Source organism: Akebia trifoliata, chromosome 14 (genome assembly GCF_017979445.1).
Source record: "Akebia trifoliata isolate Shusen 1 chromosome 14, ASM1797944v1, whole genome shotgun sequence".
Lineage (NCBI taxonomy): Eukaryota > Viridiplantae > Streptophyta > Magnoliopsida > Ranunculales > Lardizabalaceae > Akebia > Akebia trifoliata.
Window position 1 is genome coordinate 2080897 of NC_141388.1, and position 71568 is coordinate 2152464.

Here is a 71568-nt window from a genome sequence, read left to right on the forward strand (position 1 = left end):
TTCAAAAATAAGGTCGTCCGCCCAGAAAAGTCCCAAATGCGTAACTGTCCAATGGCAACAGAAGTGAGAAAAACCATTCAATCTCCAAAAGGACTCTAAGTCATTGTTCAAATAAACAAATATCTTTAAAAAAAAATGATATTTAGGAAGCTTACCAGCTCATACTCAACATTGAAAATCTTGCAGGCTCTTTTGTAAAGCTCAACTGCATTGTCCTAAAAAAAATCGCTTATTGTAAGATACAGGAAGTAAATAAATCTACCAACAAGTAAGATGGTTTGTGGAAAGTGAGCAGGACAGACCATCAAGACAGAAGAAACTATCAGCGACGTTTAAAATGCCAGTAACACGCAAAACATCAGTTTCCTAACTTGTCCATTTAAAATTTCATAGAAAGGTTACATGAAACGCTAAAATAATAACATACATTGCATATAAATGAATATAACCATACACATTCCACGCCTACAATACTGAGATCCTCAAAGTAACATGTATAAAACTGAAGAAGAACATATAAATAAAAATTGACCTTTTTGCTTATCTTAATTGTCAGTGAGTTTGTTTCCCGCGTGACAGAGAGCCTGAGTTGTAAAGGATAAACATCTGACATATCATCCTCTGCAATTGAAAAGCTCCCAGAATCCTTCGCTGCTGCATTAGAATCACTATGCCTATAGGGAAAAGAGACACAAGATCAATACACAAGACCACACAACAAAATTTCATTGAGTGTGCAAGATCAGCATCCAACTAATAAAGCACCATGACTTGTACTACTCGTCAACGTACAATAAATCAATCAAGATGTAAATGCTCCATCGTACAAATATTACCGAGAATGTTGACTAGAAAAAAGACTTGAACCAATTCATCCATTACTACTTTGAAACTCTGATGTATAACACAACGTTTGACTAATTTAATGGAAGTGGAATTTCAATTTAAAATCCAAGATGGATGTAAAAGAACTGGATGCATCATATTTTGAGATGAGATACATTGTTATTGACGAAAACTATAATAATAATAAAGTAAAAAAAAAATTAAAAATAGAAAGAATTTAGGCACACCAGGGTCGATGTGCTTAGTGGAGCTTAAGCTCTAATACAATAAAGAAATCTGATTTTATTGATAATTCTTGGATGAATATTATGTGAACCTTGATAGGATATTTATAAGGATTACATCAACCAAGATAAGGAAACTAGCCTAACATAAATATTCTAATTTATTAGAATTTCCTAATTTAGAATATCCTAATCGATATTGCTACATATGATATTCTCCAACACTACCTTCCTTTTGAGATGAGATACATTAATATGATACAATGTATCTCATGTATCATAATATGATGCATCCAGTTCTCTAACAATGGATGGTAAGAACTGGGTGATGAAAACGCAAAAGTAGCAAAGGAAATAGGAACACATGTATCAAAATTCCATACTCTTAAAAGAACCATATTATTAATTAGTAATGCAAATGAAGCATTAATAATACTTCATTTTGGTCAGCTTATAGTAGGTGTACTAAGTCGTGCTACCGTGGAATCTCAAATATGTAGAATCTCAGTTGCCAACAGCACACTAAGGCGGGGAGAATTGCATAAAATATAAAAACAAGCTATTTCAGTCTGAAGTACAAATGGCGCCCTTAGCAGAAGTTAATACAAAGTACGTGCCATGCAATCTAGTTGAAAAAACTCATTCATTCATCAAGCGTATGAGAGCCATAAATTCACATTTTTCCCAACTTTCCAAGCTAGAAAACAAGCACATAATTTACATTTCCAAGATAGAAAACAAGCACATACTCTGTACAAAATATAAAACAACCTATTTCAGTCCAAAGAACAAATGGAGCCCTTAGTACAAGTTAATACAAAGTATTTGCTATGCAATCTAGTTGAAAAAACTCAATCATTCATCAAGAGGAAGAGAGTCATTAATTTACATTTCTTTTCCAAATTTCCAGACTAGAAAACACATACAAATAACAGATAATTAAATCAAATTAATGAAATGGTGCATTGTTTGGTTTTCACAATCAGATCCAGATTGCCAAAGAAAAATCTCACCATTTGAGCGCCTGCAACCACATTTCTCCTGGAACTAATGCAAAGTCCCGATCCAAGACCTCCTCATCAGCATGGCCATTCTGCCCAGGTTCATCTTCTCTCTTAAGGTTAAATACGATATCCGAGTTAAAAATATTGTTGATGATCTTCATTGCTCCCCCATAAGAAGAAGTAGATGAAGCTGTATATAAAATCCCTTTGTTCTCATCCGCATCACCAGATGAAGAGTTCTGAGCTTCTTTCCACCACCTGTAATCCAATCCATCCATCAAACCAAAAATATTCTCCAATCTCGACTTCAAACAATCTCTATTTCCCGAATCGATCAACGAAGACTGATAAACCTAGTTTTTTCAACACTACTTATAGAAAAGAATAAAAAAACCTTGCCCTAATTTCACTATTCAAGTTCGATCGACTCCTATTTCGAGATTCAGAAACCAAACACTATAAAGATCTATCTATGCAATCAATCAAGAAAGCAATCAATCAAACTTGAAGTAGTTACGAAACTAATAAGAACTACATGTAAAGATTACCGATAGGTCACGAAGTAGACTCTCTCGTCTTCTGTGGCGGGACGTTGAGCGCCATCAACAACGTCTTCAATAGCGTCCATTACGGAGGAATTTGAGGTCTGATAGATTAAAAATGGCGGAAAGATTTGCTGAAAATGTAGATGATTTGAAGCTCAGATAGCGAGAGAGACAGAAAAAGACAGGGTGCGAAAATGGCGGGTTTGCTGAGGAAGATGCGGACCTTTTTTCTGTGAAGAGGATTCAAGGAGAGAAAAATGTAGGAAAATGATATTACGCGGAGAAAAGGGTGGAAGGTGACAAAATTATTCATAATTTATAGAATTAGAATTGAAAATAATTAAAAGTGAAATTACTTAATGCACCCTAGAGAGGGACTTCTTTCTAAATCCCCAACTTTTCAGCCAATTTTTTTTTTTTTCTTCTTAATTTCCATGACCATGACAAAAGTATTAAAAAAGAGAGAGAGAGAGAGAGAGAGAGAGAGGGAGAGAATGATAATGGAAAATACTATCATAATTTTGAATACTTAGATGTAATATTCTGATAATAATAAATAATTGATGATAAATGATATTGTTATGATTTATATCAATAATTAATTGACAAGGTCATCCATTTTGAATGAAAAAATAATGATCTCGATGAGACGATTATATCAAAATAGGTCGAAATCAATCATAATTTTTAAAAATCGAAATCAATGATATAATTAATGTAGATGCCAAAAACTTGTAGTACCTCTAGATTCATAATAATTGCAAGTGATCTCGTCCTTCTGTACTTATGGGTTTACTTGTAATAACACCTCTTCGATGCCCAAATCAAAATCTTAGTACAAAAATAATATAAAATTTAGAGAAGAAGAAATTGCATGTCTCTTAGTTCTCATTATCCCTGTATTTTATAGGGGTTAAACCCCAAGATCTTTCATAATCTTCTTTCTAAATTCATCCTTAGTTGTTTTAATAGTTTCTTTTTGTTAGAAATATATTTACCTCTCATTTCGTATTCATTATTTTATTATATTTAAGAATTTTTTCCTTCTTTTCGCAATTTCCTACTCTCATTATATTCAAACCCTCTGATTTTTCGAGGATTCGTTTAACCAAATATTCCTCAATTTATCAACATTTGTCTTTCAAACCTTCTAATCTCATCCTTTCACTAATTCGTGTTTCACAATCATCCGACCATCCATATTCGACTGAAACTCAGAAGGCGGACCTCGACGTACTCTTTTTATTCATAATCCCAATATATCACGCGTCATCTCTTGATGTTTTATGAAAGAAACTCCTTGACAATTAATACATAAACAATATCAACGAGTTTCGATGATTCAAGATTGACCGATGTTTTATTCATTGTGAAAGAAATATTTGATTTTTGAGGATTTCAAATATAAAGGTATTTTGGATTTTTAAACAAAATTATAAGAGAAGGATGGAGGGGCATGATAGAAAAAAGAAGTTCACTAAGTGGGCTATCAAGTTCTCACCCAAAAATTAAGAGATATTTAGAAAGAAGTCCGTCCTTGAGATGAATAAGTATTATTTATTTATTTATTATTTTTTTTTAAGAATAAGATGTTATTAAAATAAAATTGATACTTAATCTCTATAGCTGGTTGACCGTTGACCATTTCTTATTTTCTGATCAGGTGTGACAATTTGATCAACTGAGTCCAATAATGTTTGACCATCAAGTTTAGTTATCTTAGTTGTTAAAGGAATCGATACAAAACGATTGGAAGAATCGTACGGTCCAAAGTATCTTGATCAGTTTCACGCTTGTACTACTGATGGAACTTTTAGGACTAGAGAATCGAACTTCACATGCACCCATGTGGACGTTTTTTTTCCTGTTAAATAGTGTAATTTAGACACAACCTTTGAGGTTTTAGTGAATATTTGAGACACCCCTGTGATTTTAAACTCATAATATGTCCCTTGATCTTGGTCTTCTCTGACAAATTATTAAAAGATGACCTAAATGCCCCCATCCTCAAACCCTAGCCAAAAAGTTATATTTTCCCCCAAAAACCTTGGGTCAAGACATTTTACCCTCATCCTCCGTCTGAGGTTTTATCTGTAGTCGCAGATTCTCTTAACCTTTTTTCCTAAAAGCCCCTTTACAAGGGATTGTTTGATTAAATCGACGAAATGACAATTTTTCATTTACTTGTTGAATTTGATGATATTTTCACTTTCAAATCAGAAAAACATGACACTAAGGCATTTTGAAGATGATGGATTTTGAGAAACAATCCAAAAATAATATTTGTAAAAGGAATCGACTAGTTGCACACCAGTAGTGACTGATCACACACCAATCTTAAAAAAATTGTCTCGTTTTTATTTTAATTTTTATAATATAATATCTAACCTTCAAGTTGCACTTCATTAGAATAATTTGCTTGTTCATCTTCCTTATTCTACATGTGTTCTCTTTTTTAGATATTTAATATTTTTTATTTGGTTGAGCTAAAATAATTTTTGAAATTTGTCTTGGTCTATTGAGGAGGCTAGAGGCTAACAAAAAAGCCACCAAGTCTCTTTTGCACAAATTTATGAACAAGCAATAATTGTTGTATGCTTGGTTGAAGAAGAAGAAAGGGAAAGAAAAAAAAAAGTGTTATTTATGAGTGCAATAATACAAATGGTGTGCAAGAGGGGTGTTTTAAGTGATGGAGTGCAATTGGTAACGGATTGTGTGGAATTGATCAGTCCCTTTGTAAAATCCTAAAAAAAAAAAAGTTTAGGAAACCAATCCAACCGAATAATTGCTAAGTCCAAACTTGGTTATTATGGTTCATCTCTTTCAACCCTCAAATCTCAATAACAAAATAAGAATTTTGAAAACGTATAAGAGGATAAAATTTCAAGGAAAAAAAAAGCAATATCCAGAATTTGCTACAAGGTCAAAGATGATAGATTGAAAACGGGGTTTAATAGGATAAAAATAATTTATTCTAAAAACTAAAGAGCTTGAAGATATTGATTTTTTTTTTCAAAGAAAAAATTAGGGGTTTTGACTAGAGATTGAAGATGAGGGTATTTAGGTCATTTTATTGATTTCTCAAAAATGACTTATGTCAAGGGGCATGCCATCAGTTTACAAAATGGGGGGATCTCATTTGGGGGGGGGGGGGGGGAGTATCTCTAAATCACCTTTAAATAAAGAGAAACAATTTCCTTACTACCTTAGTTAAGATTTTAAGCCTCATTTTGCTCAAATGGATTATCACGTTAACAATCCAACACCACAACCCTTAGATTTCATTGAAAAACTCATATTAAAAAAAAAAAAAAATTATAAAAAATTTATTTTGGACTCAATCCAAGGTTTTGAAAATGGATGACTACCAAACTTTCACCAAACTCAAAAGTAAAATTAAAATTCAACTGTGAAAACTTAATCATTTTTTATCTTCTTTTTAAAATTCATAGAATTTTGTCGTCTACAACCATAAAGCATCGGATCTTGTTTTTAGATTTCACAAGGTGGGTGCAAGGACCCTTAGTAAGGGTGAAATCCTTACTAACTTAGTAAGGTTAGTGAGACTCTTAAATAGATTGGTCATTGGAAGTAACCCCAGACCAGGGATCTGGACAGGGATATTCTCATTTTTTAAAGAGCTTTAAGAAATATTTTTCTACCAAGAATTTATTTTAAAACTCTCTCTCTCTCTTAAACTCGAGTTCGACTTGTAACTCGGTTAAGCATTTAACACTTAACTCGTTTGAGCCAGGATGATTTTGTCAAGCACGTTTGTTATATTGGTAGGATCACTGCCCCTCTGGAGTTAAGTCAGGTTGTCGGCTTCCCCACAAGTTGTTCTGATCCCAAGGGACCTACTGACGTTGGACGTACAGTTGGTGATTGGTCTAACGTACACATTTCAGCAAATTAAAATTTGTTAGGAGTGTAAATTTTATTAGGGAAAATTATTAAAAGAAGGTAAAATATTTTAATATTAAAAAAAAAATCATTTTTTTTTTAAATTATCAAAATTGAGTTAAGTTGCTGGACTATCTGACCTTTTAAATGGAGACTAAATTAGTGAGGTGCAAAAACGTTGGACAATCCAATGTTCTAACCATTAAAAGGGTATTTTTGATAAAATAATGTATTTTAACATATTAAAATGCTGGTCAATTTAGTGAGTTACTAAAACACTGGACTGTCTAGTAACTTAATTCAATTTTGATCATTTTTTGAAAATATATATTTTTTTTTATAAATATTAAAATATTTTATCCTCTTTTAATAATTTACCTAATGAGAATCTCATCTGGTTATACCATTTTCATTAATGCTAATAAAAACCGCATTAATGAATTTTACTTTCAAGGAACAAGTTCTAGAATCATAAATAAATAGGTCCATATCATTCTGATTTTATTCAATTTCTGAATCTGATTATAGCAAAATCATTTTTATAATCTGAAACATAACATCAGATTCTAGAATTGGATTATTGGTGAGTAGAATAACCTCATTAGTTTGATTAGCAATATAAAGCATGTTGTACCTAACCCCAAGAGGTTGGCCTAGTGACAAGCCAAGTTTTGATAAGCTCTTCAAGAAGAGTTGGTCGAGTGTTTGAAAACCCACGAAGCAATGAATTCCTTGGGGCCATCCTCTAGGGTCCGATTGACCCTCGACTCAATCAATTGCACGTAAGACTTTTCGAGAGGGTCGTGTTTGTGATTCTGAGCGAAGGAACTCATCTTTATGATTGACATATTGGGATTGAAGGGTTGTTAGGTTCTCCTGATACTTCTCATTGATCTCACTCATTTTCTGAAACAATAAACACTGTAAAACCACCATTCAAGGTTTAGTTTTTGGAAAGTGGAGTCACTCACATAGCATCTAAAGTTTACAAGTTCTTCCACCATAATTTGGAAAAGTGTTATGAAGATGCAAGAAAGAACCAAAAAGGATAAAAAAATTTGAGATTAGCGAATACCAACAATGGTAAGTCTTAATTTAGAACCTTCAACTTACACATTAGCAAACCATCTCGATTGAATTTCCCTTACATTATCACCCATTGGGATTACTAGTAAATTTATATGAACACTTTCATTTCTAATTTTACCTCGTAAGTTTTTTTCACACACCAATCTTTGCATCAGCAGTTTTTGTTACATTCAATCTATGAACACGTTGTTTTTTGGTTGCCCAACCATTCACCTTCATAATGCATAGCTGGACTTATTCTCATCTAATAAAATTTTTCCTTATTTTAGTTTCATTGAGACGCACATTTTGGTGCCCCACCAATAAATAAGTGGATGATGGATGGTAAGTTGCACAAGTGCACCAATTGCAAATAGAGTCGTGATCCAGAACAGTGTCCCATTCCTATAACAATGTTAGGTGTCTACATGGCACTTTTTTTAATTCGAGTTCAAGCACATTGGGGAGCATGCACGACTGGGTTAAGAGCCCTAGCCTAGGTGTTTTAAACTCTAAGAAAAATGTTCCATGTAGACACCTTACTTTTATTATAGGAACGAGATACCATTCTAGATCCTCACTCCAGCAACTAAAGATTGGGAGGGCTAGCATTGATAACATATTGTCATTTACATTTGAGCGAAAAATTAATAGGAAAATACTGAAATTGACTTCCTTCGATACTGTGTTGATGTGGCAATGTGAAGAGAATTGTAGATTTCTTGTCTAGTACTCGATGAAAAAAATATATGGTACTCTACACACTACCACGTTAAGTGTAGTATCGAAGGAAGTCGGTTTAGAACGACTCAAAAGAATATTGCCCTCATTCTCTAACTAAAAACTTCACACCGTGTGAGTCTCTAGAAATGACTATTATTTCATATTTAGCAAAGAAAAAATTATCGGCAATTGCTTGTTTTTAAGCCCCAAAATGAATGTTTTAAATTTTACTTGAAACAAAATATAATCTTCCTGTAAGAGATGCATCATGTTATGATGCATATGATACGTGTATCTCATAATAAAAGGAAGGTTGAGATGGTGATTGAGAATAAATTTTTTAGTAACATCTATTAAGATATTCTAAATTAGAAATTATCAGATAATTAATATATCTATATTAGGTTAGTTTCTAATATCTTGGTTGATATAATCTCTATAAATACCCTAATAGGTTCTATGTAATATTCATCCAAGAATTATCCTCAATAATTTCATATTTCCACATGGTATCAGAACTCAAGTTCCACTGAGCACATCAATCTTGGTGCATCATTCTTCGATGATAGCGCTACCGCCATCATCGAACCTAAATTATTTTGTTCCCTTTATTAGTATTTTTTTTTCAATAAAAATATTGTATTTCTCTATGTTTTTACATCCCTAGTTCACAAGTTAATCCTTCACGATCTTGATTTCCATTTGATCTATAATCTCTTCAACGAGAGTTCTTGTATTTAAATTGCACGATCCTTATTTGTATGCTTATGGAAGAGGTCATGACAGACCTGATCTAATGGACCACCAGCTCTGACAAACTAAAAATGAGCAGGATGCGACAGTGATGGACTTCACAGACAGGCGATGACCATCATTAAACTTGATTGGACGTTTGTGGATATCCATCATCAAGTATTTCATGAAATCAATATGAGTTATTCAATTAAACCAATTGCATACTCTTTCTTCAAAAGACCATGCAATCCCGAGAGGATGTAAGAGATGCATCATATTATGATGCGTGAGATACATTGTATCATTGGCAATGTATCTCATAATAAAAGGAAGGTTGAGGTGGTGATTGAGAATGAAATATTTAGTAATATCTATTAAGATATTCCAAATTAGGAATTGTAGATAATTAATATATGTATATTAGGTTAGTTTCTAATATCTTGGTTGATGTAATTTCTATAAATACCTTAATAGGATTCATGTAATCTTCATCCAAGAATTCTCAATAAAATTCTAGATTCTACACGCTTTTCATAGTTCTTTCTTCCAAAAATAAAAAATTTAACTCCTAAAACCTATAGGTGAGTTGATTGTGATGGTTTGATCGTGTATGATATAACTAAATCCTTGCAAGGTTATGTGCAACTCCAGTAGTTTAAAATCCAAAATTAACAAAAGTTAGAAACAAACAAACCAGCAGGGAAATATTGAGGGTGTACTGTTACGTCCCATGAATAGATACACTCTCTGCACAATGAGCACCCCCTAAATACTTTTGGTCTATCAGTTGGGTTCGTATACTTCAAATATGGGAAGTATATGCTTAGGAAAATATTTACCTTAGATTAGAAGATATTTAGTCATAAAATAATATTTTATTTAGATAATATGTATTTGAATTTAATTGTTTTTAAATCATTTTAATTAAAAATATACAAAATCCCATTTGACTTGATCTAGTTTTACTAACTTGGATGAGGTTTTCAAATATCGCTCAAGTCACCTCGCTTGCCTCACGAGAGTTTGCACACGTGAGACACCTTGTCTATCCATCTCATACATGGATGAGTAATCTCGGTCTCAAGCGAGATTTAAAACCATGCCATATAGTGGGGATATCTATCATTAGTGAAAGGAACAACTTAGAGAAATGATTACATGAGGTCTTGAAAAGGAATGGTTTTATCGTGACAATTGTTGCAAGTGTATCATTAATGACGTCGACTACAGAGTATGATGGTATATTACAACCCTAAGAGATATGGGATGTTAACCTTTTCCGCATCACAAACACGTGGATTCTTTTCTTATTTCAATATGTAATCAAGACGTCTAGTTTGGACATCTTTATTTCAACCCTAAAGAGGTATTGGTGAATACCATAAAGCTTCTTGACAAAAACTAGGTAGTTTTTTATCGTAATATTTTTTTTGTTAGTTTGGACTAATTTTGATATGGATCAATTGAGTTTCAAGTCTCATCAATAAATTATTTCCTTTTCTATCGTAAGATCGTAGGTGTTGCTTGGTTGGATCCATGTAAGTGCATTTTGGACAATTTAACCATAAACAAAGTCATTCTCAACATGCTAATCATAGTCACAAAATAATCAATGCTAATATTGTTAACCATTTAAAATAGTAGGGTTAACCCATCGACAGTTAGCTGAGATGGTAAAGAAGGATTGGGTGTGCTCCTCAAGTCCTGACTTCGGGTCTTTATATGCTCTTCCACTGCAATGTGACTATTTAAATGATGTTACATGACAATGTGTTGGATGGGGTGTGACACTCAAGGATTAATTTTGATGGATAAGGTTTTCCTATGGGTTGGTGAAGTCCAATAGACTATCGTTAGCCCGCTAGATTCAGAGATACCCTATTAAAAAAAAAATTAAAAAATTATAGAATTAAATAAATTAACTACGGGTCTTATTAGGGCACACGTTGAAGTGCAATAAATACACGTTGAAACTTGGAATTTTAGTGTATTTTTGTAAAAAAAAAATAACTAAGGGCATTTTCAATACAAAATCCAGTGTCCAAAGTGTATTTATTGCACTTTAATGCATGTTAACAAAATCCATTAACTATTTAATTGAGCAATAGAAATTTTGAATTCAAGCCAACTTTTAATGGATTGAAATCATGTAGGATGGTATCTAAGATTGTGGACAAATCACTGTAAAATTGGATAATTCACAATGTTATTTGTGTAGGACTCGCACACGATAATACAAATAGGGATAATATAGATTGACCGATGAACATGAACTCTTAAGTGTCTATTTGATTGCCAGGGGAACATGATTTTAAAAATATGAATGTATCGGTCGATATGTATTGGTATCGGTTAAGATTGATACGAAATATTGAATCAGAAACATTGAATATTTCAAGAATGTATCGATTTTTTTCATTAACCAAAACAATCAATTGATACTGCATTTTAAACCTAGGATGGAAAAATGTGTTTTGCAAGCGTATGATTAGGTATTTAAATAATAAAAAATATATTATTGTATAAAAAAAATCCCTCAGAATGGGAAAATTTTTTTCCACTCTCCTTAAGCAAATGATATTCACATCGTCATTTCTTAATGTTCGCTCTCAATTACCCCAAACTAATGACTAATTATTTGTTCTCATGGTGTCAAAACTCGTCCATGACCGAGATGCATCGCCCGAATCATCTCGGTATCGCCTAGCAACAAGACGGATGTACAAGTTAATGTATCTCTTAAAACCATGTTTATTCTTGACATTTTCATAATTCATTTTATCAACATAATAATATTCTTATGATTATTTTCTAGAGAATTTCTTCTAATTCAAAACACTTTCCCATTTTACCAACATAATAATATTCTTATGATTATTTTCTAGAGAATTCATTCTAACTGAAAACACTTACCCATTTTATCAACATAATAATATTCTTATGAAAATTTTCTAGAGAATCCATTCTCATAGAAAATATTTTCTTTACAAATCATAGAGACCCTAATTTCAGTTCCAATCGCGGGAATCGGGAAGTTCCCACTCGAGCAACACCATACACATACACTCCCACAACGAAACACAACACAGTGAAAAAGGAGGAAGGGAGTGATGTGGAAGAAGGTTTTTACACAAAGCGGAGGAGCACTACATCCATGGCGCATGTTAGCAAAGCAGCATTCTACAAGCGTATCTTCCGCAGTCGACTCTATCTTACTCCGTTCGCTCAAAGAACACTACCTCGAAGTCTCTAAAATGACTCCACCACCAGTAAGAGAACACGCACACACACATAAAAATCCCTACTTTTTCCACTAAATTTATCTAGGGTTTTAGTGTCTCCGCTAAATTTATCTGCGTTTTATGCTTCACAGAAAGTAAGCCCTCCATCTTCATTCTCAATCGTAAAAGGTGCGCTCGATTCCAGTGGTCCTGTTCTTCGAAAAACTTATGGTGATGAAGAGATCAGTATCTCTGTAATGCGATTGGCGAACATTATTCCTGGTGGTGGAGAAGACGAAGATGACGATGGTGTTAATCAGTTATTTCTTCATGTGGATGTCTTGAGGCCTTGTCGCGACGATTCTCTGCATTTTCTTTGTGGACTTTATCCGGACGCGTTGGGGATTCACTCTGTTTCTATGAGGCCAAAGATCGAATCTTCTCAATTTCTCGCTGTTCCGAAGAAATACAGTGGCCCTGCTTTCCAGTACGTTTTCTACTTATTCTTTCATGTGTTTGTATGTTAATGGTTACTTTCTAACTGATAAAAGGTCTGAGAGAAGTTTTAATCGAAAAAAAAAGAGCTCAAATTTATGAGCTTTGTGTGGAATCCATGAAAATGGGGGGTTTTAACTAAGTTGCGTTGTGGATAGTTGACGAAAATAATCCTAATTGCGACATCTTAAACCAAAAAGTGAAAATTTTAAAAGGTCATTAGATGTTGTTAGTGAGCATTGTCGCTAAGGATTTCAATTGGGGCAATGTTTTGAGTCCTAATGAGTTATTGTTTAGTTAATCCACAAATGGTAAATTATTCTGTTTAACTGTAATCTCTATGTTCTCTATAGTTGTTGTCACCTCTGAAAGAGTACACTTCTTGCACAATACGAGAGAACTTGAATTGGACTGATAAAACAGACTTTAGGGCTTAGGGCACTGTTTTCATCTATGAAATAACTTGAAGTGCAACTATACATGAACTGGTGCCTACTCATCTAAGTAAAGACATGGAAAATGATTAAAATATTTTATTCATGGATTATGCCCAATGTGGATTTTTTTGGTTCCATTTCGATTGAATGGTCATGAATGGCCATAGATCCAGTGTGTGTGGGTGATTTGGTAACCAAAATATGGAAGTATGATTACTTAATTGTTTCCAATGTGTCTTGTTGTCTCTCTACTTTCATATCATTTTGAATAAGAGAAGGATGGATTCCTTAACATCGGTCGCAGCTCCATTGGTTGTCTCTCTACTTTCATGTTTTTCTTTTTCAAATCTATATGACCCAAAAAACGTGAAATGATAAAACATAAATATAACATCTATCACCCATGAAATGCTCACCTACTCACCTACACGGAGTAAATAAATCCTCTTGCCAACATGAATATAAATAGCATCCCTCATGCCAACACAAGTATAAGTAACATCCCTTGCGCCAACACGGGTATAAATAACATCCCTCGCACCAACACGAGTATAAATAACTCATGGTCACTCACATACCACACACATTACATTGGAAACTCTATTCCATTTCAATCTCTATTGTGCATCCTCGATGCTCACCTACTCAAAAACCAAATCTAATGATTTCTACAAGCCATTTCAATGAGAATTTTGAAGTTTTGATGGCCAAAAATCATTTTTCAAAAATGTTATTTTTTCTTCGGTTAGCCAAGGAACAAGATTCCGATTTTACACATTTTCTGAAAAAGAAACCGAAAGGAGCTTTGGTTAGCCGATGATTCCTTCGGTTAGTCGAACGTGCAAAAAACTATTTTCCAAAACTCGATTTTCAGTTCAAAAGTTTCCAAATCTTCCACAAATTCATTCTAAGAAATTTCTAAAACATTTTAAACATAAAAATCCATCCAAAATCCTACACATACAAGCATGATTTGCAAAATAATCATATTTGAACATTTCTAAAACATTTTCTCAAAATAGATAACCATATGTAGAAATCGAAGTTTCCTACCTCTTTAGATTTAATTCTTAGCTTTGAAATCGATGTCCTGAATATTTATTCAACTAGTCCAGCTTTTTATTCATTTTCTAACGAGATCAAAACCTAGATTAAAAGTCGAGAGACAAAAATTCTTTAGATTCAACTTCTCTATAGTTTTTTTTTATAAGTAAAAGCGTATTCATAAAACTTCTCTTCTCTTCTCTTCTCTATAGTTTTAACACAAAATGAATATGAACTAGTTCTTTATAAATATATATATTCTTCTAAACTATCTTTTTGGGTCAACTAACTTAAATAATCAAATCAAGCTCACACAAAACTATGTTTCTCGACAATTGTAAACCTACTAACATTACATGTTTGACTCATAAATTATCCCATCACAACTTTGATTAATAATCAAAAATTTTCATAAAATTTATTCTTCTGGATACGAAATAAAATTTCCAGGGTATTACATGTTTAATCCACTCTTATTTACTCTTCATAGTTCATATTTTTGTCAAGTTTTTTTTTTTTTTTGGGGGGGGGCGTGATTCTAATACTTTAAAGACTCAACCATGTCTTCCCATATTTGTTGGAGCTTTAATATATATCCCTCTGTATCTAGATTGGGTTCTTTATTAGCATCTTCCTATATTCTGCTAATGGAGTTGTTGTTTTAGGCAATGTATCAGCCCGATTTCCAATATTAATTTGATCCTCAAACACAAGACTGTGTCAGGCACGTCTCGTTAACCATTTTAGGATTCCTGGATCTTTTTTATTATTTTGTATCTTGAGGTAGGACTTGTATGTTTATCTCCCACAATTGTCATGGGATTAAAATTACTAGTCATACTATGAAATTGTGGGAGAGAGAGTATGGAGAAAATGTTAAGGAATTCAAGGGAGTTCTTTGAGGATTTCTTAGGCAGATGGCATTACGTTTGCAATATTTCTTGTGAGTAGTCCCCATGTAGCGGCTTATTGCCTAATCATCTCAACCGACCTTTCCTTTCTCTAATAAATCTTATTTATATAGAAAAGAGAAAACACTTAGATAAAAACTACCATATGAGAGAACCAATTTGTTTTCATGCTAAGGATTGGGGAGGTCAACTGTCAAAACTATACTCTTAGACAATTAGTGCTGGAGTTTTAAGAAAAAGAAGAAGTCTATATATGTTTTATTTACTTAAAAAAAAAACATTCGATATGTATCCTTGAAAATTTAATTTTGGCTGGTTTTAAGAAAAAGGGATTCTCAGATGATCAACTGTCAAAACTATACTCTTAGATGATCAATGGTGGAAGTCTATATATGTTTTATTTACTTGGAAAAAATATATGATATGTATCCTTGGACGAGGAATTTTCAATTACAATGCGTTTGTGCTGAGGATTGTCCTTAAGCCCTTTTTACTAATTATGAATCAATTAACTGCTCATATTCATGAAGAGTTCCTTTTGGCGTAAATTCAAAACTATAATTTTATTTTTTAATATTACGTGGGTGAAGGTGGGATTTTGATCCCAATTCTTTGATCTTACTACTCACAAAATATGTCAGTTCATGGAGGGATACGTTAGAAACCTAGGTGTTAAGATAAGTAGGACCAAAACTGAATATATTTAGTGCAACTTCAGTGAGGAGACACTCCTGTGGATGAAACGTTATTTAAGATTGACAGGCAAGAATTTCTTCAAAGAGGAAACTTCCGTTATTTGAGTCAATTTATCCATAGAGACGAAGAAGTTGGTCAAAATGAGACCCATATAATAGTCCTGAATAGATAAAGTAGAGGGCACATATGGAGCTGATGGAATTTTTTAATAAAAGAATAATATGACCAACAATGCTTTATTGAGCTAGTTGTTGGGTGGATGGTCAAGAAACATGTTCACATAGTGTGGCAGAGATGAGGATGTTGAGATGAATGAGTGGTAAGACTAGAAAAGACAAAATCTGAAATGAGTATATTTGAGAGAATTAAGGAATAACCCAATAGGAGATAAAATACAAGAAAGTAAGATAATGCCAGGAATGATGTCGATGGAGGTAGTAAGGAAAGATGTGAAGACACTTACCTTAACTGAAGATATGGTTCAAGATAGAGTTGAGAGGCAAAATATGATGCTAACCACAATATTTGGGGTAAGGCATAGATGATGATGATTTCTTAAGGTGTCTTATGTTAAATTTACTTGTATGGTTGTTCCATTTTACCAGCTTTGTGGATCATTGCTGGGTTTATACATTTGCAAATGGTGTGCCCACAAGTCTGTTACATCATGTCTTTTGTTTTATTTGTTATGGCAGTTTCGTAGAGACATTTGCATTTCTCACTCAGGTTATTTTTGTGATAACTTGCTGGCAGAGATCTCGACGAGAGAATGAGGGATGCATTTCATGGATATATAGAGGAACGTGGTGTGAATGAGAGTCTCTTTCCATTTCTCCAAGCATGGCTTTATGTGAAGGATCATCGGAATCTTATGCGCTGGTTCAAAACAGCAGGCACTTTAATTAACGAACACAAGTCAACTTGAGCTCAAAATGTTTTGTTGGTTATAGTTCTAAATACACAGATGATTGATTACCCTCTCTTAAGTAAGTGCTGTATTTAAAGAAATGCACTTTTCAATTTTTGTAGCAGGTGAGTAGATACCTGTAATTTGCAGTAGATTGTACAATTTACGAGGTTATTTGGGGTTTCATACAAATTTTTTTTCCTTCGTATGGTATGAACTTCCATTTTCACATTTTTATTTATTATTTATTTTGATAGTATATTCCATACAATTTGAGTTGCCAGCTTGGCAAGTCCCATGTGGTATTACCACAGACCTGGATTCAATACCCACCTTCATCGGCTTTCATAGTGTAAAAATATTCCTATTCACATGTACTTCTCTTTATGAGGATTGCAAGAGAACAGAGTTCCGTCATTTTGCAATGGAAGAATGTGAATCTCACTTGTCTTTGCATGAGACGGGTAGTGCCTTTCAGATGAGTGATTGGTGGACGATTCTATATAGTTCGACATTACTTTATGCTAAAACTTATTTGGACATGTAAGTTGACTTGGTGGTTTAGGAACAACTTTTTCTTATAAATTGGTGGGTTTTTCTCATGAATGTTATGTTTTTTGGCATATAATATTTTTCACATTCTGTTTATGGTCTCTTTCCAATATGTTGGGTTTTGATTTTCTATAATGGGTTTAGACTAGTTAGTTCTTCTTCTTCCACCACCTAAGTTACATGCTATAGATAGAATCATGCTGGGGTGACACAAAAGGAGACACAAGGGTGACAAAAACATTACCGTAGATGCTTTTCCGTGAAATTCAAGTAAAAAGCATCTACGGTTATGTGCGCGCCGCCCCATAAATTTTGCCACCTTTGTGTCTCTGTTTGTGTCATTCCAGCATTTTCCTAGTGGATATTCTGAACTTTGGAGTGTCTCATGAAGTATTCTTCAAAGAGTTTGGTCCGTTACATTACATCCACCGATTTTACTTCCTTGGGAATCTGATGCAATGCAACACAAGGGCGTAAGGATATCATAGTGTTGCAGTGATGTTGTGAACAACAGTGTGGACAGTGCATACATGTGGTGTGATCATTGATGCCAATAGTGCTGTGAGAAGAGATGGATCAGATTTCACCCCTATATCATTCTACTGCTACAGTTCAGGATGTTACATTTAAGTTCTCTTGTATTAAATGTGTTACGCTTTACCTAGAAATTCTCGTTTAATATACTTCCATGCAATTAAAAAAAAAAAAAGTATTAATGATCAATGATTTAGTACTTCGATGGGGTGCTCAACTCTGGATCAAGAAATTTGAGTTTTTTTTTTTTTTTTTTCAGGTTGATTTTAGAACCTTAAAAATAAGATGGTATTGATTGATGAACCCTTAGTAATTGGAACCTTATATTACAATTGTTGCTCCCGCTCTGAAATCTCAATCTGAGTGCTGAGAATTCTCAAAACCTTGCACCCAAAATGTTTGACCTCATGCCGTATACTTGGTTGTTCATTCATTAGTTTCTTGTTAGATGACAAAAATGCAGTATTGCTCTTATTTATTGAGAGACTATACATGTGATAATACTGGAGTAACATTGAATTTGACATCGTTTGGGATAACAGGTGTGCACAGAACCATAGGTGCTTCTCCCTCATATCTCGATGACAAACATTTATGCTTCTATAGACACATCCAGATCAGCAATGTCTGAAATGAAAATTCTTCATTAGTTAAACTTGAAACTTTCTAGGTGTGTCTTGCTGCCAAAAAAATCACGTTAAATGTTTGTTGCTAATGAGAAATATTATCGATCAACACAACACACACACACACACACACACACAATGCTCGCTCGCTCTGGTCTAGAGGCCCGAAAGCCTTCCAATGCACACGATGGTCAAAAGAATTCCATTGGCCGATTCATCATGCACTAAGCTTGCTTCTATTGGACAGAAGAATGCGAAGTGGCGGACCAACAAAATCATAAAGTGCACGTGTGTTGGTTACGAACCTTGAGCTCGTGTGACACATGTCGCACTACAAGTAGGTGTCATGGCATACACCATGCTTTGGATTCTTATGATTCATCAAGTAAGAAAAAATCAAAAGTAAAATATGTGGCCAACATAGCCTTCCACTCTTCATGATGGCTCATATATGAGGGGTCAAAACCAAGCACATCATTTCCTCCACCATCAAAAGGTTTGGCTTTTGCGTAGCAAGAAGTCTTTTGCTTCATAGTTTGGGAATGACATGGGGGCCAGTTCAGAAAACAATAAAAAATGCGTGACAAGTGTGTATATCGTCCAAATATACATCTTTTGCTTATTTGTTGGTTGGATTTTGTTACCAATAGCCATGTTATTGTGTTTAAAATATGAATTTTAAGATTTAAAATGGTCATCTTTATTTATTTAATTTTTTTTAAATATGACCTATCTGATTTGTCAATAAGTAATTTTACTTCAATAGTTATAAATAAAAATCATTTTTTAATGCATGATTGACCTTGGTCTTTCTTATAGACTAATGAAAATGACCTAAGAGCCCTTATCTTCAACATGTAACCAATAAACCTTGCTTTTTCTTCCCAAAAGCAATCCTCAAATATTCACCAAAACGTGGAGCGGTACGTCTAAATCACCAAACTTAAATGATCTAATTAGAATTATACTTGAGCTTCAATAATATTGCTTCTGTAGGGCATGTTTGCTTACAATGGCAACACTACATGGGCTTGCAATTATTTTGTTCTCTCCCCTATTGAATGTGAACACAAAGCTGGAAAGATGTTGGTCCTTTTCACAACATTTTTCCAAATTTGTTATTACTATAATTAATAAGGGTAGTTTTGTAACTTTATTTGGATGTGGCATTTTTCTTATATTAGAATTCCACTAAACTGTCAATTTGGGATAAGAAGACCCGAAATCCGATCCGATAACTTTGGATCTGGATTAGGATTTGGGTTGCAATATGAACTGATTCGATAGCCTAACCTATCCCATATTGCATCAAATTTGGTACCTTTAAAAAGTTCACCAAGACTTTTAGAATAATATCAATTAGTAAATATTTTATTTAAATATGATAGTTTTTTTGCCCTTTCTAGGAAAGCAAGATTATTCTTCTTCAATCATGTTCGCGTAAATTAGTGTAGAAATACTTGGTTGTATGACAAACATTTACAATTTAAATGAACGGAGAAGATGAAGTCACGAGAAGGTGAAATAACAACTAATCTTAACGTTATCGATATTGAAGTGCAATTAATAGAGTAGACTAAAATAGAGGTTATTAAAACAAGATTATTTTTCAAGATAGATGTCCAACCAACAACTCGTGATGTGCAACTAGTTGGTCCCCATGGAAAATCCAATAGAGGGTTGACATTGTGGAAAATCCAATAAAGAGTAGAGGTGTTGTATGAACAAAACCCCTATTTTCTTATATTAAAATAGAAAAATACGAGTTATCAACATGAGGAGTTTGTAAAATTTGGTGTGGCAATAGTAACTCTCTTTTTCAACACGCATGGGTTTAATGTGTGAACATGGTTTGAATTGTTTGAAATCTCGGTGACTGTGTAAGGCCAGATAAAAAACACTCGAAGTATGCATGTCAATATGGGTCAGGCTCAGGTTCGGCTTTTTATGAATTTTTAATTGATCCGACCCGGTCATCCTATATAAATCCATGTCTGTGGGGCCTCATTTAACATTCCTGCATGTGAGTCAGTCTTGACTTAAAGACTATGGGCCCAGTCAAAAATACTGTTTGACTCTGACTTGGCTTATATATCTTAAAAGTTAAATCTGATGTATTGACTTGGATCCGGATCATCTTGATTTCAATGTCAGAAACCCGAATCCGAGACTTGAAACCGTGGGTGATTTGTCACCATCAGAAAGATACCAACTCACTATGAAGTACTCTTGCATTAAAAATTTTGAGACATTCAATTGTTACACCAACTTTTACTAACAACACACAAATCCTGACTCAGCCACACTTATTTACTCTTCCTCCATCTAGATATTGTGTTTGATTGAATGTAAGAAAAGGATATTTATTTTCCCTTTAGAGAATAGCTTATGAGTTTCATATCCTCGAACGATGTTTAATCTCTTGAGAGGGGGCAGAGATAGGATTTCTTTATTCGTCACTAATATTTATCACAGTAACTCATTAATCCATAAATTTTGAAAATTCTTGTGAGGGCAAGTGCCCCCACGGTAAATTTGTTCATCCTCTCGATGATAGTTTATGAAGCTCTTATCAACTATAACCTTTATAGGGTTATAGTCCAAATGTCCAAATATTTCAAAATACAACTATAATTTTGATGCTTATAATAGAATCTAATAATAAAAGAGTCGTGATGAATGCACATGGTCTTGATAAGTGGCAAGGGCATAGAATCATAGATCGTTTTCATCGGAATACACAGGAAAAAGATGTGCGATTCTATGCCCTTGCTACATCAGCCGCATACCCAACTGCGTACCAAACTTTAAAAAAAAAAAATTCAAAAGATAATAATATATGTAGCCTTCGAAATTTTCATTTTTACATACTAAAGATGCATCACATATCCCTAGGAAAATTCCACCAAAAAAACAAGAAATTCCAATCACTAAAATACGAAATCCAACCGTGCCCTAGTGTAAATAAAACATATATGCTAAAGATGCATCACATATCCCTAGGAAAATTCCAACAGTTAGACATTTTATAAAAACAATTTTGGGTCACACATATCAAATACGTGGCTAAAATATAGGCTAAGCGTTGGTCCACCCATTCTACAGCGAAATAAAACAATTTTTTTTTTTTTTTTAATTTTCCATTTTTCTTGGGCCTCTCCGTCGCTCGTGGTCTTTTTAGGATTTGATTTTGTTTGTTAGCAGTTGTGTTCTCTGAAAAATGGCAAGTTTCTGATTTGGGCTTTTGTCTTGGGCTCCTCGTACGCTAGTGTAAGACGAATAATAAAAAATATTTTAACCAAATCAAGGCTTCCACGTTTCAAGTTTCATGATTTGAGATCATGATGAGGGCACCCCCCTCTTTTTGTTCATTGGCTGCCTCTTGTCTTTGTACCTTCCCAGGGTTATGGTTTCTCCAAATTTCTTCTTGTGTTGCTTTCAATCATTTTTTATTCTTTTTATAAAAGATTTTTCTTACTTTTACTTTATTTTATTTTATTTTATAGAATATTATTTGGAGTTATTTTCAAGAATTTCTCTATCTTCAAGTGTAAAAATTAATCCTTCTTGTTGTAAATCTTTTCTATATGATATAAAAGAATAATTTCAAATCAATACAGATGGCTCGCCAAGACCTCGCTCATCTAGGGGAAGACTATTAGAGATGAGTATTCGGGTGTTGTTACCTCTTCAATTATTTTCCTTGAGTTTGGGAGGGTAAGGGACCCATTTATATCCTAAAAAAATATTGATAAATGCATGTGCACAAGACCACATATCCTTTTCCTTGTGTATCACGAAGAAAAAGATATGTGGGTCTGTGCACAAACCTAGTCAACCACATTAGTTTTAACCGTAGTGACTCAATGTACAAACATACTTATATGCATGTATGGACAAATGACACTTCAATATTATAAAGTTCATGATTTAGATTTTTGAAAGAAAATAAAAAATAAAAAATCATTTTTAATCTGATTCAAGGTTTTGAAAATGAACAACCACTACTCTCTCAAATTTAAAATGTATTGGTCAACAATTAAATAAATATCTTTTTTTTTTTTTTTCATTTTTGTTAAAGTTCTTGGGATTTTTTCAAGGATGTGTGATCGATATAGAAAGATAGTCCTTTGGTCCATGTACATTGTATATTGAAAGTTCGAATTTTCAAAGTTTGTGGTATAAAAAAAGTAAAGATGGAGAAATTTTTTGATTTTAATCCACTAGTTCATTGATGGTGATGCAGCTCAGGCTTACTACAATTTCATAATCTAAAATAAAAAGTATGCATTAAATGACACGTGGCGCAACGGTGTACTTTAGGAGGCGCACTCCTGACTCCCACCACTAACATGTAGACTTTTAAGTTATTGGCTTCTAAAATTTTTAATGATCAAGTGGTGCTTGTTTTTGTGAACACCTTAGTGGGTGGAAACATAATTTGCTCCTCCACTCGAAGAGCAAAGTTGGATACAAAATCCCCTCAAAATGCAATGAAGCACACTTTTTTTTTTGGTCCACTTTGGTCAAACTGCTTATTATAGTTAGTTAACAAAATAGTTAGATTGCTCAAGAGCATGATTTTAAAACTCGTTTTGATGTCTCATCTTTTTCGTAAACGAAATCGAGTCATCTCTGATGAGTTTTTTGATACATTTGAGATGTTTTGTTTAACAATAAGAAAAATGAACATGAATTTTAAATCTCGTTTCATAGATTGACTTGTTCGTCCGTCTCATTACAGGGCGATACCGAGACGATTTGGACGATACGTCTCGGTCTCGTACTAGTTTTGAAACCATTCTCAAGAGTCCCTAATTCCTAACCTATAATGGAAGAAAAGAAAAAGAAAAAATTAAATCCAATGGATATAAATTATTAATCAGGTTGGATTTAGGCATGTAAATCATGGGTTAGTGGGGATAGAGAGCCATGTGGCATTTTGGTGGGGCTGATATATCAAGCTTTGCTCTTCCAATGACGTAGAAAACTTTTATCTTTTGTCCCATAATGTAAATAGTAGTTTATGATGATAAAAAGCACTTGATGGATGTAAGACCCAACATCTTCATTTGACCTTAGGAATCTTATCCTTAATGGCCCACAATACTTTGACTTTGGGAGTTTTTAGAAGCAAAGTTAATTTCTAATATAAGATCACCAATCTTAAACAGGGTTTTTTAAGTATAGATCAATGGGCAGCTATTATGGCCCATTTAAGAGTGGGTCCACCAATTGAATCATTTTGATTGATGAGTTGGTGGGCGGTAGTCCAAGAGAAACCAACTCATTAATCATTATCATTTGATCAAGATTCCATATTGATAAGATTTGGAAATGATAAAATTTGAAAGTTTTGTTTAAGGGCTATCTTGATTTGATTAGAGGCATTCTCTTATCTTCTTAATAAAACAAAATCGATGTCAAAAGTAGGATTGTCAATCGATTAGATTTTTTATCTAATGAAAGTCAATCCAAAATCAATTTTAGATCAAGTTTTCTTGATTTAGTCTAAAATAAAATATACCAAAGAAAAATATTAAAGTGACTGTGCAAGACACTGCGTTAGACACTAAACTGACGTGGAGGTGTGCACAGAATCATATATGCTTTCCTTGAGATACAAGTGAAAAGTATTTACGGTTATATGGACACCTCCACGTCAACTCAATGTCTTACCCAGTCACTCTGGGACATCTCAATATTGAAATGCTAGTGGTTGAAACCCAAATTTAGAGGTAGAAGCAAAGGATAATTCTAAGATCTGATTTGATCAGATTGTACAATCGTATCGGAGGACATGAATATTAGTCAAAGACTAATTTTTTTGAGGTAAAATACTAGTGAACAAGATGGAAAGCCAAAGTCGAAAATAAATAATGATTCTGATTCTTGACCAGAGAAAATAATACAACCATATCTAACAACATGAAAATAAGTCAAGGACTAATTTTATGGTAGTAAAGATATCATTTACACAAAAAAATCAAATTATTTCTAAGGAGGACTATGAATTAAAGTCATATATAGAAGTTTTGGAAATAATTACTTTTTATTATTATTATTAAGTTTGATCTCCATGTCGAGAATACATTCACCAAAAGTCAGCTATATTGACTTATCTCTTTGTGTACATCATGAATGCGTTCCATTATAGTTTGTTGAAGGTTAGTGTGTTATAATGTACAATGTGCGTGCATCACAAACATATGTAATAAGAAGGAATAAAATAGACTTTGTTTCAAACACATTTCAATCATTTGTGTAAATAAGGTGCATTTGGTTTCCCACTTGGAAGTTGGATGTCAATCCCCTCTAAAAATAAATAAATAGAGATTGTGTTAAGTTGCTAAAGTTCATGATTGTTGATACCATGGACTCGATTCAAAAACCGTACATATGGAATTTACACGGTCAAGTTGAGAAATGAATGGACATTTTTTTTATTAAAAAAAAAAAAGAAGTATTTCATGAATTGAAATTGTGTTTATGGAGACAATCTTTTTTTTTAAACATCGATAGGGTTAAGACAAACCTAGACCAGCTACAATCTCAGGATAGGAACACCTCTGATTTCTTTTTCTTTTTTTTTATAAGTCTTATCACACTTTTTCCAACTCTTTTTTATTGTCGATACTTCAACCATCCAACACTACTCAGTTAAAATAAAGCCTACTCTTGATGATCATGATGAGATTATCATAGATTCCTAATAACATAGTTTATGTCGTGAGATAGGTTTGTTGGCCCATGATATAAGGCTTGTGAAACTATACTCTTATCAAGACTCAAATGTCACTTGTTCACACTTGCTTTCAATTAACATATTGGCTAATCACGATTCACAAGACATCATGAACATATTGATTATGACTTATATGAAATTATTTGTTTAAATAACATAATTAATGGAGCAACGCTTTGTATATACTTTTAATAGATGATGTTTGGTACGATGATGCCGATGTGCACTATCAAATAATATTATTTTGATATTCCTAATAATAATAATAATATTATTATTTATATTGAGGTAACTAGGTTTGCTTTCAAGCAAATATAAGCAAAACCCTTTTTTCTGAATTTTTTTTTATTTAATGTTTCTTAAACTTTTTCCTCTTAAAAGTATTGAAAAATTATCCATATTTGCCCTTTTTTTTGTTGTTGTTTGTCTTTCTAAATTTCAAAGTACACAATTACAAAAATACATAAAAATATATTTATTTAATCAAGAAAAAGTCAATATAGGCTTCAAGCTTTAAACGGAGAATTCCACGAAACTTTTGGCTCGTTACCCACCCAACTGGCTTTTGGTGTTTTTATAATTTCCAATCATATTTTACCGATAAAGCCTGCTTTGAATGGACCCAATCTAATTTATAACTTATATATATATATATATATATATATATATATATATATATATATATATATATATATATATATATATATATATTTTTTAAATAATAATTTATGTTAATAAACAAGACCGGCGTTTTCCTTTGAACGCGACGGAAAGAAATCTAAAGCTTTGAAAACGACTTGTATTAAAAAATCGTTTTCTTCTATGCCTGTAGTTTGGAAGCGTTTGTTTAGATTTATTTGATTGTTGTCTATAAAATCAGATTCTAGGATTCATAACTATGGTTTAGATTATGTGGATCCAAAACATCTGTAATGGGCCTCGAGATTCGTAACATATCTTCTTGATATTGTCTTTATCTAACTTATCCAAAAGTCACGGGTGTACTTGAAAACGATTTCTAAATCAAACTTTTTTTTAGAGAGTTGCTACTGCCACACCAGTTGTTACTAACACCACACCAACCATGTGCAATTCTTTACCGTTTACATAAGAATTGATGTGGCATTAGTAAAAATTAGTGTGGCAATAGGAACACTTTTGTGTGTGTGTGTGTGTGTGTGTGTGTGTGTTGGTTTTTTCCCCTTGCGATAGGTATGATTACCTCTCTCATTGATTTTACATTGCACTAGTGGTAGGTCTAACCATAATTTTTAATCTCATTCGAGAATGAGATTAAGATGACTTGCACGGGCCGTCTTGATGTTGTTCAAGGACAAATGATATATTCAAAGTGAATTATCTCACAAAGTCTTGTTTGACTATTGAGATGCCTTGGGTGATGGTCTGAAATTCTCGATCAAGTTAGTAAAACACGATCGGGTTAATCAAGTTTTTTTTTATTAAAATAATCTCTATTTTTCTTGTTTTTTTTTTTCTTTCAAAAGTGAATTTTCACACAAGAAATGTTGTTTCACTCCACCCCTAGCAAAATGATTTTTCCACATCATAATGTTTCTCTTACCACTATCCCACTATAAGTGCAATCAAATATGGTAAAATCTTAAGGATTTATTTATTATGGGTATCCCCACCCTTCGGGGAGGCTAATCCCACGATCACACCCTTAAAAAATCTTACGTGCAATAAGTTCAGTCAATGGTCAATTGACCTTGGAGGGGCGGCCTTGAGGAATTCATAGCTTTGTGGGATTTCGAACACTTGACCTACCTTCTTGAAAAGCTTTTAAAGGCTCGGCTTGCCACTAGGCCAACCACCTCCATTGGGTCTCTCTCAAGGAATTCATACTCCAAAACATTGCCAAGTATGATGGCACAAAAATTTGCATGGGACAAAACTTTACACTACCAAAGAATTTTTTATTGCGTACCAAACAGGTTCTTAGATAATTACATGCACTAATATTTACATATAGAGAGTTGCTATTGCCACACCAACTTTGTGCAATTCTTCCGTGATTTATACTTTCATATAGGAATTGGCATGGCATTAGTAAAAGTTGGTGTGGTAATAATAGCTCTTTAAATATAAATGTGACAGCAAAAGTGAAAGATTATCAGCTAGGAATGTGATGTTCCTTCTCAAATTTCTTTCTACAGCTAGGCTAAGGTCGACTTGAAACAAAAAAAGAAAAAGGAACATGGGTTGGTAACAAATTATTTAAATAATGTGGACCAACTTGAAAATTACCTCCACTTCTCAATGTTTGATGTCTTATTCAACAGGAATCCCACATTCCCACGTACCAGAACCATCATAAATGCTTCCCACGCAAGGATTTATGGTACGGAATCCACTGGATCACTGTTGGATCATGGACAGAACCCACTGGATCACTGTTGGATCATGAACTTCGAGCTATTTTGGATGGATAGTATGACGTGGAATTAGTGCGGATTCTATATAGTTGACTTGATGATTTACCAAGTTGACTAGTCAAGTTGATTTCATCAAAACTTGATCTGGGTTTGAAGTTGGTTTAACAAATCTTAAAACTATTCCAAATCAATTATAATGATTTAACGTAGTGTCATAATTTTTATTTTTGTTTTATTTTATTTTTTATATTAAGAGTGTCCGAACTTACATCCGACTAGAAGGATTGAATGAGCCAGGCCAGAGCCAAGGGTGCAACACCCACACATCTCAAGGAGTACTCTCGTGGGTGGTCTCTTAGAAATATTACTCATATTGGATATCGAACACACAATTTTTGAATTCTCGTTTATTGTAATTTCAACTTACAATCTTACAATCACATTAAATAATTTTAAAATTATAAAAATATTATTTTTATTATGTAATTTAAAAATAAAAATTTTAAATTACAAATAAACCCTTAGATACTTTTACTGTTATAGCGACCTTATTTGTAGGATCCAAGGTCATTGGATGCTTGGGTGTCCAACGACCATGATATAGTGGCAAGTTGTTAGAGAAATTAAAAACTATAAAGAAATCAGTTTCTAGAAAGAAAGGAAAAAAAAGACAAGGTGTAAGGGAAACCGGCTGGCCAGGTTTCAGATTATTCAGATACACCTGTCACAACTCATAAGTTCATGAATGGTAACCTTTCCAATATGTAAAGAAGCTAAATTCTCCCTCTTTTAAATTTTATTAAAACCCGAAAAAGGAAAATCTTAACACGTGAACGTCTCCATCGTTCTTCCAAGTCCCAGACTCAAATGAAAAAAAAAGGAAAGTTCAACATACTAGACCATAACTACCATCTATAACAACTGATTAGGCTAGAGAGTTTGGATTGGACTGGGTCATACCATAATCTATCCACTATTTGTTGGTCCTAATCTTCGTTTTTGCCAGATTTCATTAAATTTGTGATGGAAATTTCGGATCTCAAGATTTATATCCAAATCCAATTTGATAATAATCCATCGTAAACCTAAGAGAAATATTTTATAAATTTTCATATATATCTAATTGAGACGTGATTGTTTCAAAATAGATTTAATAAAGAGTCATACTGGAGTGACCTCTAGATTGTATCTCATATCGCACATCCTAAGGTAGGAAATGTGTAAGAACCGTACTTCAATGAAAAGCATTTATGATTCCTGCACATTTTCACGTCAAGGACATGTGACACGAGGTACAATCTTGAGGTCACTTCATCATTATTCTTTGATAAATTATCAAATTAGATCATATCTTTAATCTTCGATCCATGAAGTCAAACAAAAAATGTTTGATACACCCATCTGGATTTTGATGAATATTTGAGATTCTATTCCATTTACATACGATGACATAATTTGAGATTGATCGTTACCAATATATAAACATAAAATTACCAAAACAGACACTCATCTTCAACCTCTTGTCAAGAAATTAAATATATATATTATTCTCTTAAAAAAAATTATTTATATGAAAATCTTGGATTTCTTTTAATAAAGTCAAGTGTACAAATTTATACAATTTTTTCTCATTAATTCAGAAGATAAAACAATATAGAAAATTAAAAGTAATTGCAAAAAACCCATATGTAAAAAAAGTATGTTAGTCTCTAAAAGAAGACGCTGGTCAAGGGAGTATATAATCATTTTGAAAAACCACTCGTGATAGAGATTAGAAGGTGTAAAATCTAAATCGCACTTTTACTTGTAACAGCGACTAGGACGGAAAGTCAACCACTTGGTTAAACTCCGTTACTTTGATGTGGTTAAATTTAACTAAGCTTTAACCTCGGGTAAAGGAATTTTTGGATGTATTGAAAGAGACACTCACGCTGTTCTTATAACTCTTAAATAGAGACGTTACGTTATGAGCCGTTTTCCTTTTAATAGTTTTATTTAATTATTTATATATAATTATGTTTGCAAGTTTTTTATTTTTATTTTATGGGTATATAAATACGCGCATATTCGCTGGGTCTTCCTCTCCGAGTTTCAGATTTGATCGCAGATAAAATTCAATAAATTTTATTATATTTCGCTGAATCTTCAAAGATTAGATTTCTTTTCGGGAGGTTTTTGGGGATTCAAATCCACCTTTTATCCGAGAATTTTCGGGAGAGGTTTCAATCCTCTTAAATCTTGTTTTTGTTGAGGAATCATGTAGATCTCAAGAGACGTTTGAGCCCTTTAATCAGAGACATTTGGATTTCGGAGAGATTTTTTTAGCTTCGAGAAGGTTTTGTGGAGAACATCGAGTCTGGTGTTTGAATCTGTGGAAAAATGGTGGTGAAGATGATGAGATGGCGGCCATGGCCGCCTGTTTTGTTGAAGAAATTCGAGGTGAAGCTGGTTCTGCGTAGGCTTGAAGGGTTTCATTTTGTTTCGACAGAGGTCTCGCGATTAATGGTGGAGATCAGGTGGAAAGGCACGAAGAACGCTTTGAGCTCTTTAAGGCGGACAGTGAAGAGGAACTTTACGAAGGAGGAGGAAGTACGGAGCGATGGTGTTGTAGAATGGAACGAAGAGTTTCAGAGTCTTTGTAATCTTTCGGCTTACAAGGAGAACGTGTTTCTTCCTTGGGAAATCGCATTTACAGTCTTGAATGTGAGTCTGATTCGTTTTTTTTTTTCTTCTTCTTTTGAGTCTCAATCAAATTGTTTGATCTCTCACCGATTTTTAGGGTTTGTGATGGAAGTTGGGAGGAACGAATCTTTCTATTTTTTGACTGGGTAGAAAACTAGAAATGGGGCCTTTTTAAAAATAAATAAAAACAAATAAAATTGTGTGGGTTTCTGAGAGATATATTCTTAGGTTTTTTTTTAAGAGTTTCCTATCGGCCTTTTGATCTTTTATAAAAATTGATTTTTTTCCTCTGCAAATTTATCTCTTAAATGAAATGGAATTTTCTACAGGGTAAGATTTTTCTATATTTCAGTTATTTTTAGGATATTTTGAGAGAAAAATTTCGTGTCATGTGTTCTTTTTTTGTGTTGAAGTTCATCAATATTAGTCTCATACAAATGGAGAGGGGGATCTTGTTTTCTATTTATAGATTTTATATTGAAATTTCAGTGTGATTTGGGGATATTTATGTGTATTTCCTAGGTTCAGAGTTATCCTAGTGGTTGTTATTAAGGTTTATTCGATTGGTTATATATTAGAGGTATTTTTGGACATCTATGGTTAATATTTATTCTGATTTGTTGAAATTGGCTTTATAAAGAATTTTTTTGTTATTTTCTCATGCTGGAACTTGGGTATTTTACTCATCTTATTCTGGAATCATAGACACTTGCTGGTAAAATTAGGTTGAAATTTATGGTGAAATTTTTTTTTGAGATCTTCCTTAGATTTTTTTTAGGGGTTGTGTCTAGACGGTGAATGCAAATATGAACTTACTCTCAAATAGCAAAAGACTTTGCTTTGAATAGAGTTGGAATGGAAGAACATAATTTGTTTAGCTGAACCCAAATCTTTGCGATAAGGCTTTTTAGTTGTTGTTGTAGTTGGATTGTTGCGGCATATCTCCTTGAAGACTGAAAATTTTAGCTTCTTAGACTAATTGAGACTGGTTTATTCAATAAGACTTTAAATCTTATATAAGATTTGTTGTTATTGAGAATATTAGATATCACTTCCATATGGTAACTTTTTTATTACATTAGCTTGGTTTTTAGCCTTTTGAGGATATTTTTCCTTTGAAAGCATGGCTAAATATTATTTGGCATAGTGTAAGTAGTGTTATTGTAAGCGATAAAAAAAGTATTGTTATTGTAATCATATATGAGTTATCTATTTTTTAAGGAAAAGCTATTGTGGTTGTTAACATTCTAGAAATTTCACTTACTTATCAAAAAAAAAAATTCACTTGGTTTTTTTTTCTTTTTTTTTGTTGTTTTATTTCTTGCCATTTACCAAATTTAGTCTATTTTGCTTCATATTGATTAAACTTCCAAGTGGTTTGTTTTGTTGTCCGAAACTGAATGAGCACACCAAATCCGTAGTTTTTTTTTGTTGAGATTATGAAGCCTTAACTCGCAATATTTTCTGGAATTTTCCTTTATTGACCCATGCTAGAGATTAAGTTATCGTGATTCAGTTTTGTGCTCTTCGGGTTTTGTAATTTTTTGTTAAACTTTGAAAAATGAACCATCTTTATTGATTTTCAGCGACTTAGGTTCTTGCCTTCGCACGGTTAAGAAAGAGTGAGGCCTTGACATGGCGCTTGATTGACACCACCAATTGATATGTTGATGTGTGCCGCTACTTGTATTCATTGTACATGGGGGAAAAGTCAACCATCTTTTCTAGGAATCTTTAATGTATTGAAGCAATGGGGGAAAAAGTCAAACCATCTTTTCTAGGATTCTTTAACATATTTGGGCTGTGCTTCATATTTGAGATGCCAATCAAGAATTCTTTCTATATGCAACATTGTGCTTCAGTATTATACTTAGTTTCACGTGGGCCTCAATTTCGATATAGTGATCAATTAATCATATTTATCGTCAAGAGAACTCAAATTCATTCCATTGATTCAGGTCTTGAACCAAGGACCAAAGAATAAGGCTTCTGTTGTTGGGACATCATCATTGAACCTTGCGGAATTTGCTTCTGCGGCAGAGAAGGAGGAGCTGGAAATTAGCATCCCTCTCACTCCGGCAGGAGGCGGTGCCGAGCCTCATTCTTCTCTTTGTGTATGTCCCTCTAATTTGTTTTAATGTCTAATCCCACTTATAGCGTCCCTTAAAAAGTTTCTTACAAGTTCTATGCATTTCTAGTTTTCATTTTTTATCAGACTTTCTTGTTAGTTTTTTCTCTGTCTGAACTTATTACGTTTTATGACCTTTTTCCCCCCTTTTCGCAGTTATCTTTCAGCTTATTGGAATTGAGAACCAGCCAGGAATCCTCAGAGACAGTGCAGAGATCAATGGTGCCTGCCCCATTGTCACCACGTTCAGGAGAAGCACTCTCTTCTGAGAAAGACGAACTTTCTGCTCTTAAAGCAGGTTTGAGGAAAGTAAAAATACTTACAGAGTTTGTATCTACTCGAAGATCAAAGAAGGCATGCTGTGAGGAAGAGGACAGTGAGGGAAGGTGCTCTGCTAGGAGTGAAGATGCTGATTACACATACCCATTTGACACAGAGTCCCTTAGTGATTTTGTTGATGGGGATATGGACAACGACAAGGATGATTCTAGTGTTAGGAAGTCATTCAGTTATGGCCCTTTGGCCCATGCAAACTGTTCTGGTGGATTATATTACTCTGAGATGAGGATTAATGGGGAATATGACGACCTGATTTACTACAGCAACCGCAAATCGGATGTAGGTTGCATGCAGGTTGAGGATACAACGGCATCAGTTTCTGAGCAGTCTCACCAGCAGAGTTCAAAGCGGAGTATCTTATCTTGGAGAAAGAGGAAGCTGAGCTTCATCAGATCTCCTAAAGCCAAAGGAGAGCCACTATTAAAGAAAGCATACGGAGAAGAGGGTGGGGATGATATTGATTTCGATCGCCGGCAGCTTAACTCCTCTGACGAGTCTTCTGCACTTGGGGTAAGCATCTTAATGTGCATTTTAATAGAATCTTTCACTTCCCGCAAAGGGAAAGAAAGAAAAAAAGGTAAAAAAAGATCTCAAATTTAATCAATTAAAATGATCAAATTCTAAACATGAAAAAAATGGTAATCATTCTACAGTGGCATAAGGTGGATGAAGATTCATCTACAAATCGATCTTCAGTGTCCGAATTTGGGGACGATAATTTTGCCATAGGCAGATGGGAGAACAAAGAAGTGGTAAGCCGTGACGGACACATGAAGCTTCGCACCCAAGTCTTCTTTGCTGCCATCGATCAGCGCAGTGAGCGAGCCGCTGGTGAAAGTGCATGCACAGCCCTAGTCGCTGTCATTGCTGACTGGTTCCAGAACAGCGAAGATCACATGCCCATCAAGTCCCAGTTCGACAGGTTGATCCGGGACGGCTCGTTGGAGTGGAGAAACCTCTGTGAGAATGAGACCTACAGGGAACGGTTTCCTGACAAACACTTTGATCTTGACACCGTCCTTCAGGCCAAGATCCGTCCGCTCACCGTTGCTCCAGAAAAATCCTTCATTGGGTTTTTCCATCCAGATGGAATGGATGAGGGGGGTTTTGATTTCCTGCATGGCGCAATGTCCTTTGACAGCATCTGGGATGAGATCAGCCGTGCTGCATCAGCCAATAACGGTGACTCACATCTCTATATTGTCAGCTGGAACGATCACTTTTTCATACTTAAGGTTGAAGCAGAGGCTTACTACATCATTGACACGTTGGGTGAGAGGCTCTACGAAGGGTGCAACCAGGCTTACATCTTGAAATTTGATAGGGACACAACAATTCACAAACTGCCCAATGAAGCGCAACCATCGGAAACAAAACCTTCTGGAGATCAGCAGATTGTGGCATTAGTGGAAGCCGAGAACCGGCAAGTCCAGCAGAACAACAATCCAAAAGAAGCTTCGGTGAAAGGGCAAGCGTTGACAAAGCCTGAGGAATCTGGAGTTAGTGGGGGAGAAGGAGAAGGAGAAGAGGAGGTAGTAGTTTGCAAAGGAAAGGAGGCATGTAAGGAGTACATTAAGAGTTTCTTGGCTGCAATCCCTATCAGGGAATTGAAGGTTGATATCAAGAAGGGGTTGATGGATTCGACTCCTCTTCATCATCGACTTCAAATTGAATTCCATTATTCTGAGTTTTTACATTCAGCTCCTGAACCTCAAGCAGCAGCAGCTGCAGTAGTGACGGTAGCATCAGAGTGATGAAACTGTTAAGAGAGCTTTGAAAACTATAAGGAAGTGTGATTATTTCATAGAGATAACTTCATTTTACTTTTTTTTTTTTTTTTTTCCTATTGTGTGTTAGGTTTTGATGTGAAAAAAAAGAGAGGGGGGGTTGTGTGACTAATTTTTTTTCTTTCCATTTTAGTGTTCTTTTTTTTGGAGGGTAGTGGGGCTGTGTTGAAAATGACTAAATTGTTTGGGCTCACTCTGTAACTTCTGTTATGTATTGAACTCTTTCTCCTTTAATCTGGAAATGTTTCTCATCTCTCGAAGATTGTTATAGGATGTTAATATAATATCAGATCTCTGGAAAATGGATCATATCCTAGCCGTAGATGGGAGTTGGACCATATCAAAATGATAGGTCACCTTCCATGTGGGGAACATCAAATGATAGGTCTCGTGCACCTTTTTTTTTTTTTTTTTCTATGATTTGAAAAGATTTATTAACAATGTTTGGTTGTAGTTTTGCAAGAAAAGGCTAATATGCTTTTCTTCGGTCATGTGGTCCCAACTTTTTTTCTTTTATAGAAAGCGAATAGCACCACCCCAATTGACTTAACACACATCTTGGGGTGCCGTTAGTATAAGTTGGTGTGGCAATGGAAGCTCTCCATTTTTATTATCTTTGCATTTGTATCACAGCTTAAAGAAGGGTAATTTAGATGTACCCTCACCTGTTTTGGTGAATATTTGAGACATCCATGTTTACAAATTAAGGGCAATATCCAGTTGACCCGAGTGGGAGGGAGGGCCAAAAAAAATGTGGATTTAGATAGTGAAAGTGTGTATAAACATGTAATATCCACACTCGTAACAAAAGAAAATGTGGTTCTAGATATAATTGAATGAAAGAGACATGATTCATTTAATCGATCTCAAATCTTTGGGATGAGGTTTTGATGATGATAATATCTCTTTTGCCACATTCTTCTCTAAGAGAATTTAATAGCAAAAGCCTTCATCTTCAACTTCAAATCAAAATCCCTTTATTTTTCTCCTAAAAATCTGTTGTCTTAAATTCTTCAACCAAATATGCATCATATTCAGTCTCTTTCCAACAACTCTGGACTTCTTTTTCCCGAAAATCTATCATATTCAACTTCCCCAAAAATTATATCTTGTTGTTGAGATTCAAAGATTGAAAACAAGGGTAAAAGATTTGAATTTAAGAGGTTGAAGAGATGTCTGAGGAGAAAACTAGTAGGTGAAGTTAAGGGCTCTTAGATCGTTTTCTCTTAGTCTCTTACCATGACCAAGGGGCATTTTATCATAAGTTTGAAAACAAGGTTGACTATTCACCAAAACCCGAATGGATTTATATCTAAATCACCAGTAAAAGAATGCATCCAACTTCCCCCTCTCTCTCACCGATCAATTAGATAAGAAATGTGATTGAGATATGAGAAATACTTGACATCATCTTTAAGGAAGAATGCTAACTCAAACTTTTCAAACAACAAACACTTCATCCATTTCATAAGCATTCTCCCTAAAAGAGATCATCATGGGATTCCAGTCTGGACATGGTTGTGTGCCACAGAGCCCCTCCACTGTCAAATTTTCTACCACAAATATCCAATGACATTGATGGATCGTTGAATTTACTTCTTATTTAGGAAACTTTCGACCACCCTTCGCAATATTATTGTTGCTTTGGGAATCTAAAATGTTTCCAAATTCTAATTTGCATCATCTCTCACCATATCACGTTTTCTTCTCCATCTCTCTTTTTTCTGTCACCATGCAACCTCGTAATCTCCTAATTCCAGAAAATTTCACATAATCCAAAAATTATAATAATAATAATATTAACGGTGATGATTTGTACTTCTGTTTTCCCATGTGTTCACTGCACCTCCACCTGATCTTGCTTCCTTCCTGTTAATGGTAAATAAGTTTGCAGTAAAATATGTTTTCTTGAGTTCCAAGGGACAAAAAAGAAAATAAAATAAAAATGGATAAAAATGGTTACCATAGGCACTGTCAGTTTTAAGATATCAATGAATTGGTCTGCCATAATGAAGCATACAGGTGGTGCTACCACTATGAAGCAGCAATAGAATTCAAACTTCCGGTACTGCCCTAAATAACCCTTCCATAATATATTCTAAAATATAATTAGAAATAAGTAAACCCCCAACTGGCTCAGCTTAGCCAGCAAAACTTCACCCAAAGAATATTTAATAAGCACCTTTTAAAGGGAAGAAAAATGAGGTCGAGTTCAATTAACTTCACATGAACAAAGCTGGGAGATGAGCTCGACTACTCCTTGCATGGATGCATCATTCTGCCAGAAAGGAAATCATGAAAATAAGTCAGAGATGGGGCAGAATAAATGAGCAGTCGATATGATTCATATTTGAAAAAAAGAAACGCACATGCACACACGTGCACGCGTACATGGTGGTGTTTCCTCGTCCAACAATAACAGGGTTAGAACTCGCTGTTTAATGGGGATCCAACATATCTCCTTCTAGGTCTAAGGGTAACCTGACCCAATGGTTTTAATGATATAGATATTCTGAACAATTTTTTTCCGTAGATATTCTGACCACATTGGATGGTTAAATTGGGCAGGTTATTCTTTCCCAAGGAATTCTAGATGGGAACCATTAAAGGTGTTGTCCATACTCCCCTCCACATGCAATATGATTATGGTATTTCAGGTAACGAAGACAAATTCCCAATTCATTGAGAAAATGCATATTTTCTTACAAAAAAGAAACTACAGGTGTCGGTTCTCGCCCACCAACTCACCAGATATACAACATCGAATGCTTTCTGGTAGCTTTCAAGAGAGTTGGCAATGTTGTGATTCCTGCAAAAGCAGTTTTAAGGTCAAAGACTTTTTTCCTACATTACTGAATAATCACTCTGCAAAACCTTTATGTTTTGTTCCTTTGTTCTTTTTGAGTAAGTGGAAATCAAATTTAGTGAAGAATATGAGAAAAATAAATAGATAAAAGTAGGAGCACAACTGTCAAACCTAAACATGCAACATATCGAACCAAGTTCATAAGGAAGAAAGCTTTCCATTGTTGTACAGCAGAAAAATAATGGAAGTTGTTCCAAGTCTACTGCATTTTTCAATTTTAAAAGCCGCTCTATACTAATATTTCTAGTGTCTCCACAATAACAAAGAGATGAACGTTATCACGGAAGATTTAAATTAGAATCAGTAACAAGTATCCTGCAACTTTAGAACTTTTCATTTTTTTTTTCCTTTTTTTTTTAATCAATTTTGTTATAGAGGCTCTTCTGATTTGCATGGCCCGTCTCAAGCTCGAATGGAGGATTAAGTCAATTTAGCTGCCAGCATAAAGCTTGTGTGAAATCTCTTCATGTGAATTCTTATTCATTGTTTCTAGCTCATGCTACAGTATTCCCTTTAAGAAATACACTGCATCAGAAACCAAACACAGTGTTAAATGAGGAACTACACTCAGTTGAAGCAAACAGTAGGCTAGGGTTTTGCACAAGGCTGTAAAAAAATGCTAGAATGAAGAAAATGTGAAGGGTAAGGAGTGTGAACTGGATTATTCAATGAGAAAGAGAAAAAACATTGCATGTTTACAGGAGATGGAGAAGGCAAAAAGATTTGTTAAAAAGAAGATAAAAATCACTACTAGCAGGATGATTACTGTAGTAGCTAAATATTCAATATATGGTGTGTGCTTAGTGTTGAGAGAATAATATTATATAGTTTTAAGAGAGGAGAAAGTTAATATCAATGATGAATATAGCAAAGTCCTTGTTGTTATATGATATTCTAATAGAGGTGACAAGAATGCGTGAAAGAAATAAAACTGTCTTGGTTAATGAAGTTTTTCAATAAGATTGTCAACACTAAGAAAATGTTGAATGAATTAAGGATAAGTATTTTGGTACCTACTTACAAAAACAGGGGAGATGTACAAAAGGTGGTGCATGCTGACTAAGTTTCTTCGTGAATTTTCCTAAAAAGAAAGGTTCTTATAGAGAGACAATTTATCCTTGAGGAATCCAAGCAAGTGGTTCACTCCAATAAATCCCATCCCTATGTATTTCTCAAAAGAAAAAAAAAAATTGCAACAAAGAATCCTTAAATTAACCTCCCCTTCTAGATGTTCCAATGATCAAACTACATCGGGGTTGCTACAGACATCTTCCAGGACAACAACACTCAAGTTAGAGGGAGATGTAATCCATTGTCGTGTCGGTTGAAGAGATGTGTTGAGTTGTTCCTGAATGTCACTTCTACGTCAACTTAGGCAAGTGGACAATCATGTTGCCCAAGCTTTCACGAAGCCAGTAAGGGAAGAAGAAAGTTCATTTTCCACTGGTGTTGCACAATTGTGCAGAAGTTCATTAGCACCTCAGGGATTTGCCTCCAAGATATGTTCAGTTACTTTTTAGCAACTCTAGTGGTCATTCTCCAAGCAGTTCATGCTAACATTCTCAGTGGAAAGGCCTCTCTACCAGTAATTCTTATGTAGCTTCTTCAATGCATATAGTTGGCGAGGCAACCCTTTTGGCCATCGAGGTAGGATCCACTTCAACCTTGCCAACATTAACTAAATTTCATTTCGAGTCAATAAATGCTCTATATATCTCACAAAATCTTCTCTCTTCTATAATGTTCTCCACGAGCAATAGGAGCACTACTTTCACACAAAATTTCCAGAATATATATGTTGTTAGCCCCATCCTGGATCACCTGTTGATCGCACTTCCATGGCCACATTACTTAGACAAGCAACTATCCATTGATATGACATCTGATCACACTTCACCCACATATGGAATTTCAATCCAAAATGAAACCAGACATCTTTGTCAACGAGCACTTCATTTCCCCTGTTAATCCATGATGCATATTCTCAAAATTTGGCATTTCTACGTACATGTCTTTTTGGCTTAAATTTTTTTGATCTTTGATGTTGTTGCTGGTTTTGTTCTTCTCTTGGCAGGTAAGAATTCTATAGGATAATTCTATCCTTGGATTCCATCATGATTTAGCACCTACTATCCCACAAGTTTCTTGGTAAAATAAAGTTGATTTAACTTCCTAGCATTCCTTCATACAACATTTTAGAACTCCATTCTCTGCAACAAATTATAAGCATTATGGCATTTAATATTTACATTCATTCTATTTGCTTTACCACTACTCCACTAAGAGTTGCAAATAAAAGAGATTGGGCCATGCCTAATCAACTACTGAAGGAGAAAATATTATCCAATTTTATTGACAAAAATTATTTCATTTTGAAGGCAGATTGATGCTGTCCACCTTTTCAAATGGTATTAGTAACGCTGTCATCCACAGAAACAATATGTAACTACAGAATACTTAAAAATGAGTATATTACTTCAACTTACAGGAATCCTACAGAGATTCTATTCTCGTAGTTCAGACCATCAGACATGCCTAGATCTCCAATATGATCACCAAGAAGTAGCACATTGGTTCTATTCTTCACAGAAGCATTGTCATCAGTTGGACCATCAATACATCGGTCATGGACAGGTGCAGCCATATCTAGAGCATGCTCATTCTTATTCAGAACATGAATTGTCTTCCCTGCGACCAAACCAAATTAAAAAAAATGAACCAGCACAAAGGAAAATAATAGACTAACTGGGGAATTAATATGTAGGCACGAGTATATAAGAAAAAAGGAAAGCCCGTAACACCAATTGAGGAAAGAATAGACTAACCCATAATATCCATATATATATGTATGCGAGTATGATGTGTATAAAAAAGATAAAATGGATACCTTTAAAAGATACAAGGCGGCCATTACTGTCAAATACCATCCTGTTTGATACAATCTTGACATTCTTGAAAGATCTATGAAGTTTCTGCTTCAAGACCTAGTAAAGCAACAAGAAGAGGCGGTACACCGTAACATAACCTTGTAATAACAATAAAAGGGTAGCCAATATCAATTTTAGAGGCTGCCCCTCTTGAAGGACTGCTACTATGAAGAGATCCTATGAAACTAACCTCTTCTATGATGTCGGCAAGCCCTGCCGAAAATATAAGAACAGGCACGTCTCTTTCCTGCCAATTGAAGAAGTGTAAGAACAAAAGTGAGGAAAATTCCACCGTCACATCTTTTCATTACATGTTTGCAAATTAATGGACTGTAGTTTCTATTTAACTGGCAACAGAGACTAAAAAGTGCAGAAAACACTCTGACCCGACCCTTAGTTGACCCATTGGATTGCTTCCCTAAATTGGTCAATTATAATCCATTGTTTCAAAGTATCCTCAAGTAAAGAATTTGCGAAAAGATGGGGGTGCCTACCTCCAAATACTCAAACAGTTCGACTACACCCTCCCTAAAAGCAATTGTTGCATTGGCTACAGACTTCTTGATGGAATCATAAGTAAGCCCCCCTTCAACTAGAAGACCATGTGTTTTCCCCCACCTGCAATTATGAAACGAGAATCTTCAGGTTCTTAAGCTCTAGTAAAACTGAGAAAAGACACGTTACGCAGGAGAGCGACAGTGTCATCCCGGGAAAAACATTATGCATTTAAAAGATTTTCATCTCATTTGGATGCTTATATATTACCTTCATGCTATTTCTTCTTCCCTTTTTTCATGTGGGGGGAGGAGGAGGAGGAGCTTTTATTGTCACCCCAACTTTTACTTATTACACCCCAATTAAAAATTAAGAAAATAAGTGAATAGTTGAGAATAAGTAAAAGTTGGGGTGCCAATATAAGATCTCTTGCCTTTTCTTTTTTTTGTGCTATATTTCTATATTTTGGGTTTAGGATTTTATATGAGCCTAATCATAATTGTAAACAACTACTGAAATTGTTTGAACGAGTGTTATAATGTATTGTAATGTTGAGCTTATAATTTGAGCCAAACCTATGTTATGCTTGAAGAGTGTGTTTTTATCTTCAATTGGGGTGTGATAAATGATTTAAGAAATTGGGGTGTACTAAGTAAAAGTTGGGGTGCCAATAGCAGCTACAAAAAACGGAAAAAAAAAAAAAATGCAGCCGCATGGAGGAAATCAAACAATCAGTTATTTGAAAGAGGCAAAATATTGTCAAGTGAGATGGATCTGAAGTAACATACCACTCTTCCATGAGCTTTGTTTTCTCTTCAATGGGAATCGTGGGAGAGAACTCCAATGGATGATAATATTCAAATAATTCCTGCCTCTTGACATCGTACTCGGCATTCCCCTGCTGTAATAGGCCATGACTACCTAACCATGTTATAATTAAACATTAAAATCAAATCCTTATAAAGCCCATGATGATCCTTACTAAAAAAAAATAAGTAAGACAACAACACCCGGACTACTTACTTTGCCCTCGGCACCCATTGATCCAATACCTCGTTAGTGTAGCATCAAAATCCGCAATCACCTAATATATTTAAAAAAAACTGCATAAACAAAAATAGAAAATAAAGCATAATTGTACCTGAAATGCAAGTATATTTGAAAATTTATAACATAAACATTAAGAAACTATTAAGCAATCAAAGTTTAACCCCAATTATTTGAAAAATGCAAGCAAAGACAAGATTGACACTTTATAAATCTTATCAGGCATTTGATTGCTAATGCAAACTCGACTCATTTTTGGGGATAATTTTCCTTCCAATGAGCCAACTTGTTCTTGTTTATGATAACAGCCTTCAATACAAAGATGGCTTATTATGAGATATTTGTATCTTGGCCTATTTCGATGATAAAAGTTAGTATCTAATCAAAGTGTTGGATGTATTCTCGAGCAAATGGAGATCACTAATCATCCAGAGATCTTCACAATTAAAATTTGTCAAAATGGTTAGAAAACTTAAAACCTTCTTATTCTAATTATCGGCATTATACCAAGAATACAAGTGTGTGCTTACATATTACCTTCTATTTTCCTTCAGATCATCTAAGATAAATTTGCAAAAATGTAAAATTGAGGAAATTTTCAGATAACTCAGAAGGAAACCTGGAGTTTTCCTGGTCCAGCGTTCCGAATTGCAGATTTTTTCTTCTCTAGGGTTTCTGGATCGTCTACCACGACATCAGAAGCTGTAAACGATTCAGGTTTCACCATTTCGTTTCGAGCTCTGTAACTGTTCTTGCAACCCCAAACCCTATATATAAACAAGTGTAAATGTGGTGAGTGTTTCTGCATATATATACATACGTACGTACGTACGTATATACGTATGGCCGTATGGGGATTGTAAGACAGATAAGAGTCCTAACTCTTCAGGGTTACTTATAAGAGATACAGAGGTCTAGACAGATGAGCATCAAATGAATGCATGTATGTATGTATGCATGTATGTGTGGAGATGGAAGTAATACCTGGTTTTAATAAGAGATGGAAGAACGCGTTGTTCGTAAATGCTACTACGGCTGAAGGCGGTGGTGCTTTGGAGCCGATAACTCATGGAGAGAGAAGAAAGTTTAGATTAAAATTTAGCCGTCGATAATTCGATTCTTTTAATAAATTTGGACTGTAATTTAGACGTACCCCCTCTATCTTTTGGATATTTGAGATACCCCCCGTGTTTCAAACTAATGGTACAGCCCTTGAAAGGTTTCTTATTTGATACTGAGAGTGACCTAAATACCCTCATCTTCAATATAACAAATCAAAAATTTTAGGAGAGAAAAAATCAAGATTTTTTTGACAAAAGATTAAAAATGATGGATTATCATTGAATATTTGAAGACAATTGGATTATTGGAAGAAGAAAAAATAAAAAATTAAAGATCATTTTACTTGAGATTGATCATGAGGGCATTTAGGTCATCTTCAATTAGTGTTTTTAACAATATCACAACCACTAATAATATAAATAACAAAAACAAGCGAAAAAAACATTACTATTAGATAAACCAAAGAACTACCCAAATCTTGTCGATCACAGCCCCAAATCGTTGTGAAGATACAAATCCCAAATTACAAAGAGATGTAAAGAAGAGAGGGTGAAGAAAACAAGTTGAAAACCTACAAATTAATTGATGGTTAAAGATGTGTTGGAATTTTAAGGGAAAAATAGATTCTTTTGTTGAACCATTTTTTGTTGATTAGCTACGCACAAAAGCGACATGGAGAAACAGGGCTGAGCTGGCTTCATGATGGAGAGATTCTTGCAATTTTATTAAAAAAACTCCCTTACTTGGTAAGTTTGATACTTGGAACAAACTTTACTTTATGAATCACGCTATCATGACTAACTTAGTAAGATTTCAAATCTTACAAAAGGTTGTTGGGTTCACATGGATGATCAAATTAGCAATCTAATGAAATAGACTTTTAGATTTCATGGAAAAACTCAAATTAAAAAGGAAAAAAAAAACCTTTTTGAACTAAAATTTAACTGTTAAAATTAACCATTTTTTTTGTAATTCTTAGAATTTTATCATTTTTTTATCTTGTAGCATCATATCATGTTTTTAGATGTCACAAATCGATGCAGCTAAAATCCACTCCAATGTATGTTAAGTAACAAATAACTGCATAAATTTGAATTTTATGACATGGATGCCCACTCCAGGGTTTGGTCGATAACATACTTGATAAAGTGAGGTTTGTTGGATAACAAACTTCCTAAAGTAAGGTACCCTTGGAGTTGTCTAAGCTTCAAAGGAGTTTTTGTAATAAAAAATGCAATAGTTGGGTTTGTTGGATAAATCTCTCTTAAAAATATTGACTTTTATCGCTTCATATTGAAAGCGCCCTCGATCCGCGGGGTGCGCGGATCCGCTTTTGACCCTTGAGGTTTGGGAGTCGCCACCTAGTTATTGTGGTCTAGGAACCAAACTGACTCTAACATGGATAAAAAGAACTAATCTACCATAAAAAATCTGAATTCAGGGATCATGTTACGGGGTTGAAGGTGTTAGGCACCAACCCCGCCCGGCCAAAGCCGGTCTCTACTAACTTCCCAAATATATCACATTGCTAAAAACCTAGATAAAAACAAAAATAAAAATTTCATACCTTTCCGATAGCAAAGATTTTGCTCCCTCAGATCTGACAAAAAGAGCTCCTTGTACTGTACTCCCTTGCTTCGTTCTGTTTCCGGATTTGACTTCGAATCTCCTAGATCAAGGTATCTCATTGTTTTTGGATCTGAACTCTTCAAGTTTGTTACGGATTTAGGGGTGTTTTTGGAGGGATTTTAGGTGTTTTCTAGACTAAAATTGAAGGAGGGATGTTAGGTAAGGAGTTGGGACTCCAAAACTAGGGTTTATGGGGGGCTAGGGCAGCTTCTAGACCTACTTCTCCTAGGGTTTATGATTTGATACGAAAATAGGGTGTGAGCACCTCTATTTATAGATGTTTTTAGGGGTTGATTTGAATAGAGTTAGTGTTTAATTAGAGATCTTTTAATTAGAGTTGTGTTTTAGTTAAACTTATTTTAGGTAGAATTGTGTTTTAATTAAAATTGTTTTAGGTAGAATTGTTTTTAAGTTAGAACTCTATTAGATAGAGTTATTATTTAATTAGAGTTCTATTATGACTTTTGTCTTATTTGATTGACTTTTAATATTTTGACTTTAGTCTTAATTGATTGACTTTTAATATCTTGACTTCAGTCTTACTTGATTGACTTTAATTTTGACTTCAGTTTTACTTGATTGACTTTAATTTTACTTGATTGACTTTAATACCTTGACTTCAGTCTTGCTTAATTGACTTTTAATTTTTGGAGATCCCCCTCTAAAATATATTTAATTCTTTGGACCCCCAAATGGAGGGGTCCTTAAAGAAATATCCCACGAACCCTCAACAATTTTACCCGAAAGTCCGATTGATCGATTTTTCAGGTTCAAAATTTTAAATTAATTTCATTAATGTTTCACTTTAATTATTTAATGTTTTATTTATTAATTTCGAAAATTGTAATTATGAAAATTGTGAAATTACTGTTTTGCCCCCGGAGAGGACTTTTCATGTTTTAAGTCGGTTTTTAATGTTCTAGGATGTTTTAGAATCGATTTTTTGTAAGGAATCAAATGGAAATATTAGTTTGTGTCATTTATGAAAATTTTTGTGTGAAATAGTCATGAACTTAATGAGGGGCATTTTCGTAATTTTGTCAAATTCTGTTAAAATTGACGAAATGATTTATTTGATTTCAATTTGTTGTTTTATGTGTTTGAAAGGGTTTTCCTAAGCGTAATGTAGACTCTAGGGTTGTTTTGATGTTAGGGGTATTTTGGTAATTTGATAGTTTTTTAGTGATTTTTATCGTGAAGCTTCTTTTTGTCTGAAAAATGATGATTTCTATGTTTCTGGAGTCGTATTTTCCTAGCGTAGCGTGGTTTCTAAGGTTTTGTTAGTTTGAGATACCTCATCCGGATTTCTGAAACACATCTAGTAACAAAATAAAGCAATGGAATACACATCCATCATTGGGAATCATTGCGATCGGGTTGACGAGTTGATTAATCAGGCGAGTGCAAAAATGGGGTGTCTACACATATAAAATTGGTAAAAGCAACAAAAGCCGAAAGAAACATACTAAAATGTGTTTTTTATGGGTTTTTATTAATCAAAAGAGTAAAAACCGGCACTAAGAGCCCAAACAAACAAGCCCGGAGTATTTCAAATATTCATCAAAAGCTTCATTGGTAGATTGTTTAGATTTTCCGTTATCCAATCACTTTGTAACATATATGTCCTCTCTATTTATTTATTCTATTTTTCTCTCTACCCTTTTTTAGCTTTATCTTACTCCTTTCTCTTCATTTTGTTGTTAGGCTCTATTTGATATGCCCATGGATCATACTAAGTTAGGAGCTGATCTTCTGTGGCATGAATCTCTCGTAGCTCATATCAACGTTTGAGGATGTACCACATCATCAAGATGGTTGTATCCAATCATTTAAATATAGGAGTAGAGTGATCGTCAATTTTCAAACACTTGATTAAGGTAAAAAAAAAGTTTTATATATATATATATATATCAAATCTAATATAAATCATGAATCCAAAAGGGTTGTGTTGTTATTTTCCTTGAATGTGGTGTTCTATGGACTGTAGAACAAAAGCTACAGGAGAAAAGGGCCATAAAGGATCCACTCCCCACTAAGCTTTTGCAAAGCAAAATTTTGTAGATATTTACAATAATTTAAAGGAATTTGTCAGTGCTTCTCTTTTAATCATGACTCACGAACAGGGAGTAATTTTTTTGCTCACTGGCCAATGGAATTTTGACAGTTGGCACAAATGATGTAAATAATATAAAGACAATTTCACTATTTTGCCTGCACATCTAGGAGTGTCAATGGGTCGGTTTGGGTTCGATTCCTAAGAAACTTAGAACCATAACCATAATAGGAGTTCGATTTCAATTCTTGTCAGTTCCAGTCCGATTCCAATATAATGGGAATTAGAATTAAAACCACCAAAAATCACGGGTACCCATCGGTTCTGATTCTCAAGAATCGAATGAGAAAAAAAGTAATTCAATTATTATATAAAAAAATCCTTTAAAAAGATTAACATATTATCAACAAAATTGTTAACTTAGTTATAATTTGTTATACTTAAGATACAAATTTTTTTTTTTTTTCAAAAATCAAAATTTATTCTTGTTAAAAGTAATAATTTTTTAGAAGAGTAACTCATTTTAAGTTTCAATCGATAATTTATATGAAAAATTGGAGAATTTTATATAACATACAATTATTTTTTAAATAAAAAATACCTTAAATCATCTATAGTATGAAAAGAAATGACGAAATAAATCGATTCCGGGTACCCATGGGTACTTATTGGATAGAACCTAACGGTTCCGATTTCATTTTAGACTTGGCTCTAATCGATTCCAATAAAAAGGGATCCAGAACTGGGGCATTCGGTTTTGGTTAAATGGGTACCCATTGATACCCCTACACACATCCTTTGCTCACAAATTAATTTTAAGATTTCAAATCTATTGTCACATTGGCAATCTAACTCCACAGCTTACTAGATTTCCTTAACATACCTATATTAAAAATAAATAAAAATATCATTTTTTGAACTTCATCCAAGGTGTTGAAAATGGATAGTTATCGAGCTCCCAAATTTAACATTGGAATTCAACAGTGAAAAATAATATTATTTTTTTAGTTTTTTTTTTAAAGTTCATATAATTTTGTCCTTTGAAATCCCATGGCATCAAATCATATTTTTGAATGACAGAAAGTGATCCGATCAAAACATTTCATTTTTCTACTATGGGTAGGAGAGAGAGAGTGTCTCTCATTGCTAATGTCATTTTCACCACATGTCAAACATCTGTTGGTCTGTTATCGAATTTACTCATGACACTATGAGTAACAAATCACTCCATGATCAAGTAAGGTATTCCAGTCTTGTTAGTATAAAATAGGAACAATGTCTGCGTAGGACATTCTGTTAGGAGTTTAAAACATATGGACTCCTAACCAAACCATTTTCTACGTGACTCACAGTCCAATGTGTTTAATCTCCAACCAAAACACTCCATGTAAACATCATATGTTGTTATAGGAACGGGACTCTGTTTTGGATAAGGACTCTTTAATCATTTCTTTTCCCATATTTACAAAGTATGACAATAAGTAGCACTAATAATTGGTCAATAAAAAAAAGGACACTGGTTCCATGAACTATAAAGCACTAGTTTGGAAGAGCAAAAATGAGACTTTTAGGAAATAAAAAATTGTTCAATGTTACTATACTTTGGTAATCCAACACAATATATGCTTTGACATTATGCATGTGCAATTGTCTTGGCACCTCATTATCATCGCATGTGATAATTAATGTTACAAGCACAATGGACACTTCGTAATATAATGTGATTTTATAACATACCTCGAGGATCTAGGAGTTTATATCAGGAGGCACAATGTTTTTTTTTTTCTTTTTTTTCCTCCTATGAGGGGGGTTATGGACCTGTAGACTTAACTAGCAAGGTAAGGCAACTGGCCTTTTAGAGCACCATATCTACTCCAAAACCCCCGGATACATGCAATACCCGCAAGCCACACATACCAAGTAAGTATGGATGAATCCCAATAGTTGGCTAACGAGAGGGCTTGAACTCAAGACCTCTCCTTTTTTGGAAGGATGTCTTGGCCACTATACTCAACGCTTGTTGGTTAATCATATATTACATGTTATTGTCGAAGAATTACAAACTTTTGACACCACAATTTTCTATCTCAGAAAAAAAGGATGCCCTTACTCTTTTGCACTATCACTCTATTACAAACTTTTTTCATATATACATTTTCATTTACAAATTATATTTTTCTCGTAAGTAGGTGCAATCATGATATTTATTGATAAATAATATACTACAAATGGACATAGAGACAATCAACAAACAAATGCTCTCAGAAGACAAACAAAACCTTTGATGTAAAAATATTGTTATCCGAAAGCCATTAAACTGGTTGAATGTGGGATATGCTATTTCTTGTTAAAAGGAGGATGTTATATATCCATACTTTCACTTTCTTTTCATTTAAAATGGTGAGTTTTTCATGTACAAATATTCATTCCCTTTCCATGATCTCGTGCAAAAGGTAAAAGCCCATGAATTTCGAATTCAGGAACGACAGAACCCCATACGTTCTGTTGGAAAGTTCAGGTAAGCTTGGACAAAATTAATCGCATTATTTTTGTAACTTTAAAAAATAGTAGAAAAAGAAAATTGTCAAAACTATATTTTGTTTTTAGTGTGCCTATTGTCTTTGTATGAGAGCAGGGGCAATGGTACGAAAAGTGCAATCGTGTAATATTTTCTTAAGGGTGTTCTTTTTATTTTCTTTTTTGTGGTGGGGGGAGGTTTGTTTTGAGGAGATAAACACGTTTTAGCAATTCCCGATTTTATAAATAGAGATCTTTAAGGCAATCAAACTGAAGAGAAAATAATGATTGTTCTTACTCTGATCTATGGACGTAGGCACACTACCAAATCACATAAATCATTGTGTTTTGTGCAATTTTTGTTATCTTTGTTATTTTATTTTTCACAGCTATTTTTTAATGGGATCAATACCACGACTGACACCTTCGCTGCACCTTGGTTGCGTCGTTGCCCATCCTACTCTAATGCATTCTCTCTTTTTATATATATATATATAGATATATCCATCCTATCAAACCAATGAAAAAAAAGGCGGATTGCAAGCAATTGTTTGATCAGTGGTGCCGATGGAATTGAACCCAAGTACATGGTATCATCACCTAAGCTAGCTAGCACTCGCAAATATTAATTTTGAAAACTTATCACAACCAAATGAAGCATTTACATAGATAAATTATACACAATTAGATAGAGTTCATTCAAATTATGACATGTAAAAGAACAAACCATGGTTTTTGGGTAAAAGGTTAAAGATGAGGGCACTTAAGTCTTACTTTCAATCTTTGGGCTTTGAGTTTTTTGTTTTTGTAAGACTTGTTTTTTGGAAATACTTAAGAAGTTGCTTCGAGATTATGATGCTAATCCAAACAAAAACTGCTGAAATGACTTGAAATAATACTCGAGTGTGCATAAAATCATAAATACTTTTTATCGAGATTGAGTGTCATATACTTCAAGAAAATCAATGATTCTTTACCCACAATGCTACTTCTAAAGTTATTTTGAGTGATAGTAGTAGGATTCAATCCAACTAGACTTTTTCATGGGAAGATGATATTTTTGTAAATTGGCGATACCAAAAATAAAGCATCCTATCATTAATCAATTCAAATTTGTGATGACATTGGGATTTACTGCGATTCTCACATTTATGACATAGAAGTGTATATATAATCATAGATTTTTTTTACTCGTATCTCAAGGAAATAATCCATAGCAATCACATCAACTCAGTGAGAATCACAATGAAAAACAAAGTTTCCCTGATTTAAAAAAAAAAGTAAAAAATAATTCTCGGCCTTTTAATATGCTCAAGAAAAACTCAACTTCAACCTATCAAGCTCATTTTCCTAACCAAAAGGGCTAAGTGGGTCAGTCTGTATTTAGAGAATTTTCCACGTGGCATTCAGACGTAGGAATATTCCATACCCACTAAACAAAGATTCTGGACACCTAAGATTTTTCGTTTCCAACTGTAAGGTCGTTCCACGACCTTATTACTGGTCTAACGACTGACTAACGTACGTTAAGTTGCTATGGGGCCCACTCCAACCGTCACCTCGTTAACATAACACTTACAGACTTACAGTACAACATCCTGCATTTCACTCAAATGCAACTTCACTAGAATCAAGTACCAGAAAAGTTATGAACCGTAGGATCTAATCTGATCACATTCGAGCAAAATATAGATGGTCCTGATTGACAGGAACACCCGTAATACGAAAAGTATAATACTACTGGAACATCATATAATCTCCTGGGTTAAGTTTTAAATCGAAATTTCTGATCTAAACCGGACGTCAGATAGAAACTACAATCCAATTATGAGTTTTGGAATTTCAATTTTATCCATTTGGCTGGCGTCACGCCGTTTGAGAGAGAAAATTGACCGAACTTTTAGTTATATTTCGCGTTCGTTCTTTCAACGAGACTTAGAGCGAAGAGCGGGAAATTTTTGAGCGAGTGAAACTCGAAAATGGCGAGTTCTGTAAATAAGGAAGAAATCGATGTCGTAGAGAAGGAAATTCAGGTCGAAAACCAGGAAAATCGAGAGGAGATCGTCTCAGTTGAGCTTCCTGCACCGAACGGATGGAAGAAGATGGTTTGATTTCTCTAATTCTTCTACTTGTTTCGCTTCGATTTCTGTTCGTCTTCTTGTGCCCTAATTGATCTTTTGTAGAGTGTCTCTAAGCTTTGAATTTTAGTGTTTTGTGTCGATTTTGTAGTTTATCTGTTGATTATGTGTTGTTGTTCTTGGAGCTCTAGCTAGGGCTTTCTGAGCTCCTACAGCATTTACTGAGAACCCTAGCTGGAGCTCCAAGAACAACAACACATAATCAACGGATAAACCACGAAAGAATAGCGATGGATTGTGTTTGGAGTTTTCTGGTCTGTATTTTGCTGATTAGTAGGTTTAATGTGCGCGTTTTGTGCATTTTATTTGGGAAATATTTGTATCTTGGTTTGGTATGTCGAATTGTTTCTTTTTTATATTTATTAATCTAGTGAACTGAAGTTAGAACATGGAAGAGGATTCTTCTCCTGGAATTGGTTCAGTATGGTTGACTGTTTTGTTGTTTATTCCGCAATGCAAGAGACGATGTATTTCTCTCAATTAGGCTCTTGGGTATGTATATTGAGATGGTATTTGATTTTGCATGGTAAAATAAAATTAATTTACATTTGGATTGTTTTTTTCTTCTATCGATAATCAATTGCCTAAAGATGATCAAGAGTGGTATGCAAATCACGATTGCTTTTCAATCATGGACTCCTAAAAATTCAGCCCAGACATCCCAAACCATAATGCACCGAGGTGTACTCAATAACTAGAAGAACTAAGTGTCTTTAAAAAAGAGAACTAAACGTTGTGAAGGAGTTTTTGTTCAAAGAGGGAGGCTCCCATATTTATACTTTGCATGGGATGCATATGTGAAAATTATGTAAACTGACATTTAGTTTAACAAGGGAAGCCCCTCAGATGCATACACGTTGCTACAACTAAAATATTGCAAGTAAAGAACCCCAAGTGTAGGGTGTGTAGTGAAATTGTACAAACTCAGGAGTCCGAGGTCGATCCATGGAAATTGTGTCAAAAGTGAACCAAAAACAAGTGCATTGAAAAAGATTTGACCTAAACTTCGAAAATTGATGATTTTTCTGCACTTTCATATGGAGCAAAAAAAAAAAAAAGCGGATTTGAAACAAAAATTAAAAACTAACAAAGCATCAGGGATCCACTCAACATTTTGTGATGTTATTTTTTATCAAAATTTTCTCGATTAGATTTGAATGAAAATTCTCCCTAACCAGATGATTTATCTATTAAAAAAAATAAATTGTGGATGTCATTGAAAAATCAATGTTTGAACCAATTTAGCATTTTATTAGCATGTCATAGGGATTCACAAGCATTCAATGAAGTGAAAATCACTCACAATAAATCAAGAGAATATATAGACAATCAAGAATTAATTAAAATATACATAACATTCAATTAACCCATATAAAATGCTGAATCTCAATCTTTGTTAATCAAAATATAAAAAGCACAAATCATCAATTTTTTTCCTTTTGCCCTAGCTAGGTGTTTAGCCAACCATCTTCAATGAATAATCCTTGAAAAGTCTTGAGTAAACAACCTAGGAAAAAATTAAATCTAGATAAAAGAAAACTAAATGAAGAAGAAGGTAGAAGAATTGAAGAACAAGAAGAGGAGATTAGGAGCATGGTCACCAAGTCGGGGTTTAGGAAAAAGTCGAAAAAAGGAAAAAAAATCGGGAAAAAATCGAAATAGTGTTAAGACAATGTATTTTTTCTACTAAGTGGTGTTATCATTTATATCATCAAATCCTATTTTAAACTATAAAAATAAACAGTCTTTGAAAAAACCCTTTTAAAAAGTGACACGATTAAATCACATTTTTTTGTTGAAATCCAAACTTTTAAAAAAATTCATGATTTAATTGTGATTGAATCACCAGTCTTTAAATCGTGATTTACACACGACTTTTTGAAAAAATCGGTGACTATGATTAGGAAGGGATGAGGAAGAAGAAGAAGAAGAAGAGAGTGTTTAGAAAAATTATTATTTTAAAGAAAGAAAACTTAGGGAGAGAGAAAAATAGAAATAGCTAGAAGAAGAATGTGAGATTTAAAAGGAGGGAAAAGATGACATTTGGAGGAAAGAAAGAGGGAGACAAAGATAGAAAGAAAAGTAGGGGCGACTGGGTGTGCTCCCTAGGTCTCACCTTCGAATCTCTATGTGTCCCTTCACATAAATGTGGTTATATTTAACCATTGTCACGTGCAGAGTGGTTGGTACGTGTGGTCCGCCAAAGCAAAAAAAGAGTGAGAAGAGAAAGGTGAACAGATCCTCTGTACCATGAATATCTTGTAGCTCTCTATAGCTCTTGTTCTACAGTTCATAGAACATCACATTTATGGAAACAAACAACACAGTCATCTTAGATTTGTGGTTTAAATCAGATTAAAATTTTTTTTTATAAAAAAACACATTTTTTTTTTATTTAATCAAGTTTTGAAAATGGATGGTCATTGAGATCCTAAATTTAATGATTGGATACAATTGTCTTGACAACGTGGCACACCCTCAAACGTTGATAAGAGATAGAGAGGGCTATAGGATAATTGCGTTGTAGAGGATCTGCTCCCAAGAGAAAGGGGGGAAAGAGATGATGATGTGGAAGAGAGAGAATGGAAAAATATTCCTATAGATTTTTTTCCCCTTTCCAACAATGCCCCCACTTTATTCTTTAGATACCAATCTAATATATATTTTTTTTCTCATTTCAAGATCGCCCTTTGTTTCTTTTCACTTGTTTTCTTCACACAAAAGTACTCTTAACATTTTTCTCACACTTTGGACTTTGAACACCTACAATAATATAATTAAATTAATTACTCAAATTAAAATGAAATAATCTTCATAAATTGGGGGTAAAAATAAGTATTTTATGCATTTATCACATGCGTAAAATGTTCTCACAATAATGGGATAAAACTGAGTTACTTCAATTTTTGGTAAAAGTCTCGTATACATACATGCATATACAAAATTCTTTTAGGGATTCGATTAATGGGGAAGTTCTCTCATATTCACGTGTGCGCATTAAATAGGGAGAAACAAATATTGCCACTTATTTTATTTTTCTACAAATGAAGGAACCTCTTATCTACATGCATGTTGTTTCATGTTTAGGAGAAACTTTTTCAAGGAAGTCTCTCATATAAATGTATGCCTACGATAAAAAATAGTTTTACATTTATTGATAGGGATAGGGAAAGGCATGCATGTGGATTTGTATTAATTGGAAAATAATCAATTTGTTTTTGAAACATGTATATTATGTTTTTTTTTTTACTTTACAAGCTCAATTAAATACAAATTCCATATGTATTTATTTAAGATATCTCGATCTCTTATCTTTTTTCCTTTTGGGAAAACTCCCACATGCACTAATAAATATGGGCTTTGAGGTATAATCTCATAATCTCATTGATTCTTGGCATGTACCTACCCCATTGCTATGATGCAAGCACCATTGTGTTATTATATTTTACCCCATAATATATATGTAGTGTAAAAACAAATCAATCCACATGGAATTCTCGTTGTCCACATCGCTCTACCATTCTACTAGATGTCAGATCATCAGGATCATCAAGAACTTTTTCACCATCTCAACCATCCAATCTACAGATGGCACAAAAAGTATTTCAAAATTGTTTTCTAAATATAATGTATGTATGCATAATAATTTAAAAATATTCAATAAAAAAATTGTCAATCAACATTTTAGTTGTTCGTTTGAAAGTTTAAATGATTTCAGATGTAGAAATTTATGGAGATGACCATCTTGTGGAATCTCATATAGGCATCATCATGACAGTCGAATGAGTTTAACTGGATCCTTAAAATGCCTTGTATATTAGTCAGTCAAAATTTTAAGCTTTTGACGAAGATCATAGTTAGAACTTAAATTATCTCATATGATTCTCAAGTCAAATGATCAATGTGAATAGACACAAAAAGAACATTATAAGCCTTTCCATTGATGTCAAAATTACATGTGACCAATCACATACATAGTAGAACAAAATTGAGAGACTCTTTTGCATGATTATCTTATGTATGTCAACGCATACTCAAATACCAAATTGCCTTAGAGGAAAAAACTCGAATCCATAAAGAAGATCATTGTGCATTTAAGTGTCCCAGGCTAATTTCTTATATCACTAATCAAAATTTGATGTTCACAAGGATTTTATTTCAGTTGGATTTTCTCCATAGACTTACCATGAGACTTAAAACACCCAGATCTCATGAGTGTGAAAACTAGTTATCCGTAATGCTGAATGATTGAATATATCATGTTATTCTTACTATAAATTTTGGGCTGCACTTTGAAAATGTTGCCTTTGTAACCAAATATGGATCACGCTTTACATGGTTCATGGATGAAAAAGATTGTCTTGAAAGAACGATTGACTTGTACGTGAACAATAATACTAAACATATATATTTGATATGTTCTTTTGTAGGAAGTGTTTAGATAGTTGTTTTACGTGAGCTTATTATTGCTGCTTTCTATTTTATGCTGCTTATCAATTGTCTATAGATATTTGAAGTACTACTTTTATTGGACAGGGTTTGCTGTTTAACCATTGTCATTCTCCTAATTTTTATGTTATGGCGGACCTATTCATGTTGTTCAGATGTTGATGTGAGTGATTGTAGTTAATGTAATCCATAATTACCTACAGTTCAATCTGATCCTGTTAAAGCTGTTAAAAGGAAAATTTAAGCAGAGTTTCTATTCTTTTTATCTTGGGATTGATGTGCTGCAGAATGGAATTTTTACTGGCTTGTTTGTGTTGATGCATGTGTGTTTTGAGGCTTTCCTTTCATGGATATGTTGGATAATTATTTTATTATTCTAGTTTTGAAACAAGTTAGGAACTATAAAGCTTATTAAAGGCCTTATATTATAACCTGATATTGCCAAAATTCTATAATGAATTAATGATTTTAAGACTCTGAGCTTATATTTTGTGGATTGCTGAATGTTCTGCCTTTTACATTTGGACCGAGCATTGTGATTTAGTTTAGTCTACTTTCTCATGCTTCCATTGGACAAAATTTCACCTTGACTCCATGTGGAGCATATTCAAGTTTTGCATGGAGCCCAAGATGCATTATGCCCAATACAAAGATGTCATATGACCATCTGACCAGATCCTGTTAGTGACAGCCTCACTAAGAAGCAATTGTATGAATGGAAAGAGTATGCTGAATACTTATTTCTTTGGGAAAAAAAAAAAACTCTCACCTTGTCATGTGCACCACAGTTTTAAAAATGTTCCATAAGGGGAGAACAAGATGGCCGCCCAGCTATAGAGATTCCATAAAGAAAACCTGAAAAGATAAATAATAAAAAAAGAAACAAATACAGAAACCTTTGGAAGCACAATAAATCCCATCTAAATACAAAATCCTCCAAAAATGATCCTCTAAATTCCTCAAACATTTTACTCCAAGAGAAGATCAGCCTCAAAATTTTCTTACAACTTTGTTCCAACTCCGGAATCCGAATTACTGTGATTCTTCCTCAAATCAAGATTCCAGACTATGAAATTTTGCTCCTCAACTTTGCCTTAGCTGATTGTAGTTTGCTGAAGATTGAATAAGGCATAAATAGCGAAGAAGTCCAAGACCAATAGAGCATTTACTTAATAGAAATATGAATACTTTTCTATAAATGGTATATTCAAGGGAGGGGGGAAACCAGTGTGCAACACAAATAGGATAAAACTAGAGATGAAGGCCATCTTACACGAAATACAAAGATGAGCAAGATATTACTAAAACAATATCATGCCACAATAGTTCTTTGAATTCATCATTGATTGCGGTCCAAGGAGTAAAACAAGGTTTTAGTCTTCAATATGATATCTTGAATGTCCCTGAATTCTATGCTCACAATTTGAATGACAAAAGAAAGCATTTTCTGTTGGAAATGACCTCAAGAATCAAAAGTTTTCGAGTCACCCTTGAAGATTCTCTACAATGCCCTCATAGGCAACTGAAATGTACCAACTAACTGGAAGAAGTAGCCTAACAACATACAACTAAATGGGCAAGGGAGGAGTAGATGATCTACTTACACTCCGCACAATTTATGCAACACCGTAAGATTCCCAACAAAATTTACCTGAGGAATACCTTAAACGATTAGAACTAAAATAGTTGAGATCAAGAAAGGGTTAGTTTTCATCCTCTTGGTGGTTTAAGCCGAAGGAAGAAACCCATCTTTCATGTTTTTGGTGGACAAAACAAATCAGGTTGGCAGAATGTTGCTAATGCTTTAAAGTAAAACATCTCCTCCATGACGGGGAATACACCAAGAAATCTTAAGGCATAAACCCATGAGGAACCTAAAGATGAGCTAAGGAAGTAGTGTAATGAGGTGACAAAAAGCTTCGTCCAATATTGTGTCAAGAGCTCATCTACAAACGTGGGTTTTTGAAGAAGAGCTTTCACATGCATTGTTGATCCTTTTAAGGATTCAAGCATGACTTTCACTTCACCCTTTTTGTAGCAGTATCAACATAGTTTTCATTAATAACCAAATAGAGGAGCTATTTCGTAATGAGCTTAATCCATATTGATGGGGAGAATGTATTTTGGATACAAAGATGCTGGCTAAGATTGTTTGGGTTCTTTGTTTTCATCTGAGAGCTGAGATGGATTAAGTTGAAGGGTATGCATCCTTCCATTTGTGGTATATATCATTATTCCAAAAGATTGGGGAAGTGTTGGGTGGTTTGGTAGAGATTGACAGAGACATTAGAGTTATGGGAAGGTTAGATTTTACTCTGATTTGCTCAAATTTGCCTGTTTAGATTCTTTATGTTGTTTTTATTCCTAAGAAGCATGGGATTGAGGAAATTTCAGATCTAAGGTCAATCTACTTGGTTTATGAGATGTACAAAATCATCGCTAAAATGCTAGCTTCAATATTCAAAGTGGTCTTCCCTCAATTATTGCTTCTGTAAAAATTGTTTCTGTTAGAGAGAGGAAAATAATGGATGGAGTTTTGATATGCACATAGATATATAGATTCCAGGATTCATTTAGACAAACTAGTTGTTTGCAAGATTGATTTGGAGAAAACATATGATCATGTTAACATGGTGTTTCTGTAATACAGGTTGGTTAGCACTGCTTGGTTAAAGTGGATGATAAGATTTGTATCCTTGGTTCCTTATCTTTTTTCATCAATGGGAGCCCAACTTGGTATTTCAAGAGTTTGGGGGGTCTTAGACAAGTTGATCTTATTTAGCTTTACCTATTTGACATAATACTAGAGGCCTTGGTTTTTCTCAAGGATAGTTTTGAGTGCATTGATGGATTCACAATCAAAGGAATGTGGTCTCAAGGTTTCCCATCTTCGGTTTGTTGACAACACACCAGTGTTTATTGGCTCCTTCCAATTGCAGTGCAGTTCTAGAGGCCTTTGTGTTGTTTCAAAATTGTGTCCAGTCTAACCATCTATCTTTCCAAAAGCAAATTGCAGTCTGAGGGAGTAACCAATTTACATCACCTTGCTAGTATTTTAGAGTGTGGGTGGGGCATTTTGGAGCTTGGCTTGTTTAGCTGTTTGTTGTGGTCTTAGGAAGTAAAGGAATTGGAGGACTTATGAAGGAAAGGAGTGGCCCGATGCACCATGTTATCATTAATACGATAACCCTTCAATGTTTCTAGGCTATGACTTTTAAGAAATTTAGGAGTTTTTTTTTTCTTTTTTTTTTTTTGGGTGATAACTTCTACTTTACCTTTTTCTCATGCTTTTCTTTAGTTTTCTTCTTGTTTCTCCCTCTTGGTAGGTCTTCTTGATCTCCTTTCTTTTAACAAGATCGTACTTGTAAAAGGAAAACAATACAAAAGACCTCATCTCTATTTGTCACATGAGGACTTCACCGTGATATGTTTTCCAATTGAAGGCCACCTATGATGAGATATAGGACAACCACATGAAATAAGGCAGGAAATATACGACCTGATCTACTAAATGGTAGATTGATTTCGCGGAACAGCTTTGGATTTCCACTTTGAAATTATGCTATTCTGGACATTTTCATCCACTTGCTCATACTCAAGCCAGATCTTTCTCTAAATTTAACTTTAGGTATGTTCTGTGTCCCTTTGTATTTTATAGCTTCCTGTCATGAAAACACATTTTTATGTAGCATATCTGGCTTATCAAACACATACGTTCTTTCAAATATAATTTGTTGTGTTTTAAATCAAAGGGTACATGAAATGCTTCTTGACAACGAAGAAGATTTGTTGACATCAGCCCTAGCAAGATTGGGAGTGCCAACATTTGTGCCTTGTACAACCAAACAAATTTTCTTACAAATTGGGTTCTTGGCTGCAGAACTGTCCACTTTGCAATAATCTAGGATTTGTTATGTATCAATTCCCAAAATGATTAATGTACGAACTCAATAAATGATCTTTTTCTTATAGTGTAGGAGTGTTTACACTTGAACTTCCGTGATTAATTTGAGCTGAAGAAAAAATAGATTTTACCTCCCGTGAATTTTGTTTTTGAGTTCTTTCACTTCACTATTTGCTTCAGTTGTAGTTTATTTTATCTTTATGTGTTCTTTTAGTATAATAATTCAAGGTCCTTGATGCCATGCATACCCTAGCATTTGAAAATAGTCTACAAAGAGGGCAAATATTCTTCCAAGTTTTTGCTTTTTGTGTTCTCTTTCAACCAATCACCAAGGCCAAATCCATATTCTTCTGTTTTAGCAATAATATATATTTTCCCATACTTGCAGTTCACTCCCAAGAAGGGTGGTAGGACCCCCAGCCGGAGGAATGTCATAGTTTTCATAGCACCTACGGGTGAGGAGATCAGTAACAAGAGGCAGTTAGATCAGTTTCTCAAAGCTCACCCAGGAGGACCTCCTTTGTCTGAATTTGACTGGGGCACCGGTCAGTCTCTCTCTCTCTCTCTCTCTCTCTCTCTCTCACACACACACACACAAAGACACAATGCAGCAGAAAGACATGATTAGTGTCTTTTGTAGTATGCCATTATTAACAGGCTGATAAACAGGAGACACTCCGAGGCGTTCCACAAGATTAATTGGGAAGTCAAAGGCGATAGAGACCCCAGAAAATGAGTCAGCGAAGAAACGTGGTAGGAGATCAAGCTCAACAAAGGGTGCAAAGGAGAAAAAAGACAGTTCTGAGGGAAAAGATGAAACTCCCAAAGATGAAGAAGCTACTGCGACAGGCGCAGATGAAACCAAGGCAATTTTGGATGCAGAAATGAAAGAGGCAGAAGACGATGGAGGGGACAGGAATGCGAGTGAAGTGGCTGTTGGAGAAGTAGTGACGGGTGAGGATGCTGTGCAGAATCTCCCCAAGGAAAAGGTTGAGAAAATCACAGAGGAAGCCGAGAATCCAGAAGAAACCAATAATAAAATGGATTCTGATACAAAGAAAGTGGAGATAGAGAACAATTCACAACTGCCAGTGCTGCCACCGGCAGCTGAGGACAATAAAGTGTCTGAAGCCGCAGCACTGTTCTCAGGGTCCAACGAGGAGTCATCTGCCAAGGAAGAGGTGAAGGCTTCAGAGGTACCATTTGAAGAAGAGACCAAAGTGGGAGAGAGTTTACCAGGCAACAGCAACCAAAAGGATAGCAAAGAGGAGTCAAAACCTAAGGAATCACACTCAATAAGTGGTGAGGAAGCAGCAAATCAGCCTGAGGCATCCCCAGTCAGCTGTTGAAAACTCCTATTCCTAGGCTTGTATTCTCTCTTAAATTTTTTTTTTTTTTTTTTTTTTTTAAATTCTTGGAGATTTTTAATTGATGATGATAATGTGCCGCAAACAAGGGGCATTTGTTTTGTGGGTTATGTAGAACAGATTATCCTCTCATGATCACCATCTTTGTAGTTCAGTTACATGTTCTGAGAGCATCATATCTAACTTGCAAGTGCAGAATTCATGACATTTGATACCCAAATATGCCTAAACTCCTCCCAATTCTTCTACTTGTCGATCTTTGGAAGGCTCTATATAGATATCAAAACAGAAGGGTTGTGTGGCAAACAAATTCTTCCAAATTTTTTTTCAAGGTTATTGGTGTGAAGGCAGGGTAGACAAATTTTGTACGGAAGGCAGTGTGAAGCCCATCTAATGTGTCTTGGTGCAAATCTAGAACTGATTCTTGACGGTTCCCAACTTATATATACTCCTACATGCCTGGAATGTGTTTGTAGCTCTTTCTCGAGGTCCTGTCACCTCTCATACATGAAGTCTGATTTCAAGGGCTGGGCATTAGTTGGAGCTTCATTCCAGATCGTATTGCTGGACCCGGTCCACGATCTTTTTCCCTTTTGTTTCCACTGTTGTATGGATGATCAAATCAGAGTATAACAGCATTACGGAAATTGGGAACTATATCATATTATGTGGCCTTTTGAGCTTTTGAATATGTTTCTTCTAGACCAGTGAAGGAGCAAAGATTGTATGTGTTTACAGACTGTTAGAACCTAAACAGGAGGAAATATTGTGGAACTGATCAATTTGATTGAGCTTCCAATGACTGTTACAACATACGCTAAATTTAGATTACATATCACTGTTATTAAAACAGAGCCCCATAAAGCAGAATTGTTTGGATAAAAAAATGTTATATATAAAGCTAATTTCACATATTTACTGCAACTTTATCCTCTATTTAAATCATCATACAATACAATCCAAAAAATCTGTAATAGAAATCGAAAAAGAGCTCAAGATCAGTTGAGAAGAGAATAAAGGGGAAAATTTTCAGCAGCAAATAGGGCATACAATCAACCCATTCTCATTGCATTGTGGGCATTGGATAAACACGACATCGTCTCCCTCATTGAGACTGATCTTTCGACTACCATTGCAATTGTCGCAAAGCATGAAGCGAATCCCACAACACCCATCACATAGCCCTGTGGAGTGATCCCGCGGCATCCCTTGGAGGAGCTGCAATAGCTTTCCTTGTTCGTGCAATCCAACCACCTCGTCAGCTCCCCCAATGTATCTCCCCTTAATGAAAAGCCTTGGAGGTACAACTCTACCCCCTAGGATCTTCCACATCTCCTCCCTGAATTCCAAATGCATTGATACATCTCTCTCAAAGAACTTAATCCTAAAGCTGCCCAACAGAAATCGAACTCTGTTACAATCCTCGAACGTCTTCCTTATCCCTCGGAGACTAGTGCTGTAGAGAATTACAGACTCATTTCCTCCAGAAGGACACTTCTCTTCAAATTCTAATAGTGGGTTTTCTTCCACTCGTCGAGCTTTCCACGGAGGTTCCCCATCTTCCTCAATTCTAACTTTCCTCTCTGCTTCCTGGGATAGAATGTGATCCATTACTGCCTTCTCAAAGGCCGCCAGCAGGTTTGGATCAAACAGAGTTCCAGAATTCAAGTCGGGTCTTCGGAAAGATTTAACATCATTTTCCGATAATGGGTCTTGCCGAAGATTATAGATTCCAGGCTCCGATAATGGTTCTTCGATGGGTGTGGGATGGGGTCCCCAGAGATTACAGCTTCCAGAGTTTGATAAGATGGAATTATCAGAAATTTCCTTATCAGGCACAGATGGGTCCTTTGCCTTTATGGAGGGGCCGATATTTTCCTTATTGTCGGCATCATCACCGAACTCCATTTCTTCATCTTCAAGGTCTCTCAGGAGCTCAGATACATCAACTACATCAGGCTCTATCACATTGAGATTACTGCAATTAGCTTTGATATCGTGTTCTCTGCACAGTGTTGGATTCGTAAATTCTCGATTGGGATCCGGTATGGAAGATTCTAACAACCCATCTGAGGTACTAAATTGAAGAACACGGACTTGTTTTAGAACTTCAACTGGTCGAATTGATTTCAATTTCTTTAGAAATTTTCCCTTCATTCCCTTCATCTCTTCACTTTTAGCTAACAGAATCTAATCTATAGATAAGGAAACACTGAAAAGTCAAGACAAGGGAAGATTTCTTGAAGATCCCAGATGAAGGAGTGAGGAGAGGGAGATGGGTTTCAGGAGATAGAGACTTCTTTTCTTCCCTTTTGGTTTTGGCAAAAAAGTGTTTTCATGTTCAACGGCTAGAAAGCTGTATTTCATTTTAAATTTTAAAATGATTGTATCTCCACTAACATTATTAGGAAATAAAATTTCGATACAGACATCCGACATACTTTTCAAAAGTTCAAATACAAATAACTCTAAAAATGCCATCTGGAGATAGGGCCCACTGACATCCAAAATAAAATAAAATAAAATACTGATAAGTGATTTATAGTCATCATGATTTTTAAACTCGTCCAAGACCGAGACATATCGTTCTAGTTAACTCGGTATCAGAGCTGAACAAGACCAACTCACAAAGTCATTTTTGGATGGAGAATTATGAATCACAGTTCAATTTATTGATTTGTCTCACGAGACGTTTCAAATATATCGAAAAACTCGTTCGAGATGACTCGGTATCGGAGTTGAACGAGACGAGACGAAATATTGAATTTAAAAACCATGATAGCCATTGAATTGTTGAGCATTTGTAATCATGGACCTCGGACCCATTCAAATCCAACTATCATATCCATGGATTAACACTAATTTTCGGTGTGTGGGGGCATGCGTTGAAAGGAAATAGTGTGCCACGTGGCTTTTATTAATGGGCATCTGCATCGAAATTTTGAAAGAGGAGTCTTCATCAAAGTTGACAAGGTGTGGAAGAGTAGGGCAACGGTCATAATTCATTGGTAAGGGACCTGACCAACTCGACCTTGACATGTGCATGTAAAGTAGCTTTTTTTTATTTTAATTTTTTAATTTTTATCGAGGGCAATTTTGATACTTATCCTCACATTATTTGCGTTTTTGAGGGGTTAAGGTCCAATACTCTCTATCTAAAGTACAACGTGGGATGATATGAGCTTCGGAAATTTTCATCTTGATTTTAAGTCTAATTTGATGCAATGTTGATCTAGACCGTCAAATTGGTGGATCATGAGGTGATGATCTCCACAATTTAGAGTGCAGAGTTGATCTACAAAATCAAAACATAAAGTCTCCAAGATGGTTCAATTCGGCTCTTGTGTACCTACCACAATTCAATAAAACTTTATTCCAAATGGAGATTCTAGTAATGCACTACAGGTACTGGCCTTGTTCAAGAAATTAAAAGGGAGCACTCTTTAGTGGTCCTAGTGGCTTGGATCTCAAGTATGATTTTAAAACTCGTTTTGACAGTGTCTTGTCTTGTTTTGTCTCGTCCACGAACGAGACTGAGTTGTCTCAGACAAGTTTTTTGATACATTTGAGTCATCTCGTTTAATAATTTTAAATCTTGTATGATATGTTTTACGTGTCGATCTATATCAATGGTGGACAAAACTGAGATGTATCGAACAAGTTGTCTCAATCTAGGACGAGATTTAAAATCATGATTTCAAGTAAGAAGACAATGGAAAATGGTGAATGTGTATCAGTTATGATAAGTACGGTATGGTTGATCACTTGTCATGATTCTTTAAAAAAATCATTTTACATTTAAATTATGTGTGCATATTAATAGATGATTTAGGCCCTGTTTGGCGTTATTGCTGATGTCTGCAACTGAAAAGCAATAGCGTTGGAAACAGAAGTTGAGAAGTTGCAATTGAGAAAATTATCCTTTGGTAATTGTACTTAATATTATTTGAGGTATAAATGTCAGGATCATCATTTCATATGATCATCAAAATGCTTTTTATGTTAACCGAGCATCCTATAAAATTTTGGCGCAAACACAATATTTTGTGGGTCCACTAGGGTGGATTTACATTACACCCCCCCCAACCCCCCAATATTTTCTAAGTCCTCGAAGATGCATGACTTATTGCGACAAATAGCAACGGCAGATATTCTTATCTGCCGTTATTGCCCCTACAAATTTCTTTTCTTAATTGCTCCCACGAGAGCAAAATCGTGACTCCACCCCTGGTCCCACTAATAAACGCCTTGATATGCATGCTATCATGTCCCTTTCAGTGATGATTTCCAGCCACTAATTTGGGCATATTTGGATGTAATTGTTGGTGATAACTAGTAAAGTTGATTTTTGGCATGTAGGCCCCTCAAGTGTGGGGGCAATAGATTTGCACTCCCAACACCTAAGCTAAGCTAACAACACGTGCTCCCAAGGTATATTACAAGTTCCCCAATCACTTAGCTATGGCAAAGCAGCAGCGGTAGCAGCTGCAGCACTCATTACACCTGGGATCTTGCCTCAGTATAATTTGTCTGGACACCTGGTGATCAGGAAAGTCTACTCAATGCAGAATCTCAAGTGAACCACAACATCCACATTATATTATTAGATCAGATGGTCCTACTCTTCCAAGTTCCAACCAAATTCAATTTTATTGAAAGCAACAGAGTTCCACCAGCTGTTTAGTACTACCCGAGAACAATACTGGCTATGTTTTTAAATTGTCGTGGAATATACCAATTACAATATTCACAGAGCGATGAATGTATATAGAGTGGGTAGCAGCAACAACAGACAACAGACTTCAAGGAACTCAACTATTGGCCGAGGATGGCGCGGCCCTAATGTTAAAGTCGAAGTTAATGCATGTCAACTGGTGATCCTTTTCACCAATCATCTTCATCTTGAGTGTGTATGAACCCTGCACAAATCAAACACGTTGTCAGGAACAATCAATAGTTTGTGCAAAAGTAGAGGAAATGATAAAATGGGAAAATTAATTTCGTAACTAATCATAATTAAACGGTGGAATAATAAGTGTTAATTGTCGTGGCATCTAATATTTAGAAACAAATTTGTGTAAAATACCATAAAGAATACAAGGATAAGGCCACATTAAAGTCAGGAGATCATCCCTCATAAGATCTCTTAAAAATAATACACAAGGTTTTGGTGACAACAGCACATTCATTCAGCAAGTTTAGATCAATGAAGAGTTACTATACCCGAAAAAACATTTAATCTAACAGGAGGAACTTATTTTGATCTACAAATATTGGCAAAAAGGAAGTACAATAGAAAATTACCATTTCTTTGTGTCATAGGGAATGAAAAGTTAACTATTTTTATCACTTTCAAAGACAGTAGCACATACTTATTTGGATATCAAATTTTCAACAAAATTTCCGCAACTTTGTATGAATTTATATACAACATACAAGTTCTGTTATTTCTTAAGAAAATTATTGTCACTAATAGTTGAGAATAATTTCATCACATTGAAATACATCAATTTCGTTCTAATACCATATACATTGAAGATTGAACCTACTCTGCCAAAATGGACATCTTGATGCCTTTTGCGCTCATTAATGAGTCAGCATGTTTGCATGTATAAAGGTGAGCAGATGTTAAGGAGAATTAGCCAAATGAAGTTGCAAAATGACTTACCGGTGGTGTGAAACCAGGTAAAACTTGAGAGTGAGAGATCATGAAGCCGCCCTCTGTAACAGGGCAAGATGTTCCAGTGCAAAGGTCGCGTCTTTCAGTGTGAACATGCATCCCAAAATAAGAGACCTCTATCACTAACTTCCCTCCAGAGATGACTTTATCTGCATGAGAATATAGGGAAGTTCATTACTAAAATCAACACCAAATTCCTAGACAACTTTAGAAATGACATGGGAATGTCTCTGCATCATGATTTTAAAACTTATTTTGATGTCTTGTCTCGTCCATGAACGAGACCGAGTCATCTTGAGCGAGTTTTCCGATACATTTGAGTTGTCTCATTCAACAATGAGAAAACTGAGCTATGATTTTAAATCTCATCCAATACGTTTGACTTGCCTATCCGTCTCGTTGGTGGACGATACTGAGAAGTATCAGACGAGACGTCTCGGTCTTGGATGAGATTAAAAACCATGCTCTGCATTAGTTCCACAAGTGACTTTAAACCCACTCAATCTGTTTCAGAGAGAGATTTTACTTAGAAACATGTAAGTTATCTTCTTAATTAAAAAATAATGAAATAAATTAAGAAAAGATGAAGAATTCAGGTACAATTTATACATAAAGATGGAGAGATTGATGATGATGATGATATGAGCAATAGAAATAGTTCTTGGTGGATAAAGTGGAGGAGAGCTTCACCAACAACACCATCATTGAAGCCTAATCCAAGAAATTTGGGATCCACTAAATGAATTATGTTCATCCAAAGTTATCAAGACTACAATTCGAATTCTAATTGTAATAAATCATTTTCATTCAGATAACCCTAAACGAGGAAGAAATATAGCTAAAACCACAAGATTCATAATTACCAGATGATGCACAGATATTAGTCCTCCATTTGTAAGAAAAATATCAGAAACTCAGATCTAGCAAATTAGGTCTATAAAACTCAAAAAGAGATTGAAATCCAACAAAATTCCAAGAAAACTTAAGAAAAAGAGGAATTTACCTGTCGATGCAGAGATGCTGAACGTGGCTGCCTTGCCTCTCACAACTGGATCTGGAGATATCTCAACTCCCTCGATCTTAACATCATAGCCACCTTTCTTATCTGCACTCAAAGCCCTAAAATATCAATCACAGATCCAAATTACAAAAAATTATCGATCCTAATACCAATTAAGTCGAAATCAACCACAATTTCCTCAATTAAACTAACAAAAAAACGCTATCAACAAGATCATGGAGCAAAATTTCTCTCCTGTGCCTTCATGTGATCGATTCAACTAAAAATTTCATTTAAAACCTCCAACACAATTCTTCGTACATCTAAATAATCAGAATAATCGATCCACTATCCCTAAACAATCTTCAAAGGGCATACAACCGATTCAAACAAAGTACCAGCTAAAAAATTACATTTAAACTCGAACTTCAAGATGAAGAAAGAAACCCTAGATTCGAGAAACTTACTGCAGTACTTGACTTCCCTAGCTTGAATCAAAGACATGAGAAGAAAAACCGCAAAGATGAGAGGGAGAATGAGCTTGAACTGAACTGCCGCCATGATTCACAGATCGGTGAAAAAATTGTTGCAGAGATTTAGAGGGATTTCTCGAATTAAATCGATGATTTAGAAATATTTTTCCTTTTCTTCGAAGATAAGTCAGGAATTTGTTGAAGACGGAGTCCCAAAAGTCTCGGCTCTCAAACCATAGAATGGTACTTGGAGTAGGGAGTACGGTCTGCTCGATTTGACAATATTGCTTTTCGGAATAGTTTTAGCTTTTTGTGAGAGTTCTATTGGCACCCCAAATTTTATTTATTACATCTTAATTAAAAATAAAGAAAATAAGTAAATGATTGAGAATAAGTAAAATTTGGGGTGCGAATAAAAATTCTTTCTCAATTATTTTTCTTGTTTAAGATGCTCGATTTGACAATATTGCTTTTCAGAAAAGTTTTGGCTTTTTTGTGAGAGCTGCTATTAGCACACCAAATTTTACTTATTATACCTTAATTAAAAATTATGAAAATAAATAAATAATTGAGAGTAAAAGTTCTTTCTCAATTATTTTTCTTTTAGATTTTTTGTTTGTTTAAGATTTTAAAAGAGCCTAATCATAACAGTAAATAACCATTGAAATTATTTGAACCAATGTTGTAATGTTAGATAATAATTTGAGTCAAACCTTTTTAATGTTCGAAATTTTGAATGGTTTGTTTTAAACTTTAATTGGGGCCAAGGGTTGGATTGTGTATTTGATATCTAATAACGTTCTAATTTAAACCCTAAGGGGCTGGCTCAATGGCAATTCCGGATCGATAAGCGATTAATATCCATAAATCATTAGTTCGATATTTAATATGAACATTAATTTCTTAGGGGCCACCTATGAGGGTGCACCCTTCTTTACCGTGCGTGCTGGGTATCACGGTCTATGGATTGGGCAATGCCCATATACAAGCCCAATCCGCTCTCTACGAGATACTCGATTATCAAAAACGAAACATTCTGCTTTAACATTGTCACTTTTGGAATATGTAACTTATAATATAAATATGAATTTTATTTATTTATTTTGTATATCAAAATATCAAATTAATTGTTATTGGATTGTATTTGGTTCCTGATGAGATCCAATCAAAACCCAAGTCAAATTTCAGATCTATTTATTATCTGATGAGTTTAAAATTCATGTGGAATTGGTTTGATTTTGACCTTGATTTGATTCAATCTTATTCTTTGACACTAGTCAACGAAATGACATCCTCTTTTCTTCATTGGAATTAGGGAAATTTAAAGACTAATGATAGGCTGTCTAGAAAATTTTCACTTGATTTAGTGGCTAATGCACAAAATCGTAGATCTTTTTCCTTGTGTATCCCAAAGAAAAATAACTATGATTATGTGGACTTGCCAGTCAACCAAGTATAGACCGAGTGAAATTTTTGGGGTTAGAATATCACTGCTCAAATTGAAATGCATCCCCTTATATTTTCGTGAATATTTGAGATAACCATATATTTTCAGATTAATGAAATACCTTAAAGGATTGATAATGCAAACTAGTTTAGTGGCCATCATTGATCTCATAAAAAACTAGTTTACCCATAAATAAAAGGAAAAGAAAAGAAAAGAGTGTTCCTTATCAGTTGTGGTATTCTATGTAGGACTACAATGATTTGAAATATATCAAATATCTGAATTGGTATGAATCGGTTTAATCCGAAAAAACATGAAAAATCAAAATTTCGAATCAGATTAGAATCTTATATCAAAAATAATTTCGAATCTACCCCAATCCATTTCGAAAAAATCTGAGTCGAATAGATTTCAATAAATATATATATATATATTCTTAATTTCATATAAATACATACAAATAAAATGTTAAAGTATTTTTGGTTTCCATCCCTATTTGTAGTTGGAAAGTAGATTTTTTTTTAATTTTTTGATATAATTTTATATTTTGTTGAACACTGATCATTTGAAAATAAGGCATGTGTTCGGATCGATTTTAGATTAAGGATGAAATAAAATGTATCGGATTCAATTTGCATATTCATTAATCCATTCAAATTAGATCAGATTTGGTACATGTTTAAAAAAAATTAGGATCGATGTTGGAGTAGTACTGAACCGATTTGTTACCAACCCTAATTTTATATGAGATTAATAAACTAGAAGGAGACGTGCAAATGCGCACGTATTACAAAATTAAGATTTAGGCATGATGAATATTTTACTATTTAAAATTTTTAAATAAATAATTTAATTTTATATCATATCCTCCTTATTTAATATATTATAAAGATGTTTTTATAATTGAAAATATTAACTAAGGTGCTTTTGTTGACACCAAATTTTGGCAGACCAAAAATAACCCCACTTTTACATTTGCCCTTATTCTTATCAAACGATCAATTTCGTTAAAACAGAGTCAAAAATTACAGTCCCATGATCCATAGAAGCATGTTAGTTAACTTTAAACTTTTTAAAATTACAAAGATATCTTTTATTTAAATCTACAAAAATTACTTAATATTTTAAATTACAAAAAGATTCTTATAATATATTAAATTATAAAATGTGATATAAAATTATATGATTTTTTTTTAAATAACTTTTCAAATGATTATAAAAAATTTAAATCATGGCATAACAAGTTTGCACTGCCACATAATAATTGTAGGGATCATGGATTTAATTTATTTTCATGAAAATGACCTTAACATTAAAACTCAAGGTCAAGACCAAGGAATTTTAGTAAAAAAATAAAACAGGCATTTTTGGAAAAGACGTTGAGAGAAGGGCATTTGATCATATTTATGTTAGTCCCACATTGAAGATTATGATCACAAGGACTACGTTATTGACAAAATCAATGAGGTGCACAAAGCTAATTTTCCAACATAAGTCGAGACCCCCTCATGAAGTTTTGATTTAATTGAGAATTAATTTAAATAGATCGATTTCTTGGATCAAATTTTGAAAATTGGGGGTCAATTGGTTTGGGTTTTTTTCCCAGATACTGCATGTATGTGTAATCCACCTTTTTACACCCGATCCAAGCTGATCCCAGCCGTCCAAATGAAAAGAAACATTCCAAATAAAAAGAAATTAACCTGAACTTTCAGATATTTATTTATTTATTTATTTCAGTTTGGTCCAAGAACTAACAATCAAAAGAAAGCTCCAATTAACCATTTTAAGCTCAGGCATGGTACACTGCAAACGCAAAATTTCCTCGACCTACCTGACTGCCTCTGCTACCACCCTAGGAGAGAGGAAGATTTGACATCCAAGCCAAGCAAAGACAAATTTGAACTACCCAAATTGAACAATCATATATATTTTTTTGTTGAAAAATATAATATATTGATCAAAG

The 71568-nt window shown here is 34.3% G+C and overlaps 7 protein-coding genes across 9 annotated transcripts in view; 3 read left to right on the plus strand and 4 right to left on the minus strand.

Annotated features, from left to right (window-relative positions):
• UBP8 (ubiquitin-specific protease 8) overlaps window positions 1-2901 on the minus strand; it is a 13972-nt gene extending 11071 nt beyond the window's left edge. For all 3 annotated transcript variants that reach the window (XM_086422607.1, XM_086422608.1, XM_086422606.1), the window contains exons 1-5: window positions 2623-2901; window positions 2084-2332; window positions 533-674; window positions 156-215; window positions 1-44 (exon numbers count right to left, since the gene is read on the minus strand). The exon at window positions 1-44 is cut by the window's left edge and continues 49 nt beyond it. In XM_086422607.1, the coding sequence (XP_086278733.1) occupies window positions 1-44; window positions 156-215; window positions 533-674; window positions 2084-2332; window positions 2623-2702 (575 nt within the window). In that variant the 5' untranslated portion in view covers window positions 2703-2901. The remainder of the gene's footprint in view (window positions 45-155; window positions 216-532; window positions 675-2083; window positions 2333-2622) is intronic.
• Window positions 2902-12071: 9170 nt separating this feature from the next.
• On the plus strand, window positions 12072-16951 carry LOC147385419 (Mitochondrial glycoprotein family protein). Its single transcript, XM_086424140.1, has 3 exons — window positions 12072-12317; window positions 12422-12756; window positions 16606-16951. The coding sequence occupies exons 1-3, from the start codon at window positions 12159-12161 to the stop codon at window positions 16775-16777; spliced, it is 666 nt and encodes a 221-aa protein (XP_086280266.1). The 5' UTR covers window positions 12072-12158; the 3' UTR covers window positions 16778-16951.
• A 12699-nt stretch (window positions 16952-29650) lies between these two features.
• LOC147385420 (uncharacterized) lies at window positions 29651-34799 on the plus strand. Its single transcript, XM_086422370.1, has 4 exons — window positions 29651-30315; window positions 32253-32408; window positions 32579-33271; window positions 33415-34799. The coding sequence occupies exons 1-4, from the start codon at window positions 29992-29994 to the stop codon at window positions 34513-34515; spliced, it is 2274 nt and encodes a 757-aa protein (XP_086278496.1). The 5' UTR covers window positions 29651-29991; the 3' UTR covers window positions 34516-34799.
• Window positions 34800-36520: 1721 nt separating this feature from the next.
• On the minus strand, window positions 36521-42996 carry LOC147385421 (5'-nucleotidase / magnesium ion binding protein). The gene is made up of 10 exons (XM_086422371.1): window positions 42868-42996; window positions 42503-42650; window positions 41860-41920; window positions 41625-41757; window positions 40836-40959; window positions 40532-40588; window positions 40302-40398; window positions 39901-40102; window positions 37297-37357; window positions 36521-36826 (listed from the first exon to the last, which is right to left on the minus strand). Exons 1-10 carry the CDS (start codon window positions 42951-42953, stop codon window positions 36761-36763), a joined length of 1035 nt encoding a protein of 344 aa, XP_086278497.1. The 5' UTR covers window positions 42954-42996; the 3' UTR covers window positions 36521-36760.
• Window positions 42997-50997: 8001 nt separating this feature from the next.
• On the plus strand, window positions 50998-61221 carry LOC147385422 (uncharacterized). Its single transcript, XM_086422909.1, has 3 exons — window positions 50998-51249; window positions 60024-60180; window positions 60305-61221. The coding sequence occupies exons 1-3, from the start codon at window positions 51124-51126 to the stop codon at window positions 60982-60984; spliced, it is 963 nt and encodes a 320-aa protein (XP_086279035.1). The 5' UTR covers window positions 50998-51123; the 3' UTR covers window positions 60985-61221.
• Window positions 61222-61872: 651 nt separating this feature from the next.
• LOC147385423 (Glutaredoxin family protein) lies at window positions 61873-63352 on the minus strand. The gene has a single exon (XM_086422908.1). It carries the CDS (start codon window positions 63166-63168, stop codon window positions 62032-62034), a length of 1137 nt encoding a protein of 378 aa, XP_086279034.1. The 5' UTR covers window positions 63169-63352; the 3' UTR covers window positions 61873-62031.
• Window positions 63353-65626: 2274 nt separating this feature from the next.
• LOC147385424 (uncharacterized) lies at window positions 65627-68417 on the minus strand. The gene is made up of 4 exons (XM_086424088.1): window positions 68150-68417; window positions 67686-67787; window positions 66671-66831; window positions 65627-65921 (listed from the first exon to the last, which is right to left on the minus strand). The coding sequence occupies exons 1-4, from the start codon at window positions 68241-68243 to the stop codon at window positions 65814-65816; spliced, it is 465 nt and encodes a 154-aa protein (XP_086280214.1). The 5' UTR covers window positions 68244-68417; the 3' UTR covers window positions 65627-65813.
• Between the last annotated feature and the right edge of the window lie 3151 nt (window positions 68418-71568).

Excerpts from the sequence above, each read along its gene's own strand:
- LOC147385422 (XM_086422909.1), top strand. The coding sequence starts at position 51,124 with ATGGCGAGTTCTGTAAATAAGGAAGAAATCGATGTCGTAGAGAAGGAA. Across the intron at positions 51,250-60,023 it reads CGAACGGATGGAAGAAGATG|TTCACTCCCAAGAAGGGTGG; the intron begins GTTTGATTTCTC and ends CCATACTTGCAG. Across the intron at positions 60,181-60,304 it reads TGAATTTGACTGGGGCACCG|GAGACACTCCGAGGCGTTCC; the intron begins GTCAGTCTCTCT and ends GCTGATAAACAG.
- LOC147385424 (XM_086424088.1), bottom strand. The coding sequence starts at position 68,243 with ATGGCGGCAGTTCAGTTCAAGCTCATTCTCCCTCTCATCTTTGCGGTT. Across the intron at positions 66,832-67,685 it reads CAGCATCTCTGCATCGACAG|ATAAAGTCATCTCTGGAGGG; the intron begins GTAAATTCCTCT and ends ATTCTCATGCAG. Across the intron at positions 65,922-66,670 it reads TACCTGGTTTCACACCACCG|GGTTCATACACACTCAAGAT; the intron begins GTAAGTCATTTT and ends TGATTTGTGCAG.
- LOC147385419 (XM_086424140.1), top strand. The coding sequence starts at position 12,159 with ATGTGGAAGAAGGTTTTTACACAAAGCGGAGGAGCACTACATCCATGG. Across the intron at positions 12,318-12,421 it reads CTAAAATGACTCCACCACCA|AAAGTAAGCCCTCCATCTTC; the intron begins GTAAGAGAACAC and ends TATGCTTCACAG. Across the intron at positions 12,757-16,605 it reads TACAGTGGCCCTGCTTTCCA|AGATCTCGACGAGAGAATGA; the intron begins GTACGTTTTCTA and ends ACTTGCTGGCAG.
- LOC147385423 (XM_086422908.1), bottom strand. The coding sequence starts at position 63,168 with ATGAAGGGAATGAAGGGAAAATTTCTAAAGAAATTGAAATCAATTCGA.
- LOC147385420 (XM_086422370.1), top strand. The coding sequence starts at position 29,992 with ATGGTGGTGAAGATGATGAGATGGCGGCCATGGCCGCCTGTTTTGTTG. Across the intron at positions 30,316-32,252 it reads TCGCATTTACAGTCTTGAAT|GTCTTGAACCAAGGACCAAA; the intron begins GTGAGTCTGATT and ends CCATTGATTCAG. Across the intron at positions 32,409-32,578 it reads AGCCTCATTCTTCTCTTTGT|TTATCTTTCAGCTTATTGGA; the intron begins GTATGTCCCTCT and ends CCCTTTTCGCAG.
- LOC147385421 (XM_086422371.1), bottom strand. The coding sequence starts at position 42,953 with ATGAGTTATCGGCTCCAAAGCACCACCGCCTTCAGCCGTAGTAGCATT. Across the intron at positions 40,399-40,531 it reads TTGCCGACATCATAGAAGAG|GTCTTGAAGCAGAAACTTCA; the intron begins GTTAGTTTCATA and ends TTGCTTTACTAG. Across the intron at positions 37,358-39,900 it reads AGAATCTCTGTAGGATTCCT|GAATCACAACATTGCCAACT; the intron begins GTAAGTTGAAGT and ends CTGCTTTTGCAG.